Genomic DNA, 72,089 nt, shown 5'->3' on the forward strand with positions numbered 1-72,089 from the left:
ATCCGGGTCCCGTGTTACTAATCTACCGTTTAACGTTGCTTCGGTTATATTCACTATTGTCACGTATGCCTTTACGTATGTTATACTAGGCATATGTTGTCTTGGTTGTTATTTCCACAACTGTTTTACAATCGTACGCCATAATGGGAAAAAAATTGGGGGGATTTTTTTCATAATAAGGATTTACAGGTACGCTTCGGCAAGAAGATCACACTTCAAGATATTTATGTCCATACACTAAACTGACCTTAAAGATCAGAATCTCTGCTGTGAGCGTTACAGAATGGTGTCCATTTATTCTAGATCCGAAAGATATGGTTACACGAGATCTGACTAGACGGCACGTACTTTCAAATTGCTGCTTTGAGCCTTTCTCTTAGGTTCAGAAGTCATCAGTGCGGGTCAGTAATCGCAGGCTCAAATTTGAAAACAACGTTCAACGCAAAGCATCAAATATTTAAGAATATTATATAAAATGAGAAATTAGGACGAAGTCATGCAAATAGAAGCAAAATCAGTTCTCAGTATGTAAAAAAAGACGTCAGGAATTTTCTAGGCGTGGAAATATAATCTGTATTCGTTAATGTCGTTAATTTCACTTGTGCATCTTTGTTCCGGTTTGATTCGGGCTAAGCGGAATATGGCACAGTTATGAAACAATTATGAAGTTGCGTGGGATTATTTACACTCGACAGAGTCATACTCATTAAGAATTGCAAGAAACTTAGAGTGTAGGCGTTTGATGGAATATCTTTGTAATCCTGTTTTGTTGGTTGGGGGGTGGGGGAGGGAAGTTGTAGTTATTAGTTGTGATTTGAAATCTTAGCACAACTATGTAGAAAGCTACATGGCCAAATATGCACACACCGTATGCAAAACCTTTCGATACTTTGCTATGGAAGTCAGAATATAACTAAAAGCATCAAAATCGAAAATCGAAATCAGAAATCGAAATATAAGTAAGATGTATCATTTGGACTAATCATTTATTCGTAGATTTAATAAGAAACGATCAGATTTGTACGGACGTGTCGTTTTGGCTGGTCCACTAAAGTGTTGTGGCTTTTGATCTCTCTTCTTAGGTAGGCATCCGGCCTTGTGATCGGTAACAGCCAGGAAGTACCGCTGCAGTTTACAGAAACATGCCTCTGCAGTGCGCTACACAATCTACATCATCCTAGACGTGTGTACGTATACCATGTGTCTGGTAAGGAGATCTTCATACTCTCACTGTTTTTCTTTGTAAGAGGAGACAATTGTAAGCCACCAGGCAGTGCCTGGTTTTGTATTTCATTCAACCACAAAAAGTCAAAGTACCAGAAGATACCATCAGGGAATCTTGGAAAAACACTGTACTTTAGCCACGAGCATGCATAAGACAGCTATTTTTACAATACGCCATATGCCATGATGATGACCTACAGAGCAGGGGGGGGGGGGGGGGGGGGCTGCGGAAAATGTGGGTTTAAGAATATTCCGACATAATTTCATCCACACTCGCGCTGACATTTTGTGACAGTGGTATTCTTGCCGCATAAATCTGAATAAAATAACACGGAACCACTTTACTCTTCCCACGTAATATTTTAATAGCAAGTATCGTGTACATATCTTTGATTAAAAATTCTTACACAAAACTGCATCCGATGTTTATAGCTTACACAAAAAAATATTTGAGAACATGAAAATATCTGCCTCGAAAAGTTTGCTTTCTCCTAATTATCAAAGGCGGTCATTTTACGTGTATGATCTGAATGAATCGCCATTAAGTTCTTATTGATGAACAAAGATTCTCGCCAATTATGTAGTTTTCGGAACATTTTCAGAAGAATCCAATAAGGACAATAGACGATCTACAAGTACATTAGTAACGCAATATCTGAATCAATCAAGACACAAACTGTTAATTAAAAAAAATGTAAATGACAATGAGTAGAAAACCAAACTATTATACAATTTTAAATTACACGCATATGTATAAAAGACACACACATGATACATATACAAGATAGTTAATTATCGTGAGAATTTACGTTTTATACACTTCAATAATAAAATAATAGCATGGAATTTATATACATCTTTTTCGTGCCAAAATCACATCGGCAACTACTGCTTTGAGATGGTGGAACTGTTCCGATGAGATAAACGAACGTTTCTTCCCATCATCCTGATATCACTGGCACAGATAGCGACACCAGCCGAGACAGGGTTCATTATATATAAGTAAGGTTTTCCTTAATTACATCACAGCAGGGCATCGTAAATATCCTCAAATACTTTTGGCACACTCACAATTCATGCAAACCACAATCTTATTTTATATACAATGAACTATTCTAGGCTGCGCCTGGAAGTTTAGGACAGACATCTCTTTCGCAGGGTTTGAGGATCGTGCATGAAGGAAATCGGCTTTTTCAGAAATGAGCGACAACCCGGCGCTAGGTGCCTGGCAAGCCTCCTGACTTAAAGCCGCAGACAAAACAGCTAGAGCTGGATTCGAACCTTCGACCATGGTACGATCAATGGGCAACGAGAAGGCCAGCCCATTATTTCACCGAGTCAGCAGTTGTCTCTTAAGGATCTTTCGGATCTTTATGACATTGCTGAAAAGTGAATGTTGTTTTAGTTAACTCACGCTAACAATGAATCTTGGAATACTCAGGGTGATTCTCAGAGAAAAACACTTATCCACAAAATACGAACTTTCTCATACATTTAAGCTGTTTAGAACATTCTTTATATTTATTGACAGACACGCTTTCTCAAAAGGCAGTATGGTTTGCATAAGCCTTACATAGTAAAAAAAAACAGTAAAAGTTTTATCAACCAATAAGAAAAAGGCACCCATTTTGAAATACTGTAAAGCTGTCTTCATGCCAGTGAAATAGCCTAGATTACGTCAAAAAGACCTTTAATAGTACGTATTGGTGCATATTAAAACTTAAAAGAGATAGTACACTTTGTCACCTCTTGTAATAGAGGCAATTCTCTTTGACGTGTTATATTAAGGTTTCCAAAAGCAATTCAAAACCCATTATTTTAGTTTTCTCCAGCAATATATACAATTTTATCATTTGCTAAGCATAGATGTAAAAACGAAGGGGATAAAAATGTAAATAAGAAGTTTATAAAAAAATAAATTGATCCCATATTTGACATCGAACAATGGTTGAATAGGCAAACATCTTAGTGAGCTAGACGTGGAAAAAACGATCTATGTCATAAAATCTAAACTATGAACACATGAAAAAAAGTGTGACGCTGTTGCCGACAAAGTACTTAAAATATTGACATAGGTGAAGCACATAACACGATATTGTTCTTTAGAGTAGGGTATGCAGTTACCTATAAGATGACTGGTTTTTATCACAGGTGATGTCACACGACTGGGCATGCGTGTTGCAGTCTACTGTAACAAATACCATACAAGAGACTATTTGATATAATACTTTTTTTTTTAATCACGACATGATTCAGCACCGTACCCTACACTACACTGCTTTTTTTAAAATTTTCTAAAAGACACTTTTCAGCATAGAACTAAGAACACAAAGTTCAAACATATTTATCATGTATGACATCGTTTTCACTAAACAAAATGTATGTCACAAGTAAACCTAATTCAGTTGCTATTTGCAATCAAGTCAACTACGTTTTAAGCCAAAAGAGTGTCTAGGAAGCTACATTGGTCACGAAATCACAAAATACAGAAATATAACTGAAATGTACGTGTACTTTTGAAAAAAATTCAATTTTTTTTCCACAAGAACGACATAAGACAAGTGTTAATATTGAAACAAAAATATTACATTTAACTATATATGGATTAAGGAGAGACGGTATTCAACATAAAACTAGAAACAACGAAAACTAGAAACAACGAAAACTAGAAACAACGGAAACTAGAAACAACGGAAACTAGATACAGCGGAATCTACAAAGGAACAATTTGGATAAGCGGTAATCGACTGAAATACCCCGAGAGCCACAGCATTTCTCGAGTAGGAAAACGGAAGATTTATCAACCGATATCAGTTAATTATTGAGGGATACTACATTGGTATCGAACCGTGAAATCCAGAGTAAAGTGATAGGTATTCGTGCAATCAGTACTCTAAAATACCATGGCTCTAGCGAAATTTCGACAAAAGTCGAATACTAATTATTCTTTTCTATCTTTTGCCATTTTATGACGGTGGAATAGTATCTCACAAAAGAATATGCAATATTTGTGCTATAATAACTTCCATACTGAAAATTCTATATAACAAAAATGTTATTTCAGCTGAATTTAGATGTTCTAAAGAGACCAGTGAAAACAGACAGGACAAGAAAATGATTAATCTCTAAAGAAATATTAGTACAACCAAATGAGCAAATAATGAAATGGCAATGCTAAGAAAACTTGTCGCAATTATCGGGGAAAATCCACTGGTACAAATTACTAGTCTTGTTCCATTGGCAGCTGTTCCATTTCGACTGTAATAAGAAAACAGATATTATTCACAGATTGCAATCATATTGATTCTGTATCATCAGTAAATATTAACAATAATAACGTTACATGAAAAAGATTTCTGAACTTTCATATATTTGGCCACATACGATTAAATTTACAATCAGTCGGCAACCTTGCGGAACATCAGAATACGTTTCACAACGCTTCGTGGGCTACGTTAATTGGAACTACCCTGGCAACATATATTTATAATATGTGTTGGGCAATTTGTGGATGGTCGTGTGTTTCTCCCGAGCTAGGCCCGGTTTCCTCCCACCATAATGCTGATCGCCGTCTTATAAGTGAAATATTCTTGAGAATGACGTAAAACTCCAATCAACTAAAAACGTAAATAACAGGTGTTGTCTTCGTCATAACAATATATGTAGCCCATGATTGATTTGTAGGATTAAACGCTATCTTTTGAGCAGTCACTAGTAGATTTATTTATTTATTTGATTGGTATTTAACCCCATACTCAAGAATATTTCACTTATACGACGGCGGCCGGACAAAGCCCGGGGAAACCAACTATCATTCCTCGTAGAGTTATACTGTTATACACTTGTTTGATAAATGACATTTGCTATTTATGCCACCATCTTTGTCATATTTGTTCTAAGGAGAAAACGGTGGTTGTGTACTCCACTCCCACCCTCTCGCATACGCTGTTCAAAATCGGCAATAGACAAGGGGTTTCGGCACCATTATCATGACATTTACAATCAACTGGGGCTTCAACTGCTTTGTGGCACGTGGCCTAGATCCACATACAATCACCGATATACAGAGTACTGAGAAAACTCATGTAAATAAACCTACCTTGAACAAATATAAGCTGCGTACGTGGAATTATTAGGCGTTTTAGTGGACGTGCCTGTCACAGGGGTGATACATGGGAAACGTTCCACTCTTACACGGCCTTCTAGCGAACAGTACACCTTACACCCCCTACTGTCCGCCAATAGGATCTTTTGTCCAGGTTTGTAAGACTGTCCTTTGTACTGGCAATCTTTTACAGGGTCTTGAGGATTAATCGTGTTGCCAGTGTTGCCACAGGTAAAATCCTCCCATGCTATTACGTCGCCATTTTCGTCACACAGCGTTCCATAACACATGTTCAGGCTACTAACACGGGAAATTTCCTCTCCGGACTTGTAAAATTTCCCGTCGACCATGCAGCCTCCTTGCTGCCTGGTAGAAGTAGACGGAGATGTGAACGTCGTCGTTGTGTTTTTACCACACTGGAAGTTGTCCCACGATAAAGTTTCTCCGTTTTCTCCGCAAATCATTCCGTAACACCAGTTTCCTTCCCTGCCTTCGCCAAATCTTTCCCCTGGTCTGTATGCTTTCCCTTCGTGAATACATAAATGTGGGGTGGTGGTGTATGGAGGGGTGGGGCGTGTGCACACATAGTAGTCAATCTGTCCCTGCTGGTTACAAAATCTCCCACAGCCAGCCGAGTCACGGTGGATAGTTGACCCGGGTTGATACATGGTCCCGTTATAGTAACACCCAGAAGGTATTGTCGTGGGTATTGGCGTCGTGGTTTCACCACACTGAAAATTGTCCCATGGTATAGCCTGTCCGTCTTCTCCACAGTACATCCCATAGCACCAGTTTCCTTCCCTGCCTTCGGCAAACCTCTCGCCTGTACGGTATATCTTTCCTTCATAAACACATCCTCCCGGGGTGGTGGTGTATGGAGGGGTGGGGCGTGTGCACACATAGTAGTCAATCTGTCCCTGCTGGTTACAAAATCTCCCACAGCCAGCCGAGTCACGGTGGATAGTTGACCCGGGTTGATACATGGTCCCGTTATAGTAACACCCAGAAGGTATTGTCGTGGGTATTGGCGTCGTGGTTTCACCACACTGAAAATTGTCCCATGGTATAGCCTGTCCGTCTTCTCCACAGTACATCCCATAGCACCAGTTTCCTTCCCTGCCTTCGGCAAACCTCTCGCCTGTACGGTATATCTTTCCTTCATAAACACATCCTCCCGGGGTGGTGGTGTATGGAGGGGTGGGGCGTGTGCATACATAGTAGTCAATCTGTCCCTGCTGGTTACAAAATCTCCCACAGCCAGCTGAGTCACGGTGGATAGTTGAGCCGGGTTGATACATAGTCCCGTTATAATAACACCCACGAGGAGTTGTTGTGGGTTCTGTCGTAGGTATTGGCGGCGTTGTCTCGCCACATTGGAAGTCATCCCATGCTACAATTTCGCCGTTGTTGTCACAGAACATACCATAACACCAGTTTCCAGACTTACCCTCGCCGAAGCTTTCTCCAGGCTGGTACATTCTCTCCTCGTAAACACACGTATTCGGTGCAATGGTAACTGGCGTTGTCGTCGGTGGAGGGCATGGATACGCTAAGAGTTCCCCGTTTGTGGAACATTCAAACCCACAGCCACTTCCGTCAGGAATTTGTTGACCCGGTGAGTACGTCACGCCGTTATATGAACATGTTACAGGCGATGTGGGACGGGTAGTGGGAGGACTGACGCATGTAGCGAAGAGCAACTCGCCTTGTTCGGAGCATAGACCGCCACAGTTCTGACCATTGCTTGGAATTCGCTGACCAGGCGCGTAATGCTGTCCGTTGTAGAAACAAGAAGGAGCTGGCGTGGTGATCGGTACGATGGTATGTTGTTGACAAGGATAAGCCAGTAACTCCCCATTCGGGCCACATTCGAAGCCGCATCCGTTGGCATCTCGCAAAATCTGCTGGCCCGGCTGGTAAGTAACTCCGTTGTACATACAAGTAGCGCCAAACGCCGGGATCTGTGCAGTAGTAGGTGGTATTGGAGGTGAGGTGGGACGCGTACAGGGATAAGGCAAAAGTTGCCCGTCGGGACCGCATTCAAAGCCACACCCTCTGCCGTCAGAAATCTGCTGACCTGGCTGGTAAGTCACGCCGTTGTATAAGCATCCTGGGGATAAGGTGGTGGTAGATTTAGTTGTACAGGGCCAACGCAGCAGTTCCCCATTTTTAGAACACTCGAACCCACAGCCCATTCCGTCAGGGATTTGCTGACCTGGCTGGTAAGTCACGCCGTTGTATAAGCATCCTGGGGATAAGGTGGTTGTAGGTGTAGTTGTACAGGGCCAACGCAGCAGTTCCCCATTCTTAGAACACTCGAACCCACAGCCCATTCCGTCGGGGATTTGCTCACCTGGCTGGTAAGTCACGCCGTTGTATAAGCATCCTGGGGATAAGGTGGTGGTAGATGTAGTTGTACAGGGCCAACGCAGCAGTTCCCCATTCTTAGAACACTCGAACCCACAGCCCATTCCATCGGGGATTTGCTCACCTGGCTGGTAGGTGACACCGTTGTAAAGGCATGTGCGTCTAAGGGTGGTTGGAGGTGAAGTGGTCGAAGGTAGAGGGCGCGTTCCCTCACCGGCTTGCTCGATTCTCACTAATTTCTTCCCGGTGGAAGTTGTTGGAGGGAATGTAGGCGGCACTTCCTCTGCGCAATCGTAGTTATTCCACGAAACCAAATGCCCGTTAAGATCGCAGAACTTCCCGTAACACCAGGTTCCAGCTCGACTTTCGGAAATGTCGTCGCCCGGCTGGTAGACTTTTCCGTTCACCACACAACTCACTGGCTGAGAATTTGATGATACCCCGCAGTTAAAGTCGTCCCACCTAACGATCAGACTTTTGGGAGAACAAGTCGTTCCATAGCACCAATCCCCTACTCTGCTACGAAAGATCTCCTGTCCTGGGCGGTAGAGTTTTCCGTTCTGTGTACATCCCAGGGGCGCTGGGGTGTTCTGGGTCCACACCAGACCAACAAGAGCAGAAATCATCCCTGATGCGAAGAGGAGAAGGAATCTTGATGCCATCTCGTAAGGAAATGTTGAATCAAATCGTCAATGGTTTACCGTGTTTTATGGACGATGCTGAAAATAGAAAATATGTTCAATTAAATAGCGGCCTCTCTTTTTCTTAACAGTTTAAGGAATAAAATCTATGTACTCTGTTCCTTGAATCATTCGTTAGACTTGGAGCGTCAATGGTTTTTCTTTCGCTTCGTGTATAAATGTTTTATTGGAATCCACTGTCAATAGGATAAATCAGGTGTCAGTAGATAAGCTGTACACTACAGAGTCGTCATAAAGTAGGGGAACACGTGGGCCTTGGTTGAGGAACTCTCGCACACTGTTGAACAGCTGGATTGTCGGATGTTCCTTTTGTGCGCGGCTTCTAGTACCGTAATACAGGCTGATTCTTGCAGCTTACAAGTCGTGAAGATAAACACTGCAGGGACTCACCGGATACACACGTGCGCGCACTTAGTTTCCAATGTCCTGCTTCCTGACTTCGCTTTATTGTATGTGGATTTCGCTGCAGAGGGCTCTGTCAGTGCTTCGTAATTATTCCCAGAGCTCAAGTAAATCTGAAGGATAAAGACACTGAATAAAAAACTGGTGGAGCTTTGATTTAACATACCAGAAGTTAAGGCACACGTGATGTTACAGTCAGACCGCGTGAATGAAGGTTTTTTCCTGTCAGGGGGTTTACTGATGTTCATTGTCGATGCCGTTTTATAGATATGTAGAAAAGAGCCGCATCACTGGCACACCATGTCAAAGACACCAGACAGATGCTCTGTCCAGACAGGTTAAACACATTACCACATTACCCTTCTTACAATGAGTACTATTCAGGCTATCCTACAAACATTGCCCACTGTAACTAAATTTAATTAAAGGGTATTTATCTCTGCTTAAGCCGCGGTGCTTCAGGACGTGTAATTTATTATTATTTAACTTAGAATAGAATTACTCTAAATGCTGTGTTATTATCCCATTTACTATACAAACACATTAAAACAATGCAAAATGCAAAAAAGGACCAGGCCTTGAGATGGTTAATCCACATCCATTTCCATGCATCTGTGACCGAGGGAGCACGCCGGCACGGCGCAATAACCCAGAAGTCTCTCACCAATGCGGTAGCGATGAGCTCATGTCCAGTTCACTGGCTTCCTCTCCAGCCATACAGCAGCCTGCGCATGGTCGTGGGTTTCCCCCGGACTCTGCCCGGTATCCCCTCCACCGTAATGCTTGCCGCCGTCGTATAAATGAAATATCCTTGAGTACGGCGTAAAACACCAATCAAATAAATATAAATAAATTCCATGCATCTCTTCAGAGGATTCCTCTTTTCACATAGCACCAGTTCAAATCACAGATGTGTGCAGTGGAATAAAGTGAACCGTCGATGTCATCATGCCCCAAACTATGCAAGCTAAAATTTCACTGGACAAACAGTGGATGGGCTAGGAATATGTGTTAGTGGAGAGTTAGTAAGCAACAAGTCCTGGGATAGGGAGTAGCTGCTTAATTTGGCTAGAGTAAGATTGAAGTACATATTTACGTGGTTGGCAGTAATATGATGTCTCATCACACATCAAACCTAGTAATTAAGCCTTACACAGCCATTGTGACATATGTGTATGGAAAAATGCCCCGGTGCCTATCTGTGGAATTACCTGGAGGGAGGGGGTAATTTGTATTGGATATACAAGTTCCAGTGCCTGATATTGGTTTATCCGTGTATTTCACTATATCAGCATACTTACTTTAAGTGTTCTTCCAATAAAGATACTTCACTGTTTCTTAATTTCCCTATGTCCTCATAATGTTATTGTTACGTAGCTGCATTGTTCCCCATTAACCTAACACTTTTTGTGCTCTGGGACAACACCGTACACAAAAGCTGACCTTTGCTCTACTGGATTGAGGAAAACAACCGTTACTTTTTAAAACACGAAAGATTTCGGCGAATAACACAGGAGAGCTCATTACTATCTTTGCACACATGCGTTACCTGTATCACACGGCTATAAATAAATATACTCTGAACTTTTTTCTCATTTTTAACATTTTAATTTGCGGTTGACTTAGAACAGCGAGTAATTTTAGTCTCAACGTGAGTAATTTAAACGTTGCAAAAAACGCACTGTTTTAATATTAGAAACTAGATGTATAGCTTTTGCCCTTTATCACTAAAGATGGGGTTAATTATCTTCAAAAAGCTGCAATCTCAACATACATCGGATTTTCACATCCGTATTAATGATGCACATCTTGTATTTATGTAAGGGGAAAATACCATTGTGTACGCGCTTGTCTTATCACGTGTGGGGTAGGGGTGGGGTGGGGAATCGGACCTCTTTAAGTCAGAACACAGAGCCATCAATACAGCGGTACAGGGAAGAGTCTGGGGCACTGCTAAATAAATGTCCCAAATGTACATCTGTGTCTGGTATAGGGCTCACCGACACCACACGGCGCTGTGACCGAGGATAATGGGAAGAAGATGGCCGTAAGTGAGGGCACCGGAAGACAGGAGGCTGTCCGCCATGATGGATGGGGACGACTGCGGGAACTAGGGTAACAGGAATCATGTGTAGCCGGCACCCTGCCCCATTATCAGCCCCGGGGGAGCACAGACCATGCTGCTGTCAACCTGTGCCCGCCAAACAGGAGCAGTCTGGAGCTTATCACCAAAGCAGGGCATCTGTTAGCAGACAGCATCCTTGCAATATATGAGAGTGTGAATATATACATTTATGCATACGAGGTTTGATAAAAAAAAATCCCAGAACTGCACGTGAAGCTCAAAATTTATCTTAGTCAAAGGCGAAATTAGATATTAAAATCATGTAAGTAGCAGTAAACCAACTGAATGCAGACCCCATTGAAATACTTTAGTTGTGTCAAATTTCATTGTGAATTTTAAAATTTGGTATTCTAAGCCAATTAGAAAAAAAAATGAAGCGGACTAAAGAGCATCTATGCTGTGCAATTCCTGAAAACTGACGTTAAGGTGTGCCTTTAAATGTCAAAAAGAAGTTGGGAACGAGGTGCAGTTGCTGAAGGGGACTTTTTGTTTTTTTGAGAAAGGGGAGAGAGGGGCGCAATTTCATTTTAGGCTAAACCTTTTGTAAAAATACTTAATATGTGCTAGTCTGGCCCGTGCGCTCCGGTCTCCTCACAAAACTGACCGCCATCATATTAGGCGTTAAACAGCTATGAAATAAATAAATATATTGCCATCAAATCTACTCGATGCTGTACAACTTTTGCTTATAACAGATCAATCACTACTAAATCGATGATAGTGGGAATAGAGGGTAGGGTGGGGCTGAGGATGCCGGGGCGGAGGTAGTACTAACGTAGTCTTACAACCCTTGAACAGACAAATATTGTAATACTAGAACATCATTTGAAAGAAGCATTCAAGTATGGTGCACAATACAATAGGCTACAGCATGAAACGTGAATTCAGAGCAGCGACCACAGCGTTACAGTTGCAAATGGCCTCACGTAATACCCTGTCAAGGTAAAGCGGAAGTAAAATTATTGAATAAATAATTCATACTTTAAATCTTACGTAATCACGTAGCCACGCTCACTTCCCAATGAAAGTAACCAGGGCCACTTTTCGAAACTGTTCATATACACAATGGTTAGATATAGCTTCATAAATATAACAATAGTTCTAAAACATAGTTAGGTATATCAGTGAACTGATATACATGTTATGGCCGATTGTAAATCAGAGTCTACCGGTTTACTTTAGGCTTGCAATCAGGCTCGCCCCCAGGTCGACTTCGTGGTATCAGGTCACACTGCAGATGACAATCGGGACATTGTTCACACCGAAGGCGTGACTGTGCAAACATGCTCTACTTCAACACCGTCATTTCCTAATTAATAAATATAATAATTAACGTGGTTTAAATCAACGCATGGCTATTACTGAAAATTAACATCATATGGGCTTTAATTACTAGCCACCCAAATAACAATTTCCAGTCTAACAATAGATTATGTAAGACACGCGCCTTGATGTCATTATGTTATGTCAAGTTCAGTGTCACTTTCTATATTAATATCGAGTTAAATAGACCGCACATTTGTTGTTCAAGTGTCTGATTGGAATTTCCGTAATTGGACAGTTCTTCCGGCGGACAAACGTATTTAAACCCGGATGATTCATAACGGGAAATACAAATGTGTGTGCACGTGACGCTGGAAACTCACAACGGCCTTGTTCCATACGTGCTTAAATTCCTCATGGTCGGGAAAGTTAGATTTCAACAGCTGTATTTAAAATTAAATGTTAAACTGCCAGCCTTGTCTATAAGTGTTGAAATTGTACAATATCTTAAATGCTGTAAAGAGTGTCTGCCAACATTTTAAACTCCTACACGCGGCGTAATTACTGTTTCCAGGTTGAAACATAATGTTACAATACAGAACACCACATTTAAAAGTGTTAATGTTACATTAGTAATGTTAGATAAAATCATTTTCGTGCCAATTAGTAAATTTGTAACACTCTGGAAAGTGCTAACCAACATTATAAATACTTATTTATTGCAAATGTGTTGGATCTGTCATTATCAAAATTATGTACAACATTTAATTTTCAATTAGGTACATAATCACTACCGGTACGTAAAGAAATCAACCAATAGATTGTGGGAATTATGTGGAACAAGTCTAAAGCAACCAGATTAGTGGATGTCATTTTGAAATTGGGACCTAGTTCAAAAAAATTGTCAGCACTATCGTTTGTGTTTAAACCCCAAAAATGATAACACTATTAAATCAAAAAATTGCCTTTTGTTATAAGCTACCTACGCCCCACACAGACAGACATGCCCTACGACTTTGCTCAACCATTCCCTGTCATCTAACGGCCAAGTAAATACGTACATGAATCCAGGCCCGCCCAAGGATATTTCACTTACATCACAGGCATTTCTATGCAGCTGGGTGACATAGCAATAACAGGCAATACAGAAGTGGACTCAAACAAGCGATCTCATTATACCAAGGATGAAGGCGTTAAAGTGTTATATACCGTATCAACATGCATTCTTTGAGAGGTTTTTTTTTTTGCATGATTAATATACTTTAATTGAAATATTACAATATTAGACTGTGTGTATTAATTGAACACGTGCATTTAAACATTCTGCAGATACATGTATAAACTATGAATAACACTGCAAGAGAAATAAGACACGCGCATGTTCTGTAAAGTTATAAAACATGAACTCTCTCCTCCACCCATAAAGTTCAAACATAAGTGAAAGATTAAATGTGCATGCTAATTACTTGAATAAAATAATAGTTTTACACAGAGTAGCTATGGGATTTTTTTAATATCACCCCAATACGCTGTAGCAGGCTATTCACTTATTGACTTAACGCTAATGGCATTTTTTGTCAGTGTGACATACATTAAACGCTACGCCCCGTAATGGCGTTGTAACATAATCTTACAAGACGGAACACAACATCTAAAAGCGTCATTGTGGCATCAATAATGTTAGATTACAACAGTTTCTTGTCAATTTGAAGCTCTAAACACTTAAATACATTAACATTGTGTAACATTATTACATCATATAAATATGTATGTTTAAGCGTACAGTGTTGACTAACCAACGCGGAAATCCATCGTCAGATTGTTTGTTGTGCAATATCATAATGGCCATTACTTATAGCTCTATGGGAATCAAAAATCTCTCTTGCACGGATACATCCGCGGGAAAGTGATAACTTGGGGTGGTGACAAGGTTGCTTAATTAAATTCCAGATTATCTGTCTGCCCAAAGGCTGGTCCTCTTAAGTATCTTAAATATCAAGTGTTTCTGTGGAGGATGACTACGGGGGGATATCTGTCCACCCGCTCTACCCACCCCAGGGAAACGATTACGGAAGAAGAATGACATAAGACGATATGGCGCATATATCCGTCCATCGATCCACAGCTGCTATATATGAATCAGCCGGTGTATTGCTGTTATGCTTGGAGAGTAGGGTGACATGACGTTGTGTGCATTATCTTGTTGCCTTCTTAAAGATGGCACAGTAAATGATAAGAAGGAAGTATATACCCGTCAGCCTTATGTTACCTACTAATACCCCCCACCCCCGCCCCTCCACCGTCATCCACCTCTCCACCTCCTTCACTTCACCCCCTTCTCAGCCAGCTTCCATCCTACCCTCTGGCTGGCGAAATGAGGACTACAGCTGGCGCATCTCAACATATGTTCTTCTGGCATATACACGCGGTATAATATTTAAGGACAAAAACCGCTGTTTATGCCTTCATAGCGAAACCTCTACGTTCCTGTCAGATGTGGTCCATCACATATCAGCCCGGGTATCACTTCACTCAAGGAATAACATAGTACGGCCGTTCTTTGAATGTGTTACGAAATAATACATATCCACATGCTTTCTTCAAAATATGGGTATATATCAACGAAAAAAGACGACGACATTTTGACCAGACTGTATAGCTTTCCTATCTGTACAGATATTGAAAATGAAATGATATGTTCAACGTTAGAGGGTAAACAGCTGCAGTTAGTAACCTTTAATAAATCTTCACCTCCACCACGTAAACTAGTATAATGGAAGTCTCCACGCGAAATCGTTCACACCTTTTTCATACACAGAGAAGCATTTGATGCTCTAAACGCAAAAACAGCGATACGTTAAAAGTGCACAATATTTGTGGAAAAAATTTAATTGATAGGCTCTCTCACTCTCTTCATGCCCCAAAACGTTAAAAATAATCACGCCGTAATTGTAGGCTACTATTACGTATCAGAAGTTTGGAATCGTTCATAGTTATCCTAAAACGTCATAAATCACATAAGTCAAGAGTTCAATTCCACACAGACCTACACTGTTTTTGTGTGTGCGTGTGTTTTTTCTTCTAATAAAGAGAGTCCTAAGCTCAACTCGCGTCTGTATTATGACCTCAATTTTAGGGAACCAATATTCCTAGTGCATTTAATATTAGCTGTGTTTTACATGACAAAGTCATAGCCCAAGTGCATATTTCGGCATCATATCAGAGGCGGTCAGGCAGTTGATCTTGATTTGTCGAATTGATGAGATCTCTGTGACTGACATTTTCTGTGTAACAGACATAATTTGGTAACTGCGACCCAGTGAACCCCAATTCATCTTTTCTCAACGTTATAATCCATGAAGTAATCCAGAAATGAGTGCAGTGAGTCATCTCCATAAAACGATGTGTACCCAAAACACGAGATGTGCTTTAGATCGCCTAACTTGGTAGTAAGTCGATTACATCGAAGTAATCATACATAATGGACCTTTCCCAACCTCACACTCGAGGACATGCCTCAAAACGAAGTCTTGTAAATAGTTCAACCTAGTACATTGTAAAGTCCCGCACATTGGTAACCTGTAAGCACATGCACAGAAGGTCAGTTTGTGGCGTCATGACTGTACAACTGCTATCACGGAAAATGGAATGAAAAGTGTTGTAAAGTGGAGTCTACCATTACAGAGTGACATTTTGAAATAATGATTCGGCTTTTTTGACACGCATATCAGTTTAGCGGCATTCAAATGTACAGAGAGAGAGTGTAAACAGCTTTTAATTATGTTCGCTCTCTCTCAACATGCACAGGTAGTAAATCTAGAGCAGCGACGACAGCGCATGTAATTTTACACAAATTTTCTCATTTACACCTATATGTGTAAATAAGCTTTCGCTTGAATATAAATAAAACATCCAATAGAAAAGCCACACCCTCGGTCTGTCGAGAAGACGAGACTTGTAAACACCTATTCATAAGGGTAAATATGGGTAGGTCAAAACTTTCGTGAAGAATGGCAGGTAGATCATACCCGCCACACTCCACAAAACATACAACATCGCTCTGTCATATGTTTCTACACGGATATATTTTCTTTTCGACCTATTTAAAGGAATGTACCTCTGAAATATTGACGGTGTTGCGGTGAATATGTTAGTGGGGTCACGCAGTTAAATGCGTCTAATTCCGCTTAACTTGGGGCTACGGGCTGTATATATGAACAGTTACAATCAAAGCGCAAATGAGATAAATAACTTATATACTAGCGTGGCACACGATTTGAACACTGATTTTACTCATTCACCAAGAACACGCCTGGCGCCTTTCCTGCATCATTGGAAACTGTTTACAGCTTTTCTTTGCGCAATTCCATCCTAATTTTGAGGTTGAGTATTTCGAGTAACTCTAGCCCAGTGACGCATAATAAATTGCAATTATCATCATCGCATTTTTTAACGTAATTCTGCTTAACCCATGGTGGTAGATAGATTGTAATTTGCGACTGTTTAAGTATTTACAAGAACAGCTATAATAAAACCTTAACTGAGGTCAATTCACAAGAGGCCGTATTTCACTGGTTACGTGTAACCATTAGCTAGCTATCACACTGTCGTCGCTGATCTGTTTTCTCTCTCTATACGCCTATAAAGCTATAAAGCTATACGCCTTAATCATATGTCTTAGTTCTTTAGTGATTTCGTTGACAGCTGGTACACAAAAATCTTCTTCGATGCGACGTCATGCAACTTATCGAGAACAGAAAAAAAAGTTTGTGTATACGCTTTCGTTACAAGAGCTATTACACAAATTATGCATGTTTTACGTTACTGATCATATTATTTATCAGTGTATCTAAAACACGATAATGTGTAACTTAAATGAGAAATATTAAGCCTTATTTGTGATACTTGATTCATACCTCGTTTTGTTTCTTTTTTTTATTGTCGTCAGAAAATATAAGATATTTTGTGATGTAGCCACTTCATCACGTCATCTACGAAAGTAAAACTGCGTGCCATGCGTGTACTGTGTAAACTAGCCCGCTGGCTTCAAACAAACAGCGGACACGCCTTTACGGTTTAAGTTTTTCCGAAACCCCGTTTTTACCCCTAGCACATTATATATGTCAGCATTATCCTGTAGAATAATTACTCTATATAAAAATACATGTTGGAAGAGCGACTCAGAGCAAGCGTATGCATGATATGTAAATTAGACAAGAGACAGCTCATATTGAATTACTACACATTGATTACAATATATCGTTCGTTGCATTAAATCTTACTGCAGGTCCTTATATATAGCACGTACCGCCACACTCCAGCTGCAAGCTGATCAGTTTATGATGTACATGTACATATACAACAATTTCGAGTTTTCAATCCGCTCAGTGTAACATTCTTCAGCAACAGTTAAGGCACATGGCCTAAGTCACTGTGAAAAGCCCACAGTTCATCTTACAAACAAGGTTATACCCACATCAATATACCCTTAGGGCATCTTCTAATACTCGCTGAATACAATAGAAAATTAACACGTTCCATTCGACCGGGAGTACTTAAAATATACCTCCCTAGACATCGACACGTTGTCCAAGGTTGGGCTTAAATTTGTATTGTTTTCCACTCATCATATTCATTGCATTTGTAACCACATTACTCCCTAAGTTGAAGTCGTCTAAGATTAACGCTATTTGGTAAAAACAATTGATCAGTTCTGTCTTTAATTGGAACAGGTTCTCGTATCTGATCGTGAGCTCTGTCTTGTCAGCGTGACACATTGCCAGTGTGTACCGCTGACAGAGGACCTTCTCAGACAGAGGACTTTTAACGATAGTTAAGAAATATCATGTACGGCTTTCAGTTCTACCAAATAATGAGCAGGGATCATAATGAGTTCGTGTAAAATTAGGAAATCTCGATGTAGTGTTCACTACAATAATAAAATACAATAGTACGAAGCACGAAGACTCCGTCAGCACACATACACATGACAAAATATATGTAATATATGAAAATATTATTGACACATCATGGAAGACGCATAGCATGGTTAAAAGAGTGTTAAAACTGTCAGAAATGGCGCGCAATCCGAAATGAGTGAGTAGAGCCCTTGTTCCAGGGCGTGAGCTAAGAAAACTGATACGGTGTATACACGGGAACGAGCTGCCGAGCATTCCGCGGACCGTGGGGTATAGTGCTAGGGACTGTCTGTACTTACCGTGCATCGCTGTCTTAATAAGCCTGTCGGCTACAAGGAGTTGCCTTTCAGAAGTTCAGTAGTCAAGTTATCTCCGGCGGTTTATTTTCTACTACTATTTTTACTCTGACCAAACCCCCCGTGGGCTCTTTGGTAAACCACAGGGAGCTTAGCTACCTCTCCGTAGATCAGAGCTTAGCACATAAAGTTATCGTGGTTCTCTGAGTTAAAACCCGGTCCCTTCGTCTTCTGTCAACTGTTTCTCTGTGCTCTCATTCAGCACGTGGAGAGAGGTTCTCGCCCCGACCTCCCAAATACATCCTGGCCCAGACGATCTCGACGTCACACGGAGGTCACGTGACGCGTGATTCATCAATCAGTGCTGGCGTAGATCTTTATGAGCTGACCTACTGTGCAGCAGGGTTTATGTCTCCGTTGTCGCGTCCATCTGTACCATGTGGAGTTTGCGCAAGTTAAAGCAGTAACCTCAGGCGTCTTCTGAGTAAATTAACGAAATTATTGTAAGTCAATGTGAGACAAAACTTGCCTCATGACAGTAGAGTAGTGTTTTTTTTTTCAGGCCCTGCACTTTTCGCGGTACTGCTTTAATTTTAACTCGCTGTCTGTCATATTTGTATCTTTTTCACACTGGTGTTTAAGACAGATCTCAACATATAACAGACTTCAGTAATATGACCGCGGTCAGCTTCACCAGTTGAAGGAACTGGGTGGATACCTGGGTGAAACATAGAAATCTTTTCATGTATGTACCAAATAAATTTTCCTACGATATATAAGAGCCACAGAACAAACTAGCGGGGGCTGGCTTTGAACTTGTATTCTCACTGCTAGGGTTAACGTTTTTTATGTATTTTATTTAGTTATCTGATTTGTGCTTTATGCCATACACCGACGGCGGTCATACGACGGCTGTCAGCATTCTGGGAGAGGAAGCCGGGCAGAGCCCACGCTCAATCGCAGATCGCCCAGCTTGCGGAATTGGGAGTTGAACGCCAACTGAAGCAAATCATTTCTTCTATAGGTGAGATCTGTGATATACATGTAGGCCTTATTAAAAATGTCTAAATAATAAAGTTTAAACAGACCACAACCACAAGGAACTTTAATTAAGATTTTCATTATCGTGATCCGAAGGCCTGACCTCAGTTCTTAAAATGCAAGCACTTGTCAGCGAAGCAATGTCCACTTATACTGCAAAACTGACCACACATTGCAATTATGTGAATACTGATTGATAAATATTTGAAAGATTTATAATGGAGAATGATTCCCGCCCACATCAAAGTTTTTAGCTGCGACAATTAATCATTATATCAGGTTTTAATGTCGTAAAAACATACGGCAATCATACACCCTTGATGGTACCATACCAGTATTGTGATTGGATGGTGCGCGGATGGTGTAGGGGTTAATCGAACATCATCTGATCAAGAACGGCCCACCACACGCTGACTGTGAAGCCTAAATGGGCCAAGGATATTCTGCTGGGATCCGGCTGTACTGCACCGTGGTAAGACACGCCCTTACCTGGTGCTTGTATACTACACTGTAGTTCAACAGCGAAGAAAGTCATATTGCATGGGAGTTTTCTATAGAAAGGAATTTCTGTTTTCACCTACAAAAGTTCTGAAAACTAGTAAATCAAGTTTGTAACCGTCAACTCATTTATTCTTGTATTTATTCAAAGGCAACAGTTGAAATTGTATGTAACACCCAAAATAGTTAAATTCAAACAGCGTATTAAGTATCTTGTCTTTGAATCACTTTGACCCAAAATGCTAGCATTAGCATGACCATTTAACACACGAACTTTTCATTTGGCGGTGGCTCAAAAGGTAAGATCAAAATCACCCAATAGCCGGCACGCAAAGTTTACCGACCTTTGTAGCAGTAGATTGTTATTCAGGGCAGTTTCTTGGTCGATCATTGTGGATGTCTATTGGTGTCACTGAGAAAAAAATCTGGGGAGAAAAAGACGAAATTACGATTTTGTTACATCGGAATTCCGTCTTTCTTTTCTCTAAATTTCGACTTTCGGTTTTTTCCGGACACGTTTGACTCAGTCAAAATCAGCCACTGCCATTAATTGGTACAATAAATAAATAGGTATACAGACCTATTCTTGAGTACACTGTTAAGAGAAAAGGGTCAAAACTAACTGAAAAACTAGGGTCAGATGAGACCCCTGATATTCAGGGTATAGACATGACCAACTTCAAATATTAGGGTCACTTATCAAACTCTATAATTTAGGGTCACGCGACCCTAAAAATTAGGGTTGACCTACCCCATGAATAAGGGTGACATAATCCTAAAATCTAGGGTTAGTCGGCACCATTAAATAGAGTGAGTGAGCGAGTGAGTGTTTGGGGTTTAACGTCGTTTAACAAAAAAGGAAGGAATCCCTAGAGCGCATGTAATGTGCCTCCTTGTTGCAGGACGAATTTCCACCGCTCTTTTATCGATAAGGGTCCACCAGTCGTTGCACTGTCCCCTTTATTCTGGAAGTTACAAATCCCTCTTTTTAGGGTGTTAGGTGTGCCTCTTCCGAGGTGGAAGCTCTACCAACTGTGCTATCGGGGCCTATGATCTGCTGCTGTAAATTTTAGAGTCAAATGGAAAACTTGCCTGTGTTAGCAACCCTAAAAATGAGGGTCCCAAATATATAGGGTCAGTGTTTCAACCCTAAAAATCTGTCTTGTTTAGAGCAATGACCCTTGTTATTAGCGTCAAACAATTCGACCCTAATTTTCCGATCTTGTATTTCAGAGTCAGTTTGCCTGCGACTCGAGTCGAGTCAAAAATTGAGTCGAGCTGACCCTAAAATTCTGACACTGTACGGCGTAAAACACCAATCACATTAAACAAATAAATAAATAAAATATTATATGAACTTGGCAAACGTCCAACCGCTGCGTCTAGCTCGTTTTGTAAGAGAGACTGGATCACTGTCACCAACATGTCACGTGCCTATAGAACACTGTATTTAACCCCACGGACTAAGTTCCAATTTAAAAGACATGGAGAGTAAACCCAGAGCATCGAAATCCTGTGCTGTGTCAATTTACCCCATATAAGGGTACATTTCGTTTTATTCATAGGCAGAGCTTTGACCAAAAAAACAACATGAGTTTCATCAGATATTAAACTATTAACTATTATTAAACCATATTAAACAGAGATTAACACCAGACTATCGACGACAGTTTCATACTTGGCAGATAATCACACTTAACCTGCAAAATCTTGCCACTTGTCAATTTACCCAAGCTATAGGGTTTTATTCTAACGATTCATGTAAATGCACAAATAGTAGCAAACTGCATGCTTCCTAAAGCACCAAGGCTCGAGCAGAATTGTGTAACAAAATGCACTGATGTTAATTGCAATTTTTAGTCAACAATGATCCAGAGTTACTCCAAGATCAGTTGCTATACGAAACAAGTTATAGGCCTAAAACGTCCTACAGATGTGTGTGTGGGCGTGCGTGCTTGCGTGCGTGAGTGCACGTGTGTGTGTGTGTTCCTCTCCGACCGCATGTGGTAAGGCCTTCCAGCAACTTGCGGGTGTTCGTGGTTTCCCCCAGGCTCAACCCGGTCATCTCCCACCATAATTCTGACCGTCGTCATATAAGTGAAATATTTTTGAGTACGGCTTAAAACATCAATTACAGAGATAAATAAATGAAATAAATAAATCACTAAATGTTTGTATATATGTACACTTGGGGATTTACGTCGTAGTTAGCAATTAGTTCATTCATTAATTCAAGTTCTTAGGTGATTGCCCATGTACTCTGCCTTCTTGTGGCAGGAGTCCATGACATTTCACACAGTCACTCACACCGGGTCAACCAGTCCTATTTGCTTACTCTAACCTCTCAAGTAACTTATAAAGTCTTTAGTATAACCCACACCGGGTTTGATTCCAGGTCTCCAGATTTCGAGGGGGACGCTCTAACCATTAGGCCATGGAAGCAGTTTGGGTTACAGTGCATTTCCTTTTACATGTTATAAAAGTATATCATTTATTTATTTATTTTATTTTATTGATGTTTCACTTATACCACTGCAGCCAGCATTGTGGTGGGAGGAAACTGGACAAAGCCCCGGGGAACCCATGATCATCCGCAGGCTGCTGTCAGACCTTCCCACGTACGGCCGGAGAGGATTTGAATTCACAGCACTGGTGAGGGGTTCCTGGTTCATTTCACCAAGCTGGCACGCTAACTACCTCGGCCACGGAGGCTGACCTAAAAGTAGATCATTTTTTTTTCTCGCCGCCAAAGTGATGTAACGGAGCATGTGCCTATCCAACATACGGCAACATGACGAATGTATACGTATGTATGCTTGGGGTTTAACGTCGTACTTAACAATTTTCCAGCTATATGACGAGGAGGAGTCATTAGGTGTGTGTACAAATACTGTGTCTTCTCGTGGCAGGGCGAGTTAAAGTGCTGCCACCACTGAAGAATCGTGCCGAAAACATCACACATTCCACCCACCTTTTCATATTGTACTGACACCAGTCTAACCAGTCATGTTTCCTCGCTTTAACTTTTCATTGCTGAGCGTTAAGCCATGCAACAGCAAGTACCATTTTTAAAATCTTTGGTATGACCCGACCGGAGTTTGATCCTGAGGCCCCCGACTCTAACCATTAGGTCACCGAAGCGGTGCTACATAGAGTAGTTAAAGCTAAGCTAAATGCAAAATGATGGTAAATCAATTCTATATACCTACAATGTATTTCTGCAATCCTTTGTAGACCTATTCCATTTATTTATAGTCAAATGTATTTGGCATGGTACTTTTGGCATGTCTACGTCAATTGTCTCTGTAAAGTATATACTCCATTTGTCTTTGTAAAGTATTTATAGTCAAATGTATTTTGCACAGTATTTTTGTAGGTCTACACCATGTGTCTTTGTACAGTATTTATAGTACTTTTTATGCCATGAAATACGGCTAAAAAATGTGTAGATGATTTTAAGAGGCTGTAAGGGTACCACTATCTGAGAGTAAAGATGAGACACAACTGCCTTGTTTAATTCAGATCGCCGATAGGCCTCACACAAGATCAAACAAAGAAACACGAAGACGCTTGAATAAGTTCAATACACATATTTTAACAGACAAATAGACAAATAATACAACTGGCAATAATATACAAAACAATACACATACTTACAAATATATATGCAGTATCTTATAGCGTCCAAATCCTTATGGAATATTCCAGCTTCCAAAGGCGAGTCAGTCCACGTAAATATAAAATCCACGGTTAAGCTGAATTCGTCAGTTTACTGATGACCGTCCAATAAGTGGCTTATTCCCCAACTTCCTGTGAATGTGTAACTTCTCTGGGCTGACGGGTTGACAGTAGCGTCCGTGATGCCGAGCTGTCGATGTATGTTTCCCCGGAAATATACACAATGTCACTTTCAGGGTAAACAGGGGAAAAAATGTACCTAATGGCACAAAGAGACAATGAGCGAAGCAAGCTCCAAAATAATGTCTCCAAAAAATAGCAAGTGGTGAAACACATGCTCACAAAGTGCTCTGTACAGAATGGAGTATAAATGACGAATGTCGAATGGCGTGAAAGCCGATATCTCCAAACCCAGCAAATCTCTCACAGTGAATGACAGTAAATATGACTGCTCCCAAATGGACTTGAATAAATGACTGCTCACAAATGGACTTGAATAAATTACTACAATTTTTACAGCTCCGTCACACATATTCATTTTACTACCGTTAAAGAAAATTCTGGATGGTTTGATCGTAAACATGTTTACAACATACCGATACATATTTCCACAATGTATACTCTATGAACAATGACACTAAACTCATAAACACCTACGCCCCATGAACAATGGACTGAATTACAGTGCAGGCTATAACATAAACAAATGGAAAAATGTAGGTCAGACAATGACAATGAAGAAATAAAAGAAACATGATGTAATATTTAAAGATGGGGTTCGTAACAAGGTGCATGTAGAGATGCTAATTTAAGAGGTAGAGATGTTAATTTAAGAGGCAGAGGTGCTAATTTTATTGATGAAACTAGCCTGGATTTTCTGGTATCGGTTGACTGCTTCCACCGTGATTGGGATACTTACTGTATACTAATATTATGTGCATTGTTGTTTTTTAATTAAGGCTCGGGGACACGGTTCATTTCCACCCTTGGCCTGAGGTTAGCTGTAATCATGTGGTCTTCCTTTAGTTTTGTTAGTGATCATTTGCCGTCTCAACACACGTTGATTGCGCTCTGCAGATGAATATTTACGTCAAAACATTCTTAAACTTATTCCCAACGGCCTGTGGTATTCTCCTCCTGCCTCCAGCAATAAAACTTACCGCCGCCATGAAAGTGAACATCATTGAAAATTGTTGATTCCTTCTGTTTTATGAATCCGTCTTTACATGCATTTCGTACTTCGTATACTTTCTAAATCATTTTGTAGTTGTTTTTTTTTTCTTTTTTGAGGCGTTGTTTTGGAAATTGGCTTTGCGATCATTGTTGATCTGGGACAAAATGGTCCTTGCTGATCTTTTGGTTGTCCGCAAGTAAACCAATGTCTGGTTTGACGCCTAAATTAGCATTGTCCACTCGTTCTTGATCTGGCTTGTTTGTCCATGGCTTTTCTACTCTAGGCAATTTTACTAGAGTTGTTTCTTACCCACCTATTCGGTATTTCCTTTGGTTTAAAGCAACACAGTGCAGAAATTCAAGAATATATCTGTGGATTCATAAAACGATTCTGTAAATAAGTTGTCTAGTTTCAAAGTGAGAGCCAAAACAGCAGCGGAGAAAGTTTTCAGACTTTTGCTGAAATATTCGTAGTTTCAAATCCACTCTGTGTACAATAGAGGGAAGTTACATGGTCATAAGTAGAAAATGAATAATACTATTTATTTATTTATTTGATTGGTGTTTTACGCCGTACTCAAGAATATTTCACTTATACGACGACGGCCAGCATTATGGTGGGTGGAAACCGGGCACAGCCCACGGGAAACCCACGACCATCCGCAGGTTTCTGACAGCCTTTCCCACTTACGGCCGGAGAGGAAGCCAGCAAGCTGGACTTGAACTCACAGCGACCGCATTGGTGAGAGGCCCCAGGGTCACTGCGCTGCGCTAGCGCGCTAACCGACTGAGCCACACATGCCCCCTGAGTGATATTAGTAACAATATGTAAGACATAAGCTTCTAGTGTACCTATGTGGTTCTTAAAATAAACCCAAAACTCCTAAAATTAAATCATCACGCTTTACCGCTGTTGTAGATTATGTAGAGGTAGAATAATAGAAAAAGCTGACTCTGTATTACCAAGTATGGCCCACATTGAGCAGTTCACCGATAAGGTAGGTCGAACACGGGAGATAACCTCATCAGTTTTGTGACAAAAGTAAAACTTGTCAGGTTATCTCCCCTGTAACAATGTGTTAACCCCAACTTATATATAACGTAAACTGTAAAGTAGCATCACAAGTTAATAATCATATATAACCAATTTTCAAAAGGCTCTAAAACACCACCTCTGAAATGAATATGTAAGAAATAAAACAAACACAGAAAAGCTGGTACATGAAAGACATAAGACCGAAACAGTGAATAATTTTCAGTGAGGCAAGGAATACAATTGTTATTCAAGATATGACGTCTTGTTCAAATTTCAAACTCGTAATCAGTGGATAATTTCCAGGTCGAATAAAACTTTATCTGGGTCAAACTGTGATTATCAAAAATACAGATGTAACAACCATGGATACTTACACAATCGCCAAAACATTTCAAACCTATGGTGAAAATCTTACATGTAATGACGTCTTGCATACCGTAGGTTTGAGTGAGTGAGTGAGGGCTTGGGGTTTAACGTCGTACTGAACCATTTGTCAGTCATACAACGACGAAGGAATCCTTAGAGCGCATGTAATGTGCTTCCTTGTTGCAGGACGGATTTCCGCCGCTTTTTTACCTAGTGCTGCTTCACTTCGACAACTTACCAAAGCCACGCACGTGCCATTATACTGACACGGGTCAACCAGTCGTTGCACTATCTCCTTCATGCTTAACGCCACCCAGGATTGACCCTGGATCTACCGCTCCAGAAGCGGAAGCTATACCAACTGTGCTATCCGGATGGTCCATATGTTTTAGGGGACAATCCCACGTGCACGGACTAAAAATGCTATATAAACCTTTCATAATGTTATGATTAAGCCTTATTCAATTCTTTGCAACAACAGACGTCGTGTCTGTTCACTTCAGTCAGATAGAGAACCCCTCCTCAGCCATTATGCGTAAAATTTCATTACATACGCCTTAAATCACATAACGAATAGTGCACTACATGCATGTCAATCGAGCTTTAAACGGTAACTCGAAATAAAAGACTCTTACAAAGCTTGATCCATACACAAAGCGATATTCAATGAGAATAGCTGTTGGAACGAACAGCTCAATGTCTAATTGACAATCTGTCGATATCTGTTGTAAATAATATTGGGCAACGGATATGTCGTTAGCTAATCTTTGATATATTCTGATGTCGATTCAAATCTCTGGTATTTATAGCAGCTGCAACCTGACGGGCCCACTTTTTCCCCAAAGGCGTTCATCATCTTTCTTTCTTGTCTCAGGTAAGTCTCTGAACTTCAGTCTAGGGGCCGTATCTTCATCGTGTTTATTTAGATGGCCACGTTGTATATATGAACAGAGCAACTGAGATACATATTTTATTATAAAAATTTATAGAATAGAATATTCCTTACGTCTTTCCAGCGTCATTGAAAACTGTTTCTCTTGGCGTATTTTATATATCAGGGGTAGTGTGTGAGGCACAACACGTACAGTGCCAGCGCAGCGAAAAGTTATCAAGTGTACTAGAGAGTCCACACAGCTACTGCTTTGGTGGGGTCACTCCTTTGTATAACGTCTTATTCAAAGCATTTATAGCCATTAATGGAGTCCAAAATAAATTTGTTTGTTTCTTGACATTATGTAGTAGTCTTCCCACTGCTACAGTGGTCACGCCAAGCTATTTATCAGTAGCTAGGCAATACATGTACCCTTTCTGACCATTAGATACAGCTCTATGCAGATACACGCTTTATAGCTATTAGGCACATAAGGCAGTATTCAAAACAGTTTGTACTATTTATATAATATAGAGTAGAAATAATTGCATGGTATTACAGAGTAGGCACAAATTTCTTTTGTCTCACAGGCGTCAGGTCGTGCTGCTATGAAGCAATTGATAAAACTGTAATTCATTGTCACTTCGTTCTGTTTCGAAGTAGGATGAAACTGTTTCTACCTTAGAGAGTCATGTTATTCTACTCGCTTGTAAGCCAAACAAATCTTCTCCTTTAGATATGCATAGCTGGGCTTAACCCCACTGCCGCATTGGTGTACCGCCAAGCTATTTCATAGCCTCAGGGCTACCACGCTACCATACTGTCAACTATCAGTTAAGTGTGTTCAGTATGTTTTGCCGAAGTGCGACACCCGTTATATAAACTGCAATCGACTTTAATCTAAACCCTGTTTCGGACGTTGCCATATTTGACATTATTCGCACCTTTTTGGTGTAATATAACCTTCTTAAATGAATAATGTTTTATATCTTGTAGTACATGATCTCACAGCAGGATGGTTCTGGGGTTGTACGTGAAGAAATTTCTTTATAAAAACAATGTAGTTTGTTGTCCGAGGCAGTGGTGTAAGCTGTGTTACTGCTTGGAGTTTGTTCTAACCGCATATTGGTGCAGCCATTGTAAACCAAATTACTCTGCACTCCCATTGTGCAACGTGCCAAGTGCTGAAAAAGTATCCTAACAGTATTTGTCTTGTATAAATATAAACGTACAGCAGATCAAAGAGCAAAGCTTGTATTGTTACGTGCCACTGATTATAGACAAGTTTGCTATGACTGATTTTACAGATAGCTGAATATAGGCGACTGGCTAAAAGAAATAGGCTATAAATTGCTACTATTCAAGTATTTATTTATTTTCATTTGATTGGTGTTGTACGTGTTTAGTTAGAGTTTACGCCGTACTCGCACGAATATTTCACTTATACACCACCGGCCAGATTTATGGCGGGAGGAAACTGTTTAAGCATTTAAAAGAAAAATCCTCATGAAATCTTAAGTTAAAGTGACAAGAGGGGGTACTTACCGTTTCCGTGTGCTATTTGCCATTGATCACATTGTTGTTGCTGCTCTGGTTTACTCTGTAGGCTGTAAATCTTTTATTATATTATTGTTTTTCACCGCGGGTTGCATTTATGAAATACGTGTGCGTTGCAGCTTGTGACGGTACATCGATGATTTTTTTCCTGTTTTCTTGTTTTGCTTGAATTTACAGAAAGAGAAAAATGAAGGCTCCGTTGTTTATTGGCATTTTTGTGTGCCTTGTCAGTCTCACTTCATCCACATGTATGGCCGGTATGTTACTGCATTTGTAAATTACTTTTACATTTACTTTAAATTATAAACCGTAAGTGGAAAGGCCTGTCAGCAGCTTTCAAATGGTCACGCGTTCCTCCAGGCTATGCCCGGTTTCCCCCCACCATAATGCTGGCGGCCGTCGTATAAGTGAAATATTCTTGAGTACAGCCTAAAACACCAGTCAAATAATAAAGAAAAATCAAATAAATTTAAATGCCCGTATTTAATTTAGGGGCAAAGCATCGATTATATATCAACAGTACAGTTTATTTGGTAGAGGTCGGTCAGCATACAGATGATATCATATGTTAACTAAACAGTGCACACCTCCTCCACAACTAGAGGTAAAAATTCCCACACTACAAACAAAGGAACGATATCATAGATTTCCATTATATATGTGAAGTCCATACAATGATTTAAATATTCCGCGATTAGGATCCTCGCCACAATTAGACGAAACGGAAATGAAATTCAATTCAGTTTTACCAATATCCCTGCAACTCGTTTCTCGTAAAGTTTGAAAAGATGGGCGGACTCACGGGCAGGCGGACAGACGGTGACAAAAGCATAACCGACTTTAGGAAGGCATATTGTGATGGCGACATTATATTGGCTACTCTCGGTTTGATATCACATGTCTAGTTAATTATGCACACAACATGAAGACATCCCCAGCCTTTCTTGTGTTTTTGTCCGTTCTGAGCTTTAAAATTTTCCAGAAGAACGTTGGATGTCAATTAAAACCACCACCACAAGGGTTTGTCTCGGAAATTTTTCGTCGTCTCTAAATGACGAGGAATCTTTTGTCCACGACCAGTCACCAGATATGACAAACACAACTGGTGGTCAGTATTGAATCTTTCAGGAAACTATTTGTTTATCCGTCTGTTTCCTAGCTACTATACGGAAACAGTTATGCAGGGATTTGTGTGCCGTTTGTGTGGCGGAAACTTACGCTCTTGGCATGTAGACTAATTTTCGATTACTGACTGCTGTTTGGGGTGGGTTTTGAGGCATTTCTGAGCATTCATCTGATTTGTTTTGAGCTTTGCACAGTATAGAGAAATATGTGGGCATAGTCCCAAATCATGCCAACAAAAGTTTATTCAGTTTGTGATCCTCGATAACCTGCTCTTGCAATCGTGCAAACATTATGAACGATATGTTCGCGCTGCAATTCATAGTATCAGCTTTCATCTCTTAATCTCTCACCAGGTCCAGAGTCCTCGTGCATGGAGGGGTGGAACGTCGTTTGTAGCCGACCATTGGCCGACTTTACCGTCAAGAAAGCCAAAAGATTCTGTAAGAAAATGCGGAACGGGCAGGTAGTCAAAGGACAGTGTGTAATAGGTAAATTCAGGTCATAAGTGGTTAAAAATGAATTTACATAAGATTCATTTGCGGAGTTCAAAGACATTTGAACCCAATTTACCCTAACATACGGACCCCATAATTCTGATTATGTTTTCTAATTTTTTCCATGGTCAGAGAGAATATGAGACAATATTGTTCAATTCAATAATCTATATATTAAAAATATATAAACAGAAAAACTGGTGTAGCGTACCTTCATTTGTTTTTGATTAGTTTTGTTGCATTCGGCTACATAATTTGTTGTCACAGCAGTTCCAGCAGCCACAAGCCATAATGTGGTCGTAAGCTCGAATCCAGCTCTCGCTGGTTCAGCTGTTTTCGGATCAAGAAGTTTGTGAGGTACCTGGCGAATTATGGTGATTGACTCCAGGCAATTCGATATGCTCTGATGATAATCATACTATTGTCATATAAGAGGAAAGAATCTGTATTACGCTGTAAAGCCTCGATGATATAGGTAAATTTCTTAGCATCTTTTCAAACCTATCCGAGGGATATTTGTACCCGTTACGGACTAACCTGCCATACATTACAATAACCTAAGCGGATGGGGAGATTTATATAGTACATTAACATATACACGGACCAATTTCGATAAATGTTACCATTAAATTGCGCGTTACCAAACACATTTAGTGTCGTAATTCAAATCTTCTTAACTATATTTGAGATTTCTTGTCAGGGCGTAATTCACAGTTTCCTCTATCACATATGTTTTCCTTTATGTCTTCTGCTACACCTATACCTCCAGTCCTGATTAATGTTATACTTCAACTTGTTTTATCTCCGACTTATTTCCTTTGCTAAAACTCTACATATTTTGAACGTTTTCCTGTTAACTTTTTCAGCGGGTGGATTGGGTGTAAACACGAACGCATGTTGTACGCTTGGGAAGTAAACAAAAGAGCAGCATAACGAAGAGAGGACGGAAAGATTTGAACTCAAGACTATTTTGATGCGAATACAAAAACATCAGTGATGATGATTTGAGCGTTCCTTTCACGTACGGTGTCGTTTTCCCATATTATATTACATGAGGGTTAAATAAATACATCAGGAGATGACGAAGGACTCTGCGTTGTTATTATCAGAATATGGATATAACTGCAGCCCTCTGAGGAGATTATTTGTTTGGCTGAGAAAGTTCGGACAGTTTTATCCAATGATACAGCACTCAGGTCTTATCAATGGGAGAAGTAAGAAGTAGTAAGCAAGTCGACAATGATTTGGCAAATCTTCTGACTTAAAGCCACTGCCGATACAGTAACAGGTGTAGAATCGGGTGTTTCGAGAGCATAGCTTTTGTCCAGTGACGGCTCCCATCTTTTGGAAAGTATTTGATGGAATCGATGGGATTTTGCCGGCGTTACGCACGTGTAACCGTTCATGAGAGTTTGGTACGAACATCCGTGTTTCTTTCATCCTGTCGACTACATTCTACTGTCTGCAAAATCAGTCATATTCGCTACAAATTTTGCCTTAAATCAGTGACACATAACAATATATGTTGGAAGTCGATATTCCTGCACAGAAAATGTAGTTTAAGCACTTTTCTAATTCATAATGCTAAAGTATTGAAGCTGCATTTCCCTTGCAATTGTATAGACTTACAACGTAACAATGTGTAGTGCTTGTGGTGTTACGTGTCTCTAACGAAAGACAATTTTTGTTGCGAGTATGACCGATTTTACAAACATCTGAATATAGGCGACTGACTAAAAGAAAAAGACTATAGTGTGTACATCAAATCTTCACTTCAAGTTTCGAAAATGTTACATCACTCAGATCGTGCATGATATCTGGCCTGTGATAGTTGTATCTAATTCCGCTTAACACGGGGCTGAGGAAGCCAACAGGAGCCGGCACGCTAATCACGAGGCCATGGAGGCACCCAGTTGCAGTCTAAGCGCGACCTATATTTACATGTCACGTCATCTTGTTTATATTGCAAGATAAACAAACGCTGCATAAAACAATACACATTTACTTTTTCAGAGAAACTTGCCCTCTGTGCTCTTTTACATTGCGAATTTGTATATTTTCTCGCTTTCACTGCTTGTTTACATGAACAGTTAGAATAAAACCCCAGCAGAGGTAAATAGACAAGAGCAAGTATTTCACCGGTTATGTGTGCCCTTTTACCAATAATCACGCTGTTGTCGCTGCTCAGCTATTTCTCCGTGTGCTGTACGTTTTAACTATATTGGATGCAATAAGGAGACTATAAGGAGCTAGGGTCTGTTTATTCATCGTGTTAAATTAGATGGACACGTTGGATTTGTTTATTTGATTGGTCTTTTGCGTTGTACTCAAGAATATGCATTTATACGACGCCGGTCAGCATCATGCTGGGAGGAAACTGGGCAGAACCCAGGGGAAATCCACGCCCACCAGGTTGCTGGTACACCTTCTTACGTACGGCCGTATAGAAAGCCATCATGAGCTGGACTTGAACACACAGCGAACTCACAGATTATTGGGTATAGTTCAACGTTTTGACGGAAGGCGACGCCAGTTACGTAAACTGATATCGACTGTATTGTGAATCCTGTTTCTGACACTGCCATGGTGGAAATTGTTTACACGTTTTTGTGTAATATAACCTTATTAAGGGAATTCTATTTTATCTGTTGTAGTATATGATCTCACAGCAGTATCATTTTATAGATGGATGTTAAGAAATTAAAGCGATGTAGTATATTTGCTAAGACAGTAGTGTAGGGTGTGTTATAGCGTAAAGTTTGTTCTATGCGGTTGTTGGTGCAGCCAGTGTAAAATAAATTACTCTCCACGCCCATTGTCCATTTGCTTTTGAATAATTATGACGTCATCCAAGGCAGTGAGTTTTTTTTATCGAAACTAAGCTTATGGAGTTCGAACATTATAAAATGCATTTTCTTTGCAATAATGTGGACGCCCAATATATATCAGTGTTTAGAGCTGGGGTTGTTACATGTAACTGACTAAAAGCAACCTTGGCAGTGAGTATGACTAATTTCACAGAGAGCTGAATATACGCGACTCGCTAAAAGAAACAGGCTATAGGACGTTACACGGTTTGAATATTGATTTCACTCATTCGCAAAGAACATACTTTGCGTCTTTTCAACACATCATGGAAAACCGTTGACCGGTTCCCTCGCATGACTCCATTCTATCTTCGTACTTTATATACTTTCTTAGTTTTGATGGTCTTGGCCTTGTGATAAATGAACAGAAACGTCCATCTTGCTTGACGGCTGGTATAGGAGTCTATGGTTCGACGCATAGATTCGTAAATACCAGCTGATCCCTAAAACGACGTTTAACACAAACCACTTAAGAATTGAGAAAGTATATGAAGTATGAAATAAGGACCGAAATCTAAGGAATGCTTCTCTATTACGTTCTGCCAACTTTATTTAATATTTACATTTATGTAATTATCCCTTGTATATTCCTTACATAATTGATGTTTATTTATTTATTGATCGGGGCTTTACGCCGTACTCAAGAATATTTCACTTATACGACGGCGGCCAGCATTATGGTGGGAGGAAACCGGGCAGAGTCCGGGGGAAACACACGACCATCCGCAGGTTGCTGGAAGACCTTCCCACTTACGGCCGGAGAGGAAGCCAACATGAGCTGGACTTGAACTCACAGCAACCGCATTGGTGAGAGACTCCTGGGTCATTACGCTGTGCTAACGTGCTAAACAGCTGAGCCACGGAGGTCCCCTCATAACTGATGTTTAGTGTTTCTCGAAAATGCCACTTCATAGTTTCCGAGTTTATGAATGATGGGCTTGCCTGTTCCCGCGGTTCTCAGGGAACAAGAAATAGTTTCAATTCAGGCTCATAAAATGTCTTTTCTTGCAGAGCCATACGTAAAAGAGGCATGCGAATGGCTTGTACCTATCTCGCCTTGTATATTTATTTGTACAACGGTGATTATTTCGTCGTTTGAGCTCCTTCTGCGTATGAAGTGCGGGTTTCTCAACCGTAAAATTATAAAAAATAAATCATTCTAGCACACGTCATATGTGATATGTATCATAACTGGTTAAGTGTATAAATGAAATGTTGAAGAAGTGGCTTGTACACAGATTGATTCATTTATAGCAATATAAAGATAGTTATGTCTTTCCACTATATCCTTGGTGTTTGCACCGCACTTTTACCGTGAAATAACATGTGCCCGTGTTGCACATTTACTGGGCGAGATAAGAAAGTTATTTACTTATTACATGCTTCCCTAGAAACTTTGAGTCCTTCCAACATCATTGAAAACTGCTTTATCTTTTTATGAATTCGTCTAAATTTCGTACTTCATATACTTTATTCATTATTCAGTGTTTTGGGTTGAACGTTGTTTTGGGAGCTTGTCTTGCGATTTTTTAGCTTGAGCGTCCGTTTTGGTTGACGGATGATATGTAAGAACGCCTAGATTAGAATATGTTAAGTTTAAAGACTAGGTATTATCGCCATTCTGGGATCACTTCGTTGACCGTCCGGCTTGAAGTGGAGTTGCTCGAAATTAAACCGGGGTCGTGTCATACAAAAGACTTAACAAATTCTACTTGTTGCTGTGTCGCTTAGCGCTCAACACTGACAGGGTAGAGCAAGAGCTACTGGGCGGCCAGGTGTCACTATAATGCGACTGGATGGACCATCATGTCTATCTTCAGCTTGTCAGCACTTTGGCGGCATGGATTCGCCCTGCAACAATAAGACACAGTATATATATACACACCGAGCGTCATCGCGTCACCTGCTTGTCGTCATATGAAGGAAAAATTGTTACATACGACGTAAAATCCCAATCATACTCCAAAGAGTTGTCAACAAAAGTTCTTACACGATTGACTGGTTTTTATGAATTAGTTGCAAGGCTTAATTCCTGGTAAGGACATTAACTTTCTAGATATTATCTATTTGGTAGCCGGATTACTTCCTGTTACTATAACGAATTTGCAAGACAAAGTGCAACATACTGTCAATTTACTTCTGAGTATAAAGGATGTTAGGAGAGCTCTTGAAAGTAGCAATATAAAATCAAGTCAGGTTATAATGAAGCGGTATTTAGAATTCTTCATCGCTGGTCTGCTGTTACTCTCTGTTGCAGTCTTTGATACTGTGTGCCTGACGTATAAACCAGGATTCTCATGTCTCATGGGGGATTACTAGTCCCCGTGGCATTGTCCCTGTGTATTGTTCTCTTTGTTACAATATATTAAATGTGATGACTCTACAAGATTTGAATCATTTTGTACCAGTGATGTCTAGTAAATTTTTTATTAACATCGCCGCATTTTTCTCTAATTCTGCATCACTGCATTTTTTTCCTAATTCTGTCTAAGCCAAGGTGCGATGGGGTGTCTAAGTTGATACTATTAACACATTCACATGAAGTCAGAGGTATTTATTTGTTTATTTATTTATTTGATTAGTGTTTTACGCCGTACTCAAGAATATTTCACTTATACGACGGCGGCCAGCATTATGTTGGGAGGAAAGTCAGAAGTATTTACAGCTGACAAGAGGCTACGTGTGACTATTTGTCCCAGTGTCGCCGCTGCTATACTTCAAAAGAGGCAATGTCTCGTAAAGGACATTATGATAAGTTGGCACATCCTAGGTGGCGACATGGCGGTTTAGTGATACAAACTGCATGCCAAGAACAAAGAACACAACTAATTATATGGCGTTATTTCAGGAAACACGGTCAATAGGCGTGATTTTTTGACGTCTAGATCATACTGCAATAGCAACTGGCTTCGCTGCATATGTTTTTTACCAAGTTCTCCTTGTACCATGGTGCTAAGGGTGTAAATTAAGCATATACATGAACAATTAGAGTTATATCCCTAAAAGGGGTGGTTTGACAGGCCGTATTTCACACGTCACGTATCACAATTCTTCCTTCTCAGCTTTGGTTTTACTCTCCAAGCTTCGGTATATTTATGTCCATCAAAAGGGTAATTTACATTCCCAAAACTAAAATCAGATATTCTTTGGCAAAGGCGTAAGGGTATGCTATGCTGCCGGTTTTTTTTTAAGATGGAATTAAAAAACATACTATGTAGAGTATTACCGAATTTCTGTCAACCACACAATTTATATATTCAGAAGTGCAGCGCAAAACACCAATCCAAAAAATTACATCAATACATAAATATATTCAAGGCTTACTGAACATGTGAGCTGCGGCCATTAAAACTTCGTAAAATTTATTTTTGCAACGGCGGTAATACTTCACACGTTTAATTTGTTATGTGCATATACATATCTCACATATATATCAATGATCTCAAAGACTCTTCTCAAATCCATAATATAAAAATAGAACAAAATACCCAAGAGTAGTTTAGCGTTAGTACACACTGTCCACACAATGTACGAGTTTCCCAGTTCATCCAAAGTCCAAACACCGGTCCATCAGCTTATGACATAATAAATGTGAGATGATGTCTTCCTGATTTTTAAAACCTGGATTATATTTCGACAGGATTAAAATGATAAGATAGCCCGTTTTTTTACCACGGAGGCAGTTACCATAGAAAAAGGTGTCATATTTAAAATCTGCTGTTTTTAACTTGCATGCTCATCGATGGGATTCGCATTCACAGGTAGAAAATTCACACGAAAGCTGTGTTCATGAGGGAGAAAGTTGTTTCACAATATATGTAGGATCAACAGTGAAAGACAATAATAAATAAACACCACACAGGTAACCCTGTTTTACGTGACCCTTTGTATAACACAAGTCACCTGTACCAATACACTTCCTCGTCATCTTCTATAACACGTGTTCGTAGATATTTCCAAAATAAACGAAAAAATGACGGTAGAATTGGAGCTGGATTAACTCGTAGAAGATGTGGATAGCTTTTTTTGAATGCTAGAGTAGCTTCCTCCAAATGATAGTGGGGCAATTTGGGAAAGAGATGATGGAGATGGTGCGTGCCCACGTTGTGAATTATTCCGTGAAACCAGCCATAGTGCCGGTCCACTGTTGATAACTGTCCTTGCACGTAATTCCATTTTTCGTGAGATACCCAGGGGATATCATCGTCTGCGTGCTGAAGGAATGTGATGACTAAACCCCACAGGAGGTGTGCTATGAGCGGAAGGACGAAGTGGAGTAGTAAAGAATCCCAACCGTAGTGCACCGCGTACTGATACAAAATGGCGGCCCAGAGAGCATCCAACATTAATGATACAACGCTTTCAATCCGGCGTCCTCCATCTACATAGGTATGGATAAGATCGTCATATGAACGAACAGATCTTGGCCCGGAGTCCACGGCCAAGTATGCAGTCCAAAGTAGACTGTTTTCTGGTTGCCAAAGAATTTCCCTTTTTCTAAGCGGGAAAAACAATTCGTCTTTGTCTATGTTGCAAGTGTTTTTGTGGTGGACCCGATGTGAGTACTTCCAACAGCTGTAAGGCATTAGGAGAGCAGTGTGTAACACACCGCCAACTACGTCGTTGAGAAGCTTGTGCCTGGAGAAAGATCCGTGGGAACAGTCGTGCCCTATGATGAACAGAGCGACGAAGAACGTACCCTTGAGAAACGCATAAACGGGAGCGACAGCATACACAATGTACCATGGCAGGGAAACGCGCATCCACTCGAAAGTCAGGTGAAGAGAGGCAACAGCGGCCAAATCCCGAAAAACGTAATACATGGACGTCGACACTTCTGGCTCGAAGCAATGTTTCGGGATGACTTTTTTTATGTCAACCATAGTGGGGAAAGTCGCTTGTGTCTTTCCATTCACTTTCTCCTGCACCTTTGACGCATCCATTCCGAAAGATTCCTGTAAGCATACAGCGGTATAATAATATAGAGTTGAAAAAGCACTGCATACTTATAATAAGAAATGATTACATACAGGATAGAAGAGGCTTGCGAATAAATTGTAACTGCTGTCCTTTGGCGAATTCTACATGATGGAGTTGCTACTATATTTAAGCACTTTCATAAAGTAAGACTAAAATATCAAAGATCACAAGCAAGGTGGATAAATCTAGAGTAGCGAAAAAATGTTGTATTCATATTTGCCTTGTAAAAAGAGCAAACAAAATCAAAATAGTTTTCTCAGAATATGTCAAAGTTAGCCCAGGCTTACAATAATAGGCATATAAATGCATTTGCAACAGAACTGATCACAGCTGAGTAATTGTAGGGCAGATTTTAGACAAGTCAGAACCTCAATGACAAGAATCAGGGTGTCCTATTTTGATGACGGCTCCATTCTAACAAAGGATGGTGGTGGTGCGGACGATTACTGGTTGATCAAACTGACTGGGAAATTCTGGCCATTTAAGTCATTGACTGCATTTAAATTAAAGAGCGTTTCAGTCTGTTTTCCATTTCATTTATAGCAAATGCAAAACACTGGTGTGCCGTACATTTTGTTCCTTTCAGAATTTACATCTGTACATATCGCCGCTGTTAGCTTTAAATATGGAAGACTACAGCATAGGGAGAAAAACCAGAGCAGCATCGGCACCTCTTGTTTGTTTACCTGAGTCATGGTCTTATTCTAATTGTGTAAATGTTTAAGTAGTAGCAAATTACACACCCCTATCTCCTTGCCTTAAGCAGAATTATTTTTTAGAAGGCAGTGATGTAAGTTGCAATTTCTTAGAGATTTCAGGTTTAGAATAACTCAAAATGCAGGAATTAGTAATCTTGGGAGATGTTACTGAAGACATCAGGCTCTTGGAAATATTTGTTGATAGTTGAAGCAGGCAGGGGTAGATGCCAAGTTTTCGAAGGGAACTTAAAGTTTAAGGTGTACTGGTAACTTGATAGCAAATTATAGCCATGCATTAAGTACATGGGGACTGGAAAACTCCTTCGTGTGTGGTATCTGATGGCAAGAGTTACTGCCCTTGACGAGGAAATAGCTGTCAACTTGTCTTGGCTGTTTATGAGAGGTTTAGTTACAACCTTCATGAAATATTACAGTTCCTACTGATTGGCTGTTGTCGTAACTTGCTTTATCAAGCTCGCAGAATTCGTCTAATCCCATGTCACTTTATCATCCACGCATTTGCACTAAGAGTAAGCTATAACTATCGTGTCCAGCAACCGTGACTGAGATAATTAGCCTAATGAAATAGACGTTGTATGCTAACGACTCTTACAACGTTTGACGGGAGGCCCTTTCTTAAAACGCTGTATATTTTTCTCTCCATAATATACAGAATCTCCGTAGCGTTGTATACATAGCATTTTCTCAATGAGTAATTCATCGCCCGGGGGAAAATACGAGAGAATCTGACTGTGGTTTAGATTAACTTGTCTTGAATTCCGTTGCACCCATGAACGTCATTGTATTAATACTATATCGACGACTCTGGAAATTGAATGCAGTCATTGACCCACAACGACACAGACGTTATAAATTAATCTGCGCCGTCGCTGCTCACCGTATTGACCCTCTTCGCGTGTATCCCATTCATTGCTAACCAGTTGTATTTGCGCGTAGAGATGTGGCTCAAGAGAAGGGGTGGGGAGGGAAAGATATTGAATTTTACACAAAGAACACTTACAACTGTCACTTGTAAGCCTATCTACCTTTGTTGATAATCGGTTGTGGTGGGCGGCGAGATGTGCTCATATATCATGTACAAGATCTGATCGATACGCTCAGCTTTGAAAATGTGTGTCTTATGTCATAAGACCATACAGGGGTCACCTTAACCGAGAGGTGGATGTACAAGCGCCGCACAATGGCCCAGAAGACTCACGCCAATGTTCTCGCTATGGGTTCAAGTCCAGCTCAAGCCGAATTCCTCTTCTGTCGAACGTGGTGAGGTCTGACGGCAACCTGCGCATGGTTGTGGCTATCCCCGGTTTCCTCCCACCACAATGCTGTCTGCCGTTGTATAAGTGAAATATTCTTGAGAAGGGCGTAAAACACTAATCAATCAACTAAATAAATAAATGTGTTTAAAGTTATTTAACATAGAATACAGAAATACAGTTCATTTACAACCAAGCTAATTTTTTATTAAGATTTAGAAAAAGATATATTTGCGGTGGAACCGTTGAAATGCAATCGTTTTTCTATTTATCTCAGCTAGGTTAATCTAACTGTTCAAGCAAATGCTTAACTGTAGCAAATTGCACTCCCCCTAGCACCAAAGGCATTATAATGTAGTCCATCCACATTGTAAAAGCACTGCCATTTTATCTTCAATCCAAATGCAATATCATTCATTTGTATAACTGCATTGCAAAAGCTACTTTTAGCTTTTATACAATAAATAATAAGCACTATCATTTATGGCACGGAGTTCGTTTCATACCAGGATATATAATGTTAATTGTATTTATCTTTTAATGTTACTGATTTAATAATCATTCGGAACAAGCAATAATCACATTGCACTATTTTCGACATTTTTTCCCTTCGTATCATTAGTGCAAATATATGTCAGGTTCATCAAATACCAAGACACTGAGAGACTTTGACATCAACAACCTGCAGATGTCGTGAGTTTCCCCCGGTTTCTTCCCATCAAAATGCTGGCCGCCGCCATGGGTGTCAAATATTCTTGAGTGGGGCATAAAACACTAGTTACATTTCAGACGACATATCTAAACAGGTACAGAACTACCTTGCCAAGTAACTCTTCAGAAATCGACAAACTTGAACGAATACATTAAGACGAGATTTAGGCCTCGCGGGACATGCCCAGACAGTTGACAGCAGATGTTCCTATTACACAAACCGCGCGGCACATTCTATGGACCAGTGTAAACCTTTCCAGAAAATATTATCCACTATCTTTCGTTTGCGAGGAAAACGAAAATTTCAGCGTCTGTATAGAATGAAAGAATATTCCAGAATACTTACAATCTTCCAAGCAGTCCTAGCAGAAAAATTGGAATGTTCAAGGGCACTGGTGTTGAGCGATAGGTTTGGTCTTACTTCCACAGGCAGTCACCCGTGGTCAGACCCGCAGACTACACACCACCTGTGACCGACTGGTTCAATGTGTCTGTAAATATATTTCGTTGTAACAGATAGTCCTAGTTTCAATGAATGGTGTGATTTTTTGTCACATGACCTGGCACATATACAGAACATGCATGTTTAATATAGGGATATGCACACAGACCACGCCTGGTGATGTCTAACGTGTCGCTATTGGAAGGGTGTACTCTAATAAGACTAGGATTACTCCCTAACCTAAAAGGGTCTGTTCGACCTCATATATTTTGTTACGCACACAGTCTTTGTGTCTTCGTTCCAGTCTGACGAATATCTCATAGATTGTCTGGGCAAAACAGATGATCGGGTTGACAAACAATTCACGAGTTCAATCCCGAGTTTTGACACGGAATTTGTGCATTGGACCACGCTCGCATGATCGCTTATGCCGTGCAAGACGCGACTTGTCTTCCACTGATAGGGTGTGCACATCTGTATCTTGCAATAAGGCAGTCACAGCACATGGTAAAACCACAGCAGCAAGGCCACCAAAAAGCTTGCCTATATCAGACACATGAATGCAAAACTTCCGCTCAATACATAAAGAACTGAAATCGTAAATTTGGTCATTTAAGGTAACTAATATCCTCACAGAGCTTCAGCCATGGAACATCTTTGAGTCATTGTGCTTTACATACATCTAAAACTTCAGGTAAATACATACAATACTTTTCAAGATACCAAACTTAACATATTTCTTTAACATTGATCCTTACACACAATACACTAAGTCAGGAATTCAGTAATTTACGGTACTTAATATGTACACACGGAACAAAGGATGGAACATTCTTCCCGTGCATTTCTGTTCTACATGTGTGCAAACCATGGGCTCAATACATGCAGTACTTTTTGAGAAACCACCCATAACACCCTGTTCAATATTGATTCTTATACAAAATACACTAAATCAGGAATTCAGTAGTTTACGGTACTTGATATGCACACATCCAATCAATGAAGGAATATCCCCCTCGTGCTATTGTGCTCTACATGTGTGCAAACCCTGAGCTCAATACCTGCAGTACTGAAAAACTGAAAGGGCGAGTTCATCGGACAATGTAAAATACATTTAAAAATTGTGTATTTTACTTCTGTATAACAACCATTCAATCGTTAAAACAGTTAACTTAATAATTCAACGTAAAATTCTGTTATAGACTGTGTGCTTGAAAAACAACGGCTTATTGCGATGTTGCAATCAGTTAGAGTGTATATATATAAAGAATACAACAATCAATTGTTATTATACGCATTATACGGTGAATGAAGCCCATATATTCTTTTTTGATGCATCATGTAATCAAATATACGTCATAGCCTCACATAAAAAATCAAGATGTACATTTGCTCTTTTAGATTGGATGACACATTTAACACCTTTACATCACAGTCAACTCTCAATGCATAAATTTAAGATTTTCTGTTATTCTAAAAATTCAGAAGACTTTTAAAGAGGCTATACCAGAAATTTTTGGCCGAAAGTTTCGCGTGGCCTCGTGTATCACTCAAAATCGGTACTAAAGTTCCTAGTATTTACGAAGTTGATCGCAATATAACAGTTTAAAATTTATAATCATTTAAAACCACATAGTTAGCCATTTACCGAAGGTTATACATTTGAGCTATTCTTGGTGAGTACATAAAGTTTGATTTGATTAGAGAATACGCACTTTTGCCAAAAATCTCCACTAAGCTCTACAGTTTTTTCAAATAAATGCAAACTCACCTCGTCGCTTGAACGCACTTCTTCTGCGTTGACTTTTTTCCATTGGCGAGTCCACATTCAACAACTTTCAACAAAGAAAATGCTGTATTGTTGTTAAACAACGTTCAGTCCGTGCCGAATAAACTTCATCCTGTTCAAATCAGAAACATTCATGCTGGAAAAATTGGGGTTCTCCAGCACCTTCAATTAGACAAACATCTTAAACCTCACAAAACAGTGAAGTCTACTAACTTGAATAACAATTCCAGCTATAATTATTTATGATCACATGAGTTTATTGACATATTTATTGACACATTAAATTTGTTACGCTTGTGTTAAAATCTCTTGTATTGATATTCAGTTACTGCTTTATGGGTTATTCGATTTGCTTCGTTTTGTAGTGGGCCAGTTAGCCCCATTGAGCGCAATACATTTTTGCTACATCAGTTTCATTTTTTTTTATTTATTTGATAAGGCTTTTAAGTCATACTCAAGAGTATCTCAGGTATACGACGGTCAGCATCATGGTGGACGCAAACCGGGGGAAACCCACAATTATTCGCGCGTTGCTGGCAAACCTTCTCACGTAGGGCCGGAGAGAAACCCAGTAGGTCCATGGACTTGAAAATTCACAAATGGTCACACTTAACTGATGATACGACAACTTTTCAATTTGCCTCAGTTAGTGGTCAACAGCAAAACAAAAATGGTTATTATTTCTTTCAGGTTGAACATTTTATCGACTTATCACCAGTCACTATGACAAAATATACAAGGTTTCAATTCAGTGTGACGAACCTTTTTTAAAATAGTCAAAACAAAACAGAGCTGTCTTGATGGGTGACTTACAAAGAAGCTACATACCAAATCTCAATTCAGTTCGATGCAGGCTATTTTGTGACAAAAGTGTTTAAATTTCAACCCACCTGTAAGGCACTCTTCCACTCGCGTATGTCATTGTTTGAAGTTTGATGCTTAGCTCACTGAGTTATCGAGGCAAGCTGTGAGAAAAATGCTTTTCAAACGCCTGAGAATGACCAGCGATGCACGTATTCCCCCAACATTGTCACAAGATAGCCCCTGACCTTAATTTCTGGTCAAATGATAAAGGATACCTTGCGTTGTTTATTCAGGCCATGTGTCCGATGGTTAGTTACTCTGTCAAACATCTGCTGTGTTCATGTTGTATTTAACCAGATGACGGGTATACACGCAGTGCTCGAAATGGGTCAAAACTATACATGAATAAAGCGAAAAGCGCAAAGTAAAGCACTGAATACTTTGTAAAATATTGTAAATCCGTGAAAAGTCCACAAAATTCTCATGGGTATGACTTATAGGGATATACTGGTAAAAAGTGGTAAAATCCCCGACTGTAAATAGATTTTGGGTAAGCAACAGCGGGTTAATTTGTGAATATGTCGAAAATTATGTCGAGCAACTGCAGAATAATGGGTAAACGTTTAGTAAGCACAGGTGTATATATGAAAATAAACTGATAAGGACATCTAGTATCAAGAATAAGCTCTCGTAAGTAAATCCGGTAATAAAAAGAACCGACAATCTTAAATCTGAAGGCAATGGTCCCTGGTTCAAACCCCAACAGGGCCTTTTCGTCATACATATTGAAATAAATAATCGTACGGGAAGAAAACAGCTGTGGTCAATCAGAATTTACTGATGCCATGTTGTGTAGGTTGTCGTTGTCTTCGGCACGATTTTGCTACAAGGCTGTCTGCTGCGGCGATACTTGTTTATTTATTTGTCTGGAATCACTTATTTCACTTATACAACGGCGGCCGGCATCATGGTGGGAGGAAACGGGCAGAGCCCGATGAACACCCACGACCACCCACAGGTTGTTTGCAGACTTTCCCACGTACGACAGGAGGGAAAACCAGCATGAACTGGATTTGAACTCAGACCGATCGCATTGGTGAGAGACTACTGGGTCGTTCCGCCTCGCTAGTACTCTAACCACGTCGGCAGTCCGCCAGTGCGAACAGATTATTACAAAAGACTAAACACACTCCCTATGGGGAACACCATGGCTTAAGTATAATTACATGAACAAAATTAACTTTAGTAACATTATTTTAATTTCATTAGACGTTATTAGTATAGAATTAGTCAAAATACTGTGTTGTCATGTATATTCAATAAAGATTTTCATACAAACGATGTAAATGCTCCGGACCTCTGCAGCTACTATAGTTCGCCGGCAGAATCCTCGCTTGTTGCGCAAATATGCAGCAAAATAAGGTAAAATTTGAGCAGCGACAATGGCAAATCGTGACGTGGTCTGTGAAATACAGCCTCCCGTCAGTGTACCGCAGTTGGGGTGAAATTTTAACCATTCATATCAATGCTCAATAAGGCAGAGACTTAACCTCTACCCACAGCACTGTGGAATTAGGCGCGATAATATCCTTTACAATTTATTAGACGGCATTGATCTACAATTACACAAAACGATGTGTTGTCATTTAATAAATATTTACATGAAAACAGTCCAAAGGCAATATAATCGTTGCATTCGTGGTCTTTCGTATCGATTTGTGAGTGTTCTAATTCGTGTTCCATGTTCATTTCGGGGAAAATTTCAAAAATTTTGGAGGCAACATTCGTATAAAAGGTTTCGTAAATCTTGGGGAAGCTGTTGGTTGCAATTGGAAGCATCGCTATGTCGTAACGGTTCCCATATTCAGTCGATTTATGGAGAATAGGTGCGAAATATTTGCGAAAGAATACAAATTTTCAATAGTTTCGTAACGCATTCTTAAGTCATAAACAGAGTGCGGAGATCGACCAAGAGAATCTTATGTCGTCACCGTCTGGCACAAGATTCCGCTAAGTGTGAAGTACTGAAAATAATCAATAGGATACGTTTCGGGCGTGTTGTTGGCTGAAACACTGGATTCTGCGACCAAGAATGAATGCTTGCAAAATCAGGCTAAGTCGTTTCATATACTCATCCTTGCATTATATACATTTTCTTAGTTCTTTGGTGATTTGCTTTGGGAATTGCCCTTGCGATTATTGACCTGGTTCGTTCATTTAGTCAGCCAGAATTATGTTGGACGCAAACCAGGCAGAGCCCTGGGAAAATCCACGACCATGCGCAAAGTTTGTACTTAAAGTTTACAACTTGAGCTGCCTGAATCAATATGATTTCGGTGATGATTCTTGGATGACTATTCGCGCAAATGTAATCAAATATTAAACAGTAACCAAATCCCGACCAAAAATAACCTTCGAAATAAACACAACATCCTTTAAATCAATGGTTATTAGCCTCCTATCGCTCGTGGAATCCTCTCCAAAACAATACAACAAAGAGATTATTAGATTAGATGGTATAGTAAGGCTCTACAAGTGACCCGTGACAATACAACACGTGACACTGGATTAGCAGGTAGGAAGAAGTTGATGACAACTGGTCAGAAGGCCTGGTATTATGCAAATGAAGACATAAAGGCTGGTTTTCTTCATCCAAAGAGTCTGTCCCTTGCTGCCCTTGCTCGTTGGTTAGTTCGTACTGTATTTCATGTTTTATTTCGATCCCCGTGATGTAGAGTTCATAATAGTCGTTACACACAGTTTTCTTTCTTCTAGGAAAACGAGGAAAATTGTGCAAAACTGAATTGTCTCGAAGTATTTGTAGAGCAGTCGATGTATGCCATACCTACAGAGAGAAGCCACTTGCACGTATTTACAACGTACCCAATCATCAATGTGCCGGCCCTATGTCCGACTTATTAGAACAGAGCACGTCCAAAAAGGATAATCATCATTAAGCCACAGAGCTGCTTTATTTACTTATTTATCTGATTGGTGTTTTACGCCGTACTCAGGAATATTTTACTTATACGACGGCGGCCAGCATTATGGTGGGAGGGATGCGGGCAGAGTAGAGCTTCTTTAAAGTAGATCTCCAACGCAGAGCTTTCCAAACTTCAGACCGATAGTTAGATGTCCCCTGAATTAATTCCGATCGTTTTAAAACTTCGAAAACGGAACAAAACCGGCAGATTTTGGTCATCAAACATCAGAAAATCTGCTCCGCTATGAACGAGCCACAGTTGACGTTGTGACGTCACAGCGGTACTTTCTCTGCAGGTATCTGAGGCTTTTGAATGTGTATAACAAGAAACACTACAACAGTCACGAGGCTACAGAACAAAACACACCTCGCCCACAGGCCGCTGTGCGCGCTTGATACATCACATCATACCGAACCTTGAATCCCATAACGGGATTCCAGACAAATTTTAAATTGGCATTTTTATATGTTACCTATTGCTGTTTCCATTCGATATAATTCAAACCTTATTTATTTTTGCCGGTGATACTTTTGTAAAATTAAAAGATTAGCTCGATTGTTGGTTTCAGCGGCGTGGAGTGACTGCCGTCAGCGCAACTCAAAATCGGTTGGCCCGACTGCAAGGATCCTCGTGTCACAGTCAGTATCGCCCAGCTTGGCGGTACACGCTTTTCCCCAATTTAATAAACCTCCGGTAGCCTATCTTTCCAAATATTTGTTGTAAAACTGTTTTACTTATATTACTGTCAGGGTGCTAACTAAAAGATGTGTACATGCACGGGTAATTATAGGTTAAGTCACACGATAGCTTCTGGAAAACCACACAGCTGGTGAACCTAATGCATGGATTAGGGCATGCTTTGCAGGGCTTTCCAATACATACTCCCGGCAGGTATTCACGACATGGCGTACCCCGCCAAGGCTCCGCGGTCGACAACATAAGCAGAAGGTCCAACTTTATTCTTTGTCTATTTAAATGGTTTACATAATAGTTGTTTAGATGCAGCTTACAGACTAACATAGCAATATTGTGTTTAGTGAACATTTAGTGAGAAAATAAAGTCGTTGGGGTTCTCCGTTAAAGAGTTTCTGCTTATGTTGCTCAGATTTAGTTAAGCAATGATTTCTTTTTCAGTCAGCAAGCAAGGAATGGAAGTGCCAGTAAAAGGCCTGTGACGTCATTTTAATGATACACCCCAGTGATATTTGATAGCCTAAATAACCAAACTTATCCAATCCACAATTTCTGCAATCAGTTACCAGCCACATGCATTAATCATTCTAACATATACCACTTACACCAATTTGCTCTCCAGAAATGAAACTCTTTTCCGCCTGCAATATCCTTCACTGGATGTGGGGGTAATATAGTCTTATCTGATTTAATTTCCGAGACAAATTAAGCAAGCCATTGATGAATATTCACTAAGTGAGGTCTTTGTTTACATCCCATCTTTTTCCATCCTTTGTTCGTCATACAACACCGCGCATACTTTTCTACATGCGTGAACTTCAAGGCTGTAGCCGAAGACAACTGTTACAGAAAATCACAATGGAAGCTTCGACTAATATTAGTAAGATAAATTTGAAAAGGTGTAAGTAGATAAGAAGATTTCAAAAGAAGTATACACAAACGAATTTAATAAAAACTTAATTGCAAGAGTTACGACGAGACATCAATTATTTTAGAACAGATTCTGAAAGGGCGGAGACTTTAATCGATATATTCTCGGAAGGTACAAAAAGTAAAGCCCAGTTTATAGCTGCAAATATATCTACCACTTTCTGTAAATAAGGTAAGTTCATATTTATATGTTACCAATGTACTTTATACACTTTCTCAGTTCTTTGGTTTTTTGTGTTGAAGGTTTTCTTTTTTTGAGTTGATCTAGCGATTACTCAAACGGAACGGTTGACGGCTAGTATATGAATGCCTGTTTTAACGCCTAGAATGAACATGTATGCATGTAGAACCTTTTCAAGTTTGACTGTATTTTTGGTTGAAAAAGTTGGTGACTTATTTCATACTTTATATTCTAATACAAAAACCTTACAGCATAAATAGTAAAACCAGGACAGTTACAACAGTGTGATAGCTGGCATCGTAACCGATGAAATACATCCTCTTCTCAATTTAACTGAAGCAGTGTTCTAATAACTGTACATATAAATGCTTAACTAGTAACCTGCTACACGCCCACTAGCATCATGGAATTTAGGTAAACAAATGCAGTGATGTTTATTTGCGATTATAGGTGTGCATTTCCAAATTTTTCACCAAAATTTGGCTACAGGAATATTTGCTTACATTTGTGTTCAAGCCCCTTTCAACATTTCTTTGTTTTATTTCAACGTTGTCCTGTTGGAAAAGTATGGTCCAAGTATTGGTGATAGTAATAGCTCTTTCATGAAAGCTTCATAGGATCCTGGGGCCTCCGTGATCGAGGTGGTTAGCGTACCAGCACGGCGCAATGACCCAGATGTCCCTCACCAATGCAGTCTCTGTGAATTGTGTCCAGTTCATACAGTCTTCCTCTACGGCTGTACATGGGAAGGCCTGGCAACAACCTGCGGATGGTCGTGGTTCTCCGCCGGGCTCTGCCCGGTTTCCGCTCACCATAATGCTGTTATATAAATGAAATATTGTTGAGTACGGTGTAAAACACAATCAAATAAAAGCATAAGTACATATAAATCATAAGGTCCTTGTTGACTTATTGGTCACGGATTGAAGCGCTGGATGTGTAATCGTCAGTCAATTGACCAATGAAGCAGTCTGTTAATTGATTCGTCAGGAAGATAGTCAGGTAACAAAACCAGAGTCAATTCTGGAAAGTAAAGCTTTTCCTTGGCACGACACCAACGTCGTTTACGCGTAAAATGCTTGTGTATTGATTTAACCTCTTCTTTGTTTTGCCAGTGTTAGCACATTAGAAAGAATCAAGTTACACGCCCGATTAAACAGGTTGTATCACTATAGGGGGCTTAATAAACTTGTCTCGTAAAGCATTTTAACCTAGACGAGCTTGGTTAAATTTTAACCATCTGCAAAGCTGCAACTGTTTGAACAGGCGATACCAGTAACGGGGAATGAATTAAATTAAATTAAAGCTTTTTAACCTCGTGTAAAATTTTTAACGTTTTACCTTCTTTCGCAGTGTGCAAAGATGCGCTCCTTGTTCGTTGTCGGTCTTTTGGCCTCGGTCCTTGTCTTTGCAATGACACAGGGTAAGTAAATATCAATTCTGCCTAAGTAACGATTTGAGTAAATTCAGAGAGTAATATACAAAGATATGCCTGGACCGAGCTGGTTTCTAATCTTGACCTAAGCGGCCTAATTGCACCCATTTCATCAAGTGTCGGTCTATATGTAGAGCAGTTATTGCACGGAAACCAACGACCTTTCAAGATCAGTGAGATCAAAATACTCAAAACTCATGCATGGATGGAGCTCGTTTTCGAACACGATCTAATGTTGCTTTGTTCTGGAAGGAAGCTAAACGTTTCGAAATTTCGAAAATGTCTTCGAAAAACTGACCCCGGAACTGTTTATCGACACTCCAGACTTGTGTTGTGTTCTGCAGGATCTACCGTTCTCATAGACTGCACATTACGCAAGCGCCCACAATTTCGGTCACCTAACAAATGTTCACGTTTAAACTGTTCTTAACAGATTTAACTCTTCTCCTGTAGACTTCCGCCATTTGTGTCTCCAGCCAGAGCAAACTCAACAATGTCAGTGCATGTCAGTTAATGTGGCTTAGGCATGTTTGCTTGATGATTTTAGTGCGATTGTAGGCGCCTTCTAGTGATCACCATCTTTTCAGTAACTTCCACATCCATCTGTCTCGCTTCTTTCGCAGCATTTTACATAATCTACGGATAACAACTGGAAATCCTAACCTGCTCACCAGATGATATGTAGAACACGTTACTTTTCTGTACTAAACCATTGCAATCCTTAGCAATGGTGGGAAGCTCCGTCAGCAACCTGCGGCTGGTCGTGGGTTTCCCCCGAGCTTTGACCGGTTTCCTCCCACTTGGCCACCGTAGGACAAGTGAAATAATCTTCAGTGGGGCACACAAACACAAATCAAATAAACAAATAAATAAATAGCAACATACCTTGAATTAGTGATTCGAGGGGAATCGAATCTGTCTCTTTCGAAGTGCCCGCCTACTCGCCGATGGTGGTATTTATCCAATACTGGCAGATTTACGAAGTGGTTGTCAACGTTTCACCAATCGCATGCGCTTGTAGAAAATAGCGGGCGGGATTTAACGGCGCCCGATGCGGAATCTGTAGGTTGTTTGTATATTGCAATGGTTCCGTGTACAGAAGGCACCCGGATCCCGATCTAGATCCACTGCTGTGCGGGGTAAGGAAATCATGTCCGAAAAAAGTCCATCACTGATACAGCTTGAGAGACTCTCGTAGGTTAAGTAAGCTAGGGCGATCTTTGCCCTGCCTTATAACTGCTGAGCGCTGAGGTAATATACTTGAACCAGCTCTCTATGGCTTCACTGCAGCATTAAATCATGCGGTTTTTGAAGAATCTCAGGAAGAGTAGTGTTTTAGCCCTTTTTCTCCCGATACATAAACCTGTCTTTTATTACATGTACATGGGAATGTAATTCGTGAGCTCGACACCCAATGAGTAGTGGTGGAGCTAATAATTGTATCCATGCAAATAAATCATTGTTTATTCTTTCTTATCTTTTAAGCAGCTAACCATAATTTACTTGTTTCACCAAATTTGTTATTCAGTCTTTCAACCGTGTTGTTGTTGTTGTTTTATGCTTAGATTGTCCTGAGGGATGGGAGACTAAATGTTCGAGAGACATGAAGCAATTCACCAAGAAAGATGCCAAAGGTTTTTGTAAATCTCTACAAGGCAAATATAAGAAAGGCATATGCTATATCTGTAAGTCAGTAAATCGTCTCATATCTTAAAAGTATCTCACAGTGCTGGCTGGCGTCGTATAAATGAAATATTCTTGAGTACGCTGTAAAACACCAAATACATATAGCGATTCTATAGACATTTATCTACTGAAGACAAAACATTTTCATCCAGATAGATTCAAAATGTAAACCGATGCATAAATGTTTCCGTTATTATATATTTCCCTGCCGTTTAACGGCCTTCTCAAACATTTTCCACTTCGGATACGGCAGACAGGTTTTGGGCTATAGAGGAAACCAGTGTGCCTGGCGTAATCACATACGATACAACATAAAAATAGTATATATAACTGTGGGACAGATAGGAGAAACGCAGTCAACAGTTTTCAATCATGCAGGAAAGACAGTTCATATTATAGGTATCACATCCAATTAAAATTCGTAGCCGGTGAGTAATTTAAATGTCGAACATAAATATTGGTATCTCTTTTGCGCGTTCATTATAACTTAAAATAACAAAACCAAGTTTATGAAGAAAACACAAATGCTTACAACCCCCAAGTCTCCGGTTATAGGCGGAATTGCACACAACTGTGACACAGATGGCCAGAGATCCTGTATGCTGTGTCAATATTTGCCAACAAAAGGGTTGTACTCACTGTAAAATGTACTCAATGTAAAATTTACTTTCCTTAAAAATGTTGTTTTGTACTTTTTTTTTGGTGTTCGCCAAAACTCATCAATATTTTTGAATCGTCTGCGCATTCTGATTAACGCTGGTTGAAGACCAAAATGCTATGCACGTATATCTGTGTGTCAGATGTCGGAAACACCCAGGGTAAACCTGATTTAAGTAGATGTGTTTATACTGCATTGTCTTCGCAATAATATAGACATCCAACATATTCGTGTGTAGAACTTATGTTATGACGAGTGAATGACGAAAGGCAATTTTTGGTTATATGTATGACTAATTTTGCCGAGAGCGGAATATAGGTGACAAATTACTACACACTATGGAGTATTTATCGCACTGGAAACCGCTTCTTTTCACCAGAATCTGTATTAACTTTTTATGCTTTCTTAGCTTTTTGGAGATATGTCTTGAACGTCTCCCTAAGTGCCGCTCCCTAAATTATATCTCTGCCACTGTCAGACAAGTTTGACCTTTCAAGTATGTGCGAGACTTGAAGCCTTGTTTAGGATTAGCCTCACAACTGGAGTCTTCGCGAGGAACTATTTAATCAGCATTCATCAATACAATCGCTTCATTTATCATGGTCAGAGTCATGCTGGGCATACCTTTGATACGCAGAATGCATGTCAAGGTATTGTCAGAAACACATGTTGAACCACAGTTTTTGTCTCCTGCCTCATCACCGCAACCTCAGCGTTTTTCAAGATGTCTAGACAAAGTTTGCTAGTGGTGACAGTGATGCAAAGCAAATGTAGAAAGCCACGCATGCGCTGTGAGGATGTATGGCGTTCATTAAGGTTGTAGATTGAAATATTAATGTTTGATATCCAGATTCAATGCCTTCAGCCATGTGGATTCTCCCTCAGGCGATGTGTATTTTCATTCAAATCCCAGCTAGATTTCTAACACACCTGTGCAAGCTGTGAACAAAAAAAAAACGAAAAAAAACACGTCCAAAGCCTTAAATAATCAGTTTCCTATTTACATGGCGTACATATAGAATCGCGATTAAAATTTTGTTCTGTTAGGTCGAGAAAAATAATTTATGGCGTCTTTCTTATGACAATGATGCATCGTTTTTCTTGAAATGGATTATTTGAATTCCAACATTTCTGTGCGTTTAATTCTTTATGAGATGTAAACAAATTAATGAAAGTATTTCACGCAGTTTTCAGCTGTCTGTTTGATGAATTTCGTTTCATTTTTATAGTTTCCCTTTACTATAATGTTAAAAATTTGGGCGTTTTTTGTTTCAGCCAGTGAGATAGGAGTTGCGGCTAATGCTTGTTGTTACGTCGGGAAATAAGCATCAGATTCATTGCCAGCCAATGGACGGATGCACTTCAAGCTCGCGTCCTAACGCTGATCTATGAATTGTCACTATGTATCGCTTTTTCTGTTTTGTTTCTCCCTCATGTGATAAAATATATATTAAACGACATGTATGCAAAGATCCTCGTTTTGTTTTACACTCATGTTATAAATGAATGAATAAATAAATAATTATGGCCATTCATGTAATAAAAAAATGATTGAATGAATGATTATGGCGTATTTCAGCCATGTCAGGAATTAGTGAATGGTTTTCGATGTGACGAGAGATTTAATCAGGAATCAATGAATGGTTTCCGATGTGACAATGACAACATTCAAAGTGAAATAAAACAGACAGACATGTTTAATACCCCTCAAAAGAACTAAACCTCAGTTATAAAAAAACCTGGGTGGAGGATCTGTGGCCGAGGGGTTAACACGCCAGCGCGGCGCAATGACCCAGAAGCTTTCGACCAGTGCGGTCGCTGCGAGTTCAAATCTAGCTCATACATACATGTACATGGGAAGGTCTGACAGCAACCTGCGGATGGTCGTGGGTTTCCGCTGGGCTCTGTCATGTTTCCTCCCACCATAATGCTGGCCGCCGTCATATAAGTGAAATATTCTTGCCTACGGCGTAAAACACCAATCAAATAAATAAATATGAGTTCTGGAAAAGTGTATGTACATATCCATATATAGTGAAGACAAACAATATTTTCTGGTATAGGCCAAGGGGATGGATATGGAATTATAGATTCGATTGTGTATGGAACATTTACCAAACATGACCCTCATGTGATAACATTTAAACTGAATACACATGTATGTAAATGAGGTCCTGGTGTGATTTCATACTTCTGCGAAAAGTTATTTCCCTGTACACACATGTGGACACATTCCCCATGTTTGGTCTGCATAAGGAGGCAAAGAAGGCTCTCTTTGGCCGAGTTGCCAAAAGAGTTTCATCGCTTTAACATGGATACAATATTACAAGAATGGGTTAACAATCATTCATCCCTGTTCTTTGATAAGAAAGTTAGACTTTGACCAATCAGAAGCTCGAATCGACCAGTGTCTGTCCGGCTCACTCCATCCATATATGGGTATATGCCTAATGACAATCAAAGAAGGGAGATGTTGTAAATCATGTTAAACACGTTGGTGAAGTGATTAAGCCTTATTGTTCCTTGCAAGACTGTCAGGTAATAAGGAATTAGCCCCATCAGACTCGGTCTTTCTCATTTGCTAAATGGTATATTGATGATCTGCTATCTTAAAACAATCCATATATAGCAAAAGCTGTGAAAGATATCTACCCACCCTTCGCTGGGATTAAAGGAACTCACAGACTCTCCAGATGGTACATCTTATCTCGACATGTATTTGTACAAAGGCCATAATGGTTTCCTCCCTCGAAGACTTTACAACAAGAGAGATAGTTTCAATTTTAAGATTGTAAATTATCCTTACTTGGACAGCAATATACCGAAGGGTCCCGCATATGGCGTATACATATATCGCCTTGTAGCATTTGTTGTTGTGGGACGGTGTTAAATCAAATCAAGGTGTGTCAAGGTTATTCCATCAACCGCCTTCACTCAAGTTTCTTAAGTATTTTAATAAGCATTATTCTCTTGTAAGTAAATATGGACAGAGCGTCCAGAATCTCTTGCGCTCTGCTTATCGATCGTGTCTAATTCCGCTTTATCCGGGAATAGGAGCTGTTTATTCATTTTGAATAGGATTGCCACCTTGGATATATGAACAGTTGCAAACAAAGCTCAACTGAGATACATTTGTTCTTCTCACTGCATGATTCCGTCCTATTCTCCTATCTCATACACTTTCTTAGTTCTTTGGAGGTTTGCGTTGTGCGTTGTTTTAGGAATTGGCCTTGCGATTATGGACCTGGAACGTTGACGCCTCGTATACGAATGTCTGTTCGGACCCACAGACCCTTGGTTATGGCGGATGAAGCTAGCACTTTGTGACAATTCAAGGATTTAGAAGACATCAGCATGGAGAGTAAAGCTATAGCAGCAAATGGTTAAATGTAACCGGTGAAATCCGGCCGATTGTCAGCTGATCGCAGGTAGGGTTTTATTCTAGCCCTCCATGTAAATTTTTGAAATATACCAATATACACGCAGCCTACATTCAGCACCATGGCTAAAGCAGAATTTTGTAAATGCTGTGATTTTAAGGGCAATTTAATACTTATTTATTTATTTGACTGTTGTTAAACACCGTACTCAAGAATATTTCACTTCTAGGGGCGGACAGCACTATGGTAGGAGAAACCATACAGAAACTGAGGACAACCGAAGACCATCCACCAGTTACTGTGGAGACTCCGGAATATCTTCCGGAGAGGAAGCCAGTAAGAGTTGGTGCAATTTAACAGGCGTGGATTTAATACTGATCTGGAATTAATCAAAATGCAATGTTGTCATCACATTTAATAATCATTTACATGAAAACAATGCATTGGGACCTTTTAAATGAAATGCACTTTGAATAAAATACGTGTTGCATGGAAAGGCATACATGTATTTGTACCCACTCTGGCAAGATTCATGCAACTTCAAACTTGCGGCGTGCGGGGAACACCTCGCGACTGTTACGATGCCGCTATTACATTGCGATAGGCCAGCCTTTGTTCTCGGAGCACGTCCGTTCAGTTCTGAGCTTTGCTTATTTTGTAATATCTCGTATCACGTTATAGTTTCTTTTTTCTGGGTTGCGGTGAATATTATTGTTGCGTGGTTCTTGTTGGTGACTAGACTTGTCTTGTGTCTGTGCATTGGACTGTGAAGGTCTGACTGCCTTTTTTGTGTGTAGTGCCGAGGGTGGTGCAGTGTTACTGATTTAAGTGGCACTGGTCTTTGGCCCTCGCTCCATACACTTAGGGGGGAAATTCAAACTATTTGCCATGCTGTTTTGTATGTGCAACAGGCGTGTAGTCCTTGTATGCTCAGTACATTGCGTGTTATAGTACTGTTTGTATTGGTTTACGTTTATGCCTTTGTAGATGTGTTTGTACGACGTTAACACACATGAACTCACTCACTCGCACTTGTAGATGTGTGGTGTTGTAGTTTGGTTTGGTTTGGCTATGATAATAGGGAGTGCCATGTGCCTCTGGGCAATAGTGTGGTGCATGTGGTAGATTGCTTTCGGTAACGTTTCTGACTGTGCTGTTTATTGTATTGGTGATAGCTCACGTGGTCTTGCAAATGTGTTACGGTGGTCGTCTCTGTTGTGTATGCACTTTGTCCGGTGCTGTCGGCCCCTTGCCCTCTCTAGTCATAACGGCCCTTGCTAAGCTGGCGGTTACAATCAAGGATGTATAAATATGTATAATATATGCATTTTAAGGCGACAGAATTACGTGGCTTGGTTAGTTACTGGGTAGTGGTAGCTGGTTTCCTGTTGGCAAGGCTTCTTCAGGGGGTAATTCGGATCACGTTGATGCGCGGCCGCCATTGTTGATTCATGAGTTTGTGGATCGCCTTGTGGATAAGTTAGGGGATCGTTTTGAGCAGAGTTCTAATAGACTTGATCAGGAAGTTAAACGGGAGATTGTACGCCTCCCCTCTCCCCAATCTACCCCACTGACTACTGCCAGTGCCTGTTTTGGCGCCCCCCCCCCCTACCCCCTTCCACTGAAACAGTCCGTGGTGTCCACGATCGGACTAGCGTGTTCACTAGGGGGGTGTTTACTAAGGGAGTGTAGGTTTAAGAGATAGCGGCTGTTCCCAAGATGGGGCTGAGGTTAAATAGAGTAAGACACATGAGCCTAGGTTACTACCCCAGTCCTAGTAGTCGGAGCTCTGAGGGGAGACCTCGACTGGGCTGCTCTGGCAGTGGTAGGGAAACATTTAATTACTCGCCAATTAGGGTGCCGGAGACCGAGCCAAAGTATAGGAGTCGCTCCATGGTGAGTACGTTTAGACGTCAGGCATCCCCGGGGTCCAGATCGTCTGGTATGGGAAGTGACTCGTCCCAGTTATCTAACTCGGAGGGTTGTCGCAAGCGACGTAGACCTCAGGCCGTTAAGATAGCATATTTTAGTGGTGAGGCTACCTTTAGTTTTCCGTTCGAAGCTGCGGCTAAGAGATACAAGTGGTCCTATTGAGATAGGTTAAGGCGCTTCAAAGAAAGTTTACGAGGTAGGGCCGTAGAGTTTTATCAGACCAGGTCTCGTGGTGTGGCATGATGTTGGTAGGTTGTTCAAAGATTTCAAACGACGATACGGTAAACGTGATCCCTGCGAGGTAGTTTGGAGGCGGTTCTTTACGGAGGGGCGGGGTAGGGTAGAGGGCCTAGAACGCTGTTTGCTTTGGGGGCCAGCTAACCAGATTGAATCGAGTTCTGCGGTTGCAAATATGACAGTGCGGGAAGCGGAGCGGTCGGTAGGTGTAGATTGGTCTATGTTAACACAAGCTTAATTAGGAGGGTCCCAAGCAGGGGTTGTCATACATACGGCCTCTGGAATGACTATCCTTGATAGGGATTTGTACAAGCAGGTAGCCGCCCGCTACCCGATAACAGGTAGTATCAACCTCAGTGGAGCTTTCCCTACAGGTAGCTGTCTGGGTGAGGTAGTAAGGGACTTTGATATTGAGACAGGGGGTGATCCATATGTATTGGACGTTGTGGTCGCCCATATTAGAGATCCTATGTTGCTGGGATTTGATTTCCTCACGGCTCATGATTGTGTTCTTGATTTGCATTGGAATATATTGTTGTTTGAGATAAAATTGTGCATGTTGTACAAGTTAAACTCTGCTGGAGATACGTTAGAAGTCCGTCGGGTAATGGTGCAGCATAGTACCGTTATTCCCCCATTGAGTAAGGTGACCTTGACCGGCTGTATGACAGGAGACGGTCAGGGGGAGTATGTGGTCGAACCATTGGCGCCAATAGAAGGGTTGTTGTTTCCCCGTGTTGCCACGAATCGGCGTACTTTGGTCCCGTTGGAAGTGGTTAATGGTGGGGAGCGGGACGTTACCCTTGGACCAGGGACAGCTGTGGCGTGTGCCGTGGAGGTAGACACCTTGGTCTCTGAAAGTGATAGGGAGCCCGAGAGTGATGGCGACGGAGATGTATTGCCGCCATATTTGGTAGACTTGTATGACAGGGGTAAGGAGTAACTGGCCAGTGCTCTTCGCCAATTGTTAATTGACTTTCAGGATGTGTTTTTTCAGTATGGTTTTGATTTGGATTGTTTTAGTGGTTTAAAGCACGCTACAGAGACAGGGGAGGCCCGTCAGTTTAGGCAACGCATGCGTAGAACACCGTCAGGGTTTGAACTAGAGGAACAGCGGCATCTTGCGGCTGTGTGAAGCTGGTGTCATTCGGCTTATTTGAGGGTATTTTGATTATCGGCGGTTAAATTCGGTGACTGTCAAGGATGCCTTTCCGTTGTCGCAGGTTGATGATTGTCTACTCTTGGTGGGCCTGAGTATTTTTCTACGTTGGATTTGGCCGCAGGATATTGGCAGACTGTGATCACGCCAGAGGATTGGTGTCAGACAGCATTTATCATTAAGTTCGGTTTGTATGATTTAGAATGTATTTCGGCCTCCGCAATACGCCAGTGACCTTTCAGCGGGTTATGAATCAGGTGTTGAGAGGGTTGACTTGGAAGGAGATTTTGGCCTATTTAGATGATGTTATGGTACTAGGTAAGACCTTTGAGGAAGCATTGGCTAACCTCCGAGTTGTGCTTCAAAGAAGTTAGGGACAATGACCTGAAGTTGAAACCCAGAAAGTGTGAACTGTTTAAAAAGGAAGTAAATGTTTGGGCAGAAATGTGAGCTCAAAAGGGTTAAGTGTAGCTGACGGCAACCTCGAGGTTATGGCCAAGTGGTCTGTACCGCAGTATAGGAGGGCTGTAGAATCGTTCCTGGAGTTTATGAATTATCATAAAGGAATTCTTTTCAGGCTTAGGTCAGTAGGCTAAGCCGTTGTATGCATCGACTGGGCCTAAGGCTATGATTATGTGGGGATTAGAAGAGCAGGAAGGTTTTGAGACCCGTCAGGATTTTTGTTGTCCACACCAGTCTTGGCCTTTCCCACTGCCGACGATATGTTTATTCTGGATACCGATGCCTCTGCCACGGGAAATGGGGCGGAGCTGACACAGGTTTAGGATGGTAAGGAACCCAGCTCAATGTAAGTATTGTACCACCCGTAGAGAGCTGTAAGGGGTAGTCCGGTTTACTAGGGAGTATAGGCACTATTTGTTGAGTCGACCGTTTTTGATCTGGATGGATCATAACAGTCTGGTGTGGTTGACCAGATGTGTAAAGGTTAATGAGACCTGGGGTCGGTTTGACCTAGATATAGATGACGTCATCCCGATAACGGTTAAAGACCGATCGTGTCAAATGGCTAGTAGAATAGTGGCTGGGGGTGTGACCCCCGAGCCCAGTAGTCTGGAATTGGCTAACGCAGCCGGGGATCCGGAGGGCAACGGTCTCACTAATGAGAATACGGCGGTTGGCCAGGGAGATAGTGTACTAGAGGACCCGCCACATAGTCTTTTAGATTGTACCCTAGGCATAGAGACTTCGGGAGAAATTTCATCCCATGTAAAAGGTAACCCCATGGAAGGTGAAGAGGGGTTTCAGTTAGTACCAGAGGAACTGGGGTACGTTAGTGCCGCCCAATTGGCGGATCCAGATCTAGTGCCTGTTTTGCGATCGGTGAGTGATGGAGTAGAGCCTGAACGGGTGCATTTGAGTAATAAGGTAACTAATCATCTATGGCAATGTAGGTCGCCGTAATTAGTGAAAGATGGTGTCCTGATGTAAGAGTGGGACTATGGGTCGTATAGAGGAGGGAAATTGGTGGTGCCAGCTGAGTTACGGAACGAGGTACTACGGTTAGTGCATGATGTAAAATTTTCTGGCCACTTACGACAGCAAAAGAACATAGCTAGGTTACGTTCCACCTTCTTTTAGCCCAGAATGAGTGCACATGGCGCTCGCTTTGTTGGTATGTTTGCTGCCTGTAATCGGGACAAGAAACCTCGCCAGAATAACCTCGGTGGATACACTTTGATATCCTTGAACCCTTGTCCCCCCCCCCCCACTCCCCACACACACACACGTAAAATCGACGTGCAAGAAACCCTGGGTAGTTGCATATTGTCAGACATCACTGATCTACACGATTATCATATACAAGGTGTTACACTGCATTGCAGACAGCCACACAATTGTCTACATAGTTGTGCAACACATGACGAGAGTCTGTATTATTTGTCATGTTTAACAGCCCACGCCTGTAACAGTAAATGTCACCCCAACTGGGGTGTCTGTTATATAGATACCTTGCTCTGCCGTTACCGTGCCTTTCCTGTTGATGTTTAAGAGCTGATGTAGAGAATGAAGAGTGATTTACATACAGCTGTTCAACGAGGGACTGATCGTTGGTTGGAGATTATAGGGTTGACAATTTTACATCTGTGTATCTGATTAGCGTATTTGAGGACAAATACATGTATTTTATGTAATGGCGGATTAGGTGTATGATTCAATGACAAATACTTTTAATAACGGTATATGCCTGTTGTGGGCGAGATATATCATAATACTTATGGATAAACCTAGCTCTGTAGGGCTGTGATTACATATACTATCAGAGATCTGTCTGGTTCTAAAAGCCTACCCGGAACACCTCTGTGCATCCCTTGCTGTCTTTAATATACTACTGCTCGGCACCAAATAATTTGTCTGTCCGTAGTCATAGTTATCTCAGCCATCAATTCCGGGTAGGTGTTCCTGTTACAGCCCAAACTGCCTCTATTATAAAGAGATGGCTTGTTCGAAATACACGACAGTTTAGCCGCACAAAAAAGTAACCAAAACCAGCAGATTTTATTTTACAACAATTTATTAGCTTAACAAGAACAGATAATAAGACTTATACAAATACTAAAGAAATTAAGTTTAACAAGAAAGGATAACAGTATCTATACAAATACTAAGGTACGTACGGTGTCAAGTACAAAGGGACGCATATATTCCACAATATATACCATACAGGCATAAATGCTCAGAGGCAAATTCACAAGAGGGAAAATCCACAGTATAACTGAGTGTATGACGAAATATACACAAAATTCCACAGACAGGGTCCGTGTGCTAATAAGCACTGTGTATACAAGAGCACAAATTAAACATACAAGTTCAGACTGAACAAGTGCTCGGTGGAGATAGGATATAACAAAGCCAGAGGCTATAAAGACACCAAAATTCAGCACAAAAGGCCTACTAAAATAATACACAGCGAAAGCATCCAAACTCTCAATAATTCTCCTTTCTCCTCTCTGTTCTCTCCGTTTGACCTGCTTTCATAGGTCTTATATAGCCTTGTGGAATTGTCCAGAATAAGAAAATTCCTGAACACTTGATGTAAACAAACAGGCACCGAACTGAGCGTATTCTGGAACATTCTAAGGTAGAGGCAGACAGCACTCCCTGAACTTAGCATATGTAAACAGTGGCAAGCTATATTTAGAAACTGACGGCAGTTGTGCGCATAACATTCCCGTGTTCCCAAGTGTCATCACTAATTTAATCCACACAAACAGGAAACTAGTGGAAGCTTGATAAATGCTAACTCCATGTTTGAATGCATACTCCGTAGGGTGAAGCGAATCATGTATACAATTTTCACTGCCACTATTAGACAAGTTAGATCTTTTGACATGTGTATTGGATAATTGTTTAGGATCAGTCTCACCAGCAATGAAATAGCAGGAACCCCTTAATCAACACTGATGAATAAAAAAAATTCCAGACGGACCCTCACAAAGTTAACGATGGACTGTGTGTGGTTCTGTCGTTGTTGTGGCTTCAAACCGTTTTATATCTGAACATAAATCACACTTCTGTAATCTGTGGTCATGTGGAACCACTCGACAGCCAATGTAAGGAATGACACCGTTGTTACCGTTGTAGTCTGCCTTGCTCAGTAATCTTGTTCGCTTACAAAATGGATTTATCAACTGGCACAGACGAACAGTTCTGTGGGGCGAAGGTGCCAGAAGAGAAGAAAACAAAAGCTTAGCTTCTATGACATTGATGAAACGAGGCAGAGTGGACAGCACATATGTTTTCTTCCCTCCATCTCCCCTCAGTACGGATAATGTGGTACAAAAGTTTCCCGCCCATGCGCAAAGAATAGTCTATGTTAAACATTAGGGTAACGCGTTATTAAACCATTTTCCTCTGGCTTAGAGGATTAAAATGTTGGGAATTTGTGATTTGTTAGAAAAAGTGGTAACATCCCGTATAACTCAACGAACTGTGATATAACCATGTTTATGAATTGCACAGACAGGCCTACGACTGTGCCAACATCTTCCGAAAATTTTACAGTTTCGCCTAATATCACAGCATTGGCCAAGCCAGCTATGGTAACTGGCAGCTTGGTAAGCAACTATTTTGCCAAAGAAGACACTGTCAGATCTGAAATCCTGTGGGCCTTTCATACTGTGGAGCGTCATTATTCTTTTCGTTCCAATGAGGGAATAGACAGGCTATTTCAGAATATGTTTTTCTGACTGACTTGGCTAAAACATTTTCTTGTGGACAATGCGTATATTTGCTCATTTGCAAAATGACGATCTGCAGCAATATCCCCCAATATATTAAAAGAAATACCCCTTACACAGTAAAACCAGATCATCAACAGCAGTTCAAATGATGGAATCCGACCTCTTAATAGTCTACGTCACGGGGGGCTTTATTCTGTTTGCGTAAATTGTTAAATAATCGCAACTAAAACGCCCCCGAGCACCATGGCTTCAGCAGAATTAGGTAAAATAAATGCAGTGATATTATTTGCGATTTGATAGTCACTGGTTTTAAATTACCCTGGTACGTGGGAAGGTCTCCAGCAACCTGCGGATGGTCGTGGGTTTCCACCGGGCTGTGCACGGTTTCCTCCCACCATAATGCTGGCCGCCGTCGTATAAGTGAAATATTCTTGAGTACGGCGTAAAACACCAATCAAATAAAAAAATAAATGAATTACTCTGAATCCTGTCATTTCATGAACAATGGTATGAAAGTATTGCAAAGGTATCCCAGGCCTCAAGGATGCTCAGTCCACCAGCATGCAATACCATGCAATAGTCACTTACAATCCCAGCAGCATTTATCGGTAATGTACGGGATATTTCATCAGCTACATGTATATTGTTGCTCGCTGTGCATGGGATGACGCTGACCAGAAGTCGAAATTAAGACGGTTGAAAAAGGGAAGGGGTAAAAAAAAAGGTCAAAATGAAGTAAACAACTCTCACCGCCCACAACTTACACCAACATAAATTTTACACATTACAATTAGCATGCAAGATTTTACGTGACAATAGAGAAGGAAAGCCCTCGTCTGTTTTTGGTCACGTCAGGCTTAGACTTCGGAGAACTGCATTGGATGCTGAGTTTGGCGAAAAATTTAAGTATAAAATGTGACTTAATACAAGTAATACGCTTTCGAACAATTTGCTCCTGAGCTTCTGCGTCGCGAAGTCAGCAGTCATCGTCTGACTGTTTTCTGTATAAACAAGAAAAGTGGATATGCCCTCAGAAAAATATATACAGATGATTGACTACTGCTTTACTTCATCGGGGAGGTCGTAGGCCATTGTCGGGTGAACGTGAGCTATTACTTTGACACTGCTTTACTTCATCCGGGAGGTCGTAGGCCATTGTCGGGTGAACGTGACCTATTACCTTGACACTGCTTTACTTCATCCGGTTATCGTTGTACATGAGTTTGTTCATGTGACCCAGCGCTAACCAGTACAAAGCAGGAATAGCTCTGAAGGTATAACAACTATTCTATTTTATCTTTTATATATAACACCTATTGCAGCGATGAAAAAGCTTTGATTTGGACAGGTTGAAACGTAGTAGCACACAGATTTCACAAGCCTATTACAAATTTAAAAGTGAAATCATCTTGGAGTGGGTATAAACTATCACTTTATGTGGCGAATTCGGCTGTGGTTTTAAGTCAGGCAGCTCATAACGTAAGTGAAGGAGGGAAGGGGACGGGGGAGGGGGGGGGGGGGGGCAAAGATGTCTGAAACAGGCCGAATCATCGGAAGCTAAGATAGCAGTCAAGTATTTTTGCTAACAGGTATTCGACACGACTTCCAAATTAAAAGTGAGCGCAGACAGTTTCGACATGTTTGCCAGCTATCACACTCTCGTCGCTGCTCCAGTTTTTCTCTCTACGCTGTACGTCTCAATTACACTGTATTCCTGCATAAACCAGGATTCTGCTGGTAGACTAACCATCCCTGAGGTTTGGTCCTTTTGCATTGTTTTAATGTGATTGTGCGTTAAATGTGATGCGAACACAGCATTTTGAGTAATTCAAGACCAGTGACGTCTAATAAATTGCAATTAACACCATTGCATTTTACCTAGTTCTGCTACTGTTTATGCATTTACATCAAGAGTTGAATAAAGTCAACAGAATAAAGCAACGTCCAGACTATCCAACATCACTTAACTTTTGTGAACTCAACAGCAAGTGTTGAGTAATGCATGAGTAATATAAACTCTCAATATTGCATTAACTTGTTACATTTTCGACACCAAAGTTGGTGTGAAACACACGACCAAAAGAGTTCCGTTCTCAACCGTCCTCAATAAATGATTTGAACATCTCATGTGGTTTATGTGGCTATAAATGTTACTGTACGATGATCAGCTTTCACTGGTGGCCGAGGGGGTTAGTGTGCCAGTGCGGCGCAATGACCTAGCAGCCTCCCACCATTGCGATCGCCGTGAGTTCAAGTCCAGCTCATGCTGGTCTGTCGCCAACCTGCGGATGGTCGTGAATTTTTCCAGGCTCTTATCCTGTTTCCTCACCATTATGTTGGCTGCATTCTTATAACTAATATATTCTTGAGTATGGCAAAAAATAAAACAGCAATTAAATAAATAAATAAATGTGTCAAACTGAGCTGTATTTGAACCATGCAGCGACCTTCTTGATGAAATGATGGTGAACTTGCGAATAGGCCATTCAAAAGTGAAGAAATCAACCGTTTTGACAAACTCCCAGTTTCTAACTGACTGTTAATTAAGTTAGGGCGTATCTGAAGGGATGTATATCTGGATTATTTTCTTTTAACAACGTTTTTATACATTTTTCACGCATGGGTGAATGAAACCCGAATAAGCCACCATGCCTTCGTCAGGTACATGGCTGAAAAGATAGGGCTAGATTCCAACAGGCAATCACGTTGGTCAAACGCCAGAAAGTCACAGTGAACCAACGCTGTACTCTCGTCTGAGCACAGGAATCGTAAATACTATTATTATACCCTGTAGAGTGATTCTTGCTTTTCATTGGTTAATACACGATCCAACGATATACTGCAAAACATGACATAAAATTATAATGTACCCAAACAAAGCAACGTCACCCTCACGAAGTAATATTCCAATTTCACCAGGCAACAGCCACGAGGCAACAACCTGGCGCTAACATCCGATACTCAGGTGTGTTTATTTTGTTGCAGTTATCTCCCTTTGTGAACTCTGTTCTTTTGTTTACACAGTAAACACCTGGATGATGGCTTGCTCCGCTATCGATGTACAAATTCTGCTATTCAAAGTACCAACTGAGCAAGTTAACTTTTTGTGGTTTAATAAAACATTAGTGCATGCTGGGGGATGATATCTCAGGAATTACCAGGCCTCGGCATATCGTTGAACATCTATTCTATCGAGCTGACAATTCCTAATATAAACTCCCTAAGCACTCAGTATCTGTAAATCAGACCCTATTTCAGTAGTCTGGGTCATTGTAATAGCTCTTGGCTGTACAGCCATAACTATTTCTAGGGTATGTGTGGTTCGTACTGTGAATAGGGTATGTGTGGTTCGTACTGTGAATAGGGTTTGTGTGGTTCGTACTGTGAATAGGGTGTGTGTGGCTCGTACTGTGAATAGGGTATGTGTGGTTCGTACTGTGAATAGGGTTTGTGTGGTTCGTACTGAGAATAGGGTATGCGTGGTTCGTACTGAGAATAGGGTATGTGTGGTTCGTACTGTGAATAGGGTATGTGTGGTTCGTACTGTGAATAGGGTATGTGTGGCTCGTATTGTGAATAGGGCATGTGTGGTTCGTACTGAGAATAGGGTATGTGTGGTTCGTACTGTGAATCGGACATTTGTATGAATGATCTGCCCTCTTTTTACCACCCGTGCAAATGATCACCCTACTATAAGTGAAAAATTCCATGTACCCGTTAAGCAACAGTCAGATAAGTAAATGTGCACGTTTTTTATGAACCTGTCAGTTTCCACTTACATAATAGGCACTAGTCACAAATAACTTGAAGCGGAAGATTAATATTTCCACTCACCCTTCTGACTGATGAATATATTGATGTTTTCGAGGACATATTAGACCGATAATAATATTATTAATATAATATTATTAATGATATACCCCTTCATGATATGGCTATAATACACTCATCATGAAAATTTTCATCGCGGATCTTACCGATAGACCCACTGTAAAAAATCCAGCATGCTTTTTGGCTAAGATTTTTTTTTTGTTGTTAACCTTAAAGTGCTGCTCTCAACCCTCGTTTTAGATCACTTCCATTATTAGACAAGACTGACCTTTGAAGCCTATGCGATGGACGTAAGTTTGTTTGAGATATGCCTCAACACTGTCCTCGCGAGAAGCCATGTAATCATTCATCAATAAACTTGTTTGATGTTTGTTGGAATCATACCGGTTACGTTTGATCATCATTTTGAATACCACATGTCCGTCGTCGACAGTTTCCTTGATGGTCTGTAAGTAATGCAAACGTCAGACTTGACGCTTAAATTTCACACAAAACCCATTTGCTGCCGCACTGAAGTGGTACCAATCGAAGAGCAAAATTGGTAGCAAAATCGCAGTTCAGGCCATAAACAGATAAAAGAACCTGCAGAATCAAATTCGTGAAGAGTAATTTCATTAATACAATCAGCAGCATAAACCGAAGATTTTATCTCCGACAGTCATCAGTAATCTTATCTCATTTGCATTGTAATAATTAGAACTTACGTCTAAACAAACTAATACCGCGCGATCTTGATTCTATTAGTGGTTAACGAAATCAGTGTAAAATCAACTGATTTGGCCATGCATTTTAATAATGGAAGCCAACAGCTGGCGACCTGTTCACGTGCAGGGTGCTGTGATGCGTGAAGTATTAAAGAGAAATAATTCGATAAAATTCATTTAATTGCCGGAAGTTTCATAAAATGCCAGCAGGTGCTCATATCCGCTTCTCTCTGGATAAGAACTAGTCAGTCTGGATAAATAGTGGACACACACTGACCATCGACACACTACACCTGTTGTCCAGTCTACCAGAGTGACCAGTGCCTCAAACCTCCAGTAAGTATATGCCTGTGCGTAGATTTGAGATCTGTTTAATTCTTTCTGGCTTAACTTCTAGAAATACAAGTCTGTACTTCTCGATTCATTAACATGGAACTCGGTCTTTTCGAATGTTCTGTTCTCAAACACACTAAAGCTGCACTAGTACAAACACGTATTTCATTTAATCCTGCAGTAATTATGACTATATGGCTGCCTTCATCTTGCACTACTCTCTCCCTTAATGCTGAGCACCCACTTATTTCACATAAACTTTTTTCAGGTCAATTTAAAGATGCATTCACCTACTCTGCTTGTGTTGCTTGCTTGTCTTTTGGGAGTCGCGGTTTGTCAGACGGGTAAGTTTTGTAACACGTGACCAATCACATACGGCTGTAGCAAAACTGCAGTATATCACAGAATCTGTGAAGTATCCACTCCACAAAATTTTCAGGCAGCACAAAAAGTCGTTCAAACAAATACATATATATATTGGATTCCTAGATACTGTATAACATTTTAACGAACAGTAGTTTCATTATTCTGGAGCAATAGACGTGACTTCTGTGTGTTACGCTTCACCTGTAGTCACATTGTGGCATTCAGTTGTCTGGTAGATTTCCTGCCTGGAACAATTTTAATATGCACCATCAGAGCTTTGTTGTCGCCTTGAAAATAAAAGATCAAGTAAATTTAAGGTAAATCTGTAGACAGGTGGTTAAGGGTTGGATGGGTATTCTTGGTTTATAATAATAATCTTAAATGTCCAATATTATCAACCTTTACCAAAATGTGCAAAGAAAAGTTTGCAAAATCAGAGCGGTAATCTACGCGAAAAATGTTCAAAAGTCTTGCCAGGAAACAAAGGTCATCTTTTTGGGCTGTGTAAGCGTTAAGGATTTGTAGGAATAAATATTTTGAGTTATTCAGGTAGAGTAGCTTGAACAAAACACTGAATCTGGACAAGCGGATATATATTACGCGCCTGGCAAGACTCACAAAAGTGTCCTCAGTAGAGATAGGGGTAAACGTTACAGACACAATATATATAATATGGGTGTATACTAACAATCAAGAAAATCATAACAACGGCTTAAACCTATAAAACGTGTGCTATTGCAGATGTCTGGCAATGAAAACTGGTTGCATCCTGAACTCATTGCCAGACATCTACAAAAGACCTAATTCAACAGGCTGCCCTAGATATTACTCACTGACTGTTAGTATACAAACATATACTGTGTCTCTAACTCTCTGTCTGCATTTTCTGTTGAAGACACTTTGGTGAATGTCGCAACGTAAGAAATCGTTAAGGATTTGGTTCATGACCTATTTATTAGGAAACAAAAGAAACCAGATCTACTGACTGGCTCAGTAACAATACATAACAGTACAACAGACATAGACGATGAAATTAAATCGGACAAATTGTTAAAAATGTAGACTGTCGATGAGTTTACAAAAAATATAATAATGATGACAAAAATAATAGCTGGTCTGTATTGGTGTGAGTCTTGTTTGTTCCTCTCCAGAGTCTCCCGCTGAGGTATGTCCAGAAGGCTGGAACATTACCTGCACTCGACCTCTGTCAGAATTTACCGAGGTGAAAAGGCCCAGGAAATTCTGTAAATCCATCGGTTACATCGCGAACGGCCTCTGTCACACAGGTATCCGTTTACTGTTGTTTTCCTGGCGTAGATCGCAAAAAGTGTTGCTTCCTTTCAGTTATGGAAACAATGTAGCTTTGCAGGAAATTAATGAAAGTCCTAGTATCTCAAGGGTACAGGTGATAATCTTCGCATATATAACGTCATTTTAAACAATTCATTTCGTGAAGATCCAGTAGAAACCACACATTTTTACATTCCTTCCTTCAAAACTAGTTTTTATTCATTAATTACATTCATGTATTTATTGTTGAGCCATTATAAATGCGTACTTCATGTAATTACATATAATACTTTAACATTTGACAAATTTTATTTGATAGTTTTGTTTTCTGTTTGTTGTTTCAGTGTCCGGGGATCTTGTCACCCCTAACGGTTGTTGTGAATATGGGAAGTAGACTAACCGGACTGGTATAAATGTAGATATTTACTCTTATGGAAAGTGTAAGATGATTGGGTTATTTCGAGCAACTCAGAAATCAGTTCCACTTCGATTGTTGTATGGTCATGGATTTGTCAAACTACGCTTCAAGCGCTCACAATACGTGAGGTAATAAATCCTTCTGTTAGCATAAAAACGAATGTCTTGACTTTAATCTGGACAAATAAAGTATTGCATAGAATTTAAAAAACTCTTGTTAAAATTGTTCTTTTACGTTGGAAATCGGTGTTTAGAGAACATGGTTATTATTGGATAAATCCAGTGCCTTTATTTAATCAGTTTTTAATGCTGCGTTAAGGTTCAGTGTTCAGGTTACTTGGTCGAGAGAAAAAGGATTGAACACGAGGCCTCATTTTGGTAAATACAGGTACTGCTTCCGTCTTGAGATTCAACGCCGGAAAATTTGTGACGCCAGTAAACTTGTATATTTATTTGATTATTGTTATTCTGAATCTTAGTGAAAAAATGTTTACTTCTACAACGTCGACCAGCAATATGGTGCGAGAAAACCTTTTAGAGCGTGGGATAAAACCCACGACCATCGGCATATTGGTGGCGAATTTTCCCAGGTATGATTCTGGAGAGGAAGCCAACATGAGCTGGTCTTGAACTCATTGTGACTACATTTGCGGGAGACTTTTAAATCACTACTGTGGTAGCGCGCTAACCACTCAGTCAAAGAAACCCTCAGAAGGCATTGTAGTCATGTGACAAGTGATTGTTCTTTTAAACTTATAGTATCTGACGAAATAACAAATATCCAAGACGACGTAAAGTTACACAAACAACGAAAGTGTATGAAGTACGAAATTAGGACGGAATTCCAACTGTTCACGTAAATCTTAAATAATGCAAAGGAACTTAGTCCACCAACAGAATCCTGATTTATCCCGACAAACAACATAAAAGAATAAACAGTGAATATCAATGAATACCTTTTTGGTCTATTCTCGTCTGTTCGTCGAAAATTATTCGTTACTTGGGAGCAAATGGTATATGTACGCACCAAAGAGAGAACACACAGAGGTGATGTAATATGTCAATGTGTTGGTAAATTCTCAATCTTTCCGGGTCTGGTTTCCAAACAGATCCTCAAACAATAATAAGCTGCGGCAAATATAAGCTAAGGTCGGGAACCAGCTATACAAGATCACCAGAGACTGGTTCATATGGCAAATTACCAGTAAGCAACACGATCGAAATAAAACAATAAATGGTGATTACATCTTATTTCTTTTGCGTATTGCTATTTATTTAATAACAAATTCTAAGCACAGCTCCCCTATATGTCACGTGGTAGGTCTAACATGTCACCTTGATGACGCCTCCTGTCGACCCGAGACATTGTAGTCTGCACGTTAATACCAACACCACCGCAAACCAGATGCCGTTGGAGCAGATCACCAGACACTCGGGAGTTCCAGTGTGTCTTGCTGGTAAACTTCTGACTGTTTTCTGGCTTCCCAAGAGTTTTGAACTACGTCATTGTGACAGCTCTGATTGCTTGGAATGTTACAAACATCGGTCCGAGTAGAATTTCAGGATACCTGTCTTGTCCTGCAGGAAAATGTTTTAAGCTATTACTTTGGGTATATTTTGACATATACTCTAGAGCCTGGAGAGAAAAAAAAAAGACGTACCTAAAGAGATTCCTGCCTTTGTAGTCAGATGCATTTCTAAAAAATAAAACTTTCTCTGTTATTGCTTTTCCCAAGCTAAATATACTTTTTCCTCAGCGTACTCAAGTGTTCAAAATTGATCTTCTGTCTAACTTCCGAATTGTTGACAATATAACCACATAGTGTTGTTTAGCCCGTCTGTATAAAGCGACAAGTAAGATGGTTC

The 72,089-nt window shown here is 40.4% G+C and overlaps 3 protein-coding genes across 4 annotated transcripts; 1 reads left to right on the top strand and 2 right to left on the bottom strand.

Moving 5' to 3' along the window:
* Positions 1-1,466: 1,466 nt before the first annotated feature.
* On the bottom strand, positions 1,467-18,651 carry LOC135479092 (kielin/chordin-like protein). 2 transcript variants are annotated; one of them, XM_064758813.1, is made up of 4 exons: positions 18,405-18,651; positions 8,788-8,912; positions 5,324-8,415; positions 1,467-4,482 (listed from the first exon to the last, which is right to left on the bottom strand). In XM_064758813.1, the coding sequence occupies exons 3-4, from the start codon at positions 8,356-8,358 to the stop codon at positions 4,350-4,352; spliced, it is 3,168 nt and encodes a 1,055-aa protein (XP_064614883.1). In that variant the 5' UTR covers positions 8,359-8,415; positions 8,788-8,912; positions 18,405-18,651; the 3' UTR covers positions 1,467-4,349. The 2 variants fall into 2 exon arrangements, with proteins under 2 accessions (XP_064614883.1, XP_064614884.1); XM_064758814.1 differs by lacking the exons at positions 8,788-8,912; positions 18,405-18,651 and having other exon boundaries at positions 5,324-8,747.
* Positions 18,652-25,759: 7,108 nt separating this feature from the next.
* Positions 25,760-31,316, top strand: LOC135479726 (uncharacterized). Its single transcript, XM_064759629.1, has 5 exons — positions 25,760-25,789; positions 27,003-27,067; positions 28,799-28,878; positions 30,100-30,234; positions 31,107-31,316. The coding sequence occupies exons 1-5, from the start codon at positions 25,760-25,762 to the stop codon at positions 31,154-31,156; spliced, it is 360 nt and encodes a 119-aa protein (XP_064615699.1). The 3' UTR covers positions 31,157-31,316.
* A 5,690-nt stretch (positions 31,317-37,006) lies between these two features.
* On the bottom strand, positions 37,007-41,168 carry LOC135479727 (sn-1 acyl-lipid omega-3 desaturase (ferredoxin)-like). The gene is made up of 2 exons (XM_064759630.1): positions 41,117-41,168; positions 37,007-38,062 (listed from the first exon to the last, which is right to left on the bottom strand). Exon 2 carries the CDS (start codon positions 38,048-38,050, stop codon positions 37,007-37,009), a length of 1,044 nt encoding a protein of 347 aa, XP_064615700.1. The 5' UTR covers positions 38,051-38,062; positions 41,117-41,168.
* Between the last annotated feature and the right edge of the window lie 30,921 nt (positions 41,169-72,089).

This window comes from Liolophura sinensis, chromosome 12, assembly GCF_032854445.1.
Source record: "Liolophura sinensis isolate JHLJ2023 chromosome 12, CUHK_Ljap_v2, whole genome shotgun sequence".
NCBI classification, from domain to species: Eukaryota; Metazoa; Mollusca; class Polyplacophora; order Chitonida; family Chitonidae; genus Liolophura; species Liolophura sinensis.

What these genes read in the sequence shown, in the direction of transcription:
- LOC135479092 (XM_064758813.1), bottom strand. Translation starts at nt 8,358, where the DNA reads ATGGCATCAAGATTCCTTCTCCTCTTCGCATCAGGGATGATTTCTGCT. An exon ending in GCAGCTTATATTTGTTCAAG is followed by an intron (nt 4,483 to 5,323) that starts GTAGGTTTATTT and finishes TTCTTATTACAG; the next exon opens with TCGAAATGGAACAGCTGCCA.
- LOC135479726 (XM_064759629.1), top strand. Translation starts at nt 25,760, where the DNA reads ATGGCCCACATTGAGCAGTTCACCGATAAG. An exon ending in ATCTTTCTTTCTTGTCTCAG is followed by an intron (nt 27,068 to 28,798) that starts GTAAGTCTCTGA and finishes TTGAATTTACAG; the next exon opens with AAAGAGAAAAATGAAGGCTC. An exon ending in TTCATCCACATGTATGGCCG is followed by an intron (nt 28,879 to 30,099) that starts GTATGTTACTGC and finishes ATCTCTCACCAG; the next exon opens with GTCCAGAGTCCTCGTGCATG.
- LOC135479727 (XM_064759630.1), bottom strand. Translation starts at nt 38,050, where the DNA reads ATGGATGCGTCAAAGGTGCAGGAGAAAGTGAATGGAAAGACACAAGCG.